The sequence below is a fragment of the Mixophyes fleayi genome, chromosome 4 (genome assembly GCF_038048845.1).
Source record: "Mixophyes fleayi isolate aMixFle1 chromosome 4, aMixFle1.hap1, whole genome shotgun sequence".
In the NCBI taxonomy this organism is placed as follows: Eukaryota; Metazoa; Chordata; class Amphibia; order Anura; family Limnodynastidae; genus Mixophyes; species Mixophyes fleayi.
The window spans coordinates 229489295-229561383 of NC_134405.1; the positions used below are offsets into that span (position 1 = coordinate 229489295).

At 39.2% G+C, this 72089-nt stretch overlaps 2 protein-coding genes across 4 annotated transcripts in view; both read right to left on the reverse strand.

The window, feature by feature from the left end:
* Positions 1–1928: 1928 nt before the first annotated feature.
* NR2C1 (nuclear receptor subfamily 2 group C member 1) lies at positions 1929–34495 on the reverse strand. 2 transcript variants are annotated; one of them, XM_075209410.1, is made up of 15 exons: positions 34179–34495; positions 28334–28446; positions 24988–25098; positions 24003–24233; positions 15426–15510; positions 14049–14228; positions 12736–12883; positions 12134–12221; positions 10221–10405; positions 9881–10034; positions 8703–8824; positions 7549–7688; positions 5164–5301; positions 4299–4404; positions 1929–4205 (listed from the first exon to the last, which is right to left on the reverse strand). In XM_075209410.1, exons 2-15 carry the CDS (start codon positions 28385–28387, stop codon positions 4031–4033), a joined length of 1917 nt encoding a protein of 638 aa, XP_075065511.1. In that variant the 5' UTR covers positions 28388–28446; positions 34179–34495; the 3' UTR covers positions 1929–4030. The 2 variants fall into 2 exon arrangements, with proteins under 2 accessions (XP_075065511.1, XP_075065512.1); XM_075209411.1 differs by lacking the exon at positions 34179–34495 and adding an exon at positions 29420–29831.
* A 17078-nt stretch (positions 34496–51573) lies between these two features.
* The window catches only part of FGD6 (FYVE, RhoGEF and PH domain containing 6), a 75423-nt gene continuing 54907 nt past the window's right edge, over positions 51574–72089 (reverse strand). For both annotated transcript variants that reach the window (XM_075209413.1, XM_075209412.1), the window contains exons 6-21: positions 72038–72089; positions 71647–71803; positions 69994–70081; positions 65300–65350; positions 64120–64178; positions 63491–63562; positions 61866–61934; positions 61291–61374; positions 61129–61208; positions 60656–60758; positions 59352–59495; positions 56576–56678; positions 54904–55028; positions 54274–54402; positions 53070–53218; positions 51574–51935 (exon numbers count right to left, since the gene is read on the reverse strand). The exon at positions 72038–72089 is cut by the window's right edge and continues 100 nt beyond it. In XM_075209413.1, coding sequence (XP_075065514.1) covers positions 51899–51935; positions 53070–53218; positions 54274–54402; positions 54904–55028; positions 56576–56678; positions 59352–59495; positions 60656–60758; positions 61129–61208; positions 61291–61374; positions 61866–61934; positions 63491–63562; positions 64120–64178; positions 65300–65350; positions 69994–70081; positions 71647–71803; positions 72038–72089 — 1502 coding nt within the window. In that variant the 3' untranslated portion in view covers positions 51574–51898. The remainder of the gene's footprint in view (positions 51936–53069; positions 53219–54273; positions 54403–54903; positions 55029–56575; positions 56679–59351; positions 59496–60655; positions 60759–61128; positions 61209–61290; positions 61375–61865; positions 61935–63490; positions 63563–64119; positions 64179–65299; positions 65351–69993; positions 70082–71646; positions 71804–72037) is intronic.

The window sequence follows — 72089 nt, forward strand, 5'->3', positions numbered from 1 at the left end:
GGACTCTCCTGAGGATATGTGATTTCTGATAACGCCACCAATATTGTTAGAGTATTACGGGGGGGGGGGGGGATTTCCATCAAATTCCCTGTTTTGCTCACACAATCAACTTGGTGGTACATAACTTTTAAAAAATTACAATGACATGCAGGAGATGCTGTGTGTCCCGAAATATTTAGGGTCATTTTCAGGATTCTGCAACAGCGTGTAGGAGAATGCAGCAGCTGCAAGAAGAATATAATTTAAGGAGAATGTACTTTAGTCCAGCACAGTGAAGAATACTTTCTATGTTGTGCAAGGTGTTGAAACCACTCGAAGTAGTCACCTGTAAAGAGAGTGCAGACACTGTTAGCCTGAGTCAAGTGATTCCCCTAATTATACTTTTTGAAAAGCAGCAAGAGAAATTGAAGGAGGAAATGAAACAAAGCAATTCCGCTAATTATGTTAGACTTGTAGATGAAGTACTTTATTCGCTCCAACAGGATCCAAGAGTTATCAACATCCCAAAATCGGATCATTACATTTTGGCAACTGTGCTTGATTCTAGGTTTAAGAGCTATGTCTTTTCTCTCTTTCCAACTGACCCAGATCTCAAGAGATGCAATAAGCTCCTGGTCAGCAAGCTGACAGCTCAAGTGGTACATGACACAATGACGTCTCCTCCTTCACTTTTTTCTGGAAATTGCTGCTCGGAAAAAACTTAGCTTTCCCAAGACACCCAGTGGTGATGCAGATGAGTCAGCACAATATTTTGACATTTAGTCTGGTCTAAAAGAATTGCCCAAAAATCGTGACAGCTCTTCTGTAATATGAACTACAAATTCCATGAAGAAGGCCATTACTGGCAAGTACATCACTGTACACAGACTTCTGTGATGGTGGATTCCAGCGGGGATAAATTAGTATTGTTTGAGGATGATGTACACACTGATGAGGGTGAATATGATGACAGTGTAGATTGCAGGTGCTGAGATCTAGCTGAGAGAAGAGAGCTAGCTGATGCTGGTATGATTGGTAATATTTTTGGTAGAATGGCATGTTGGCAATTTTATGTTTTTCTACAGTAAACTTTCACCTTTATTAGAGGTGGTTTTTTCTTTAAAAAGGTACAAGCTTTTTATTTACATTTTTGTTTCCCTGACTTAAAACCACTATGCACTTGAACATAGGCTTTAGCACATGCGGTAGAGGGATTAGTACAGTGTTGGCTAACCTGTGACACTCCCTGTGTCACAGGTTAGCCAACAGTCATGGTTAATATCATCATGACTAAGACTGGAGAGTAACAAGAACAATGGCACCCCTCCTGTTTCTGTATGAGCTATGGCACAGTAGAATGTCACTGGAGACTTTTAAGAACACTGCTACCCCTCCTCTTCCTTTTCTACCTATGACGTTGCCCAACTACACTAGAAACTGCAAAGAACTGTGCTAACCCTTTCTGTGTCCCTCTGTGAAATGGCGCTGAATCCCCATGGAGCGCGGTACTTATAGAATCCAAAACTTGCGAGATCCAACAACGTAACAATGACGTTTAGCCTCGTTTTCAATTCCGAGGGCGCGCGAAAGTACTGAGCCAGCTCGGCTTGGTACTCGGATCTGCTAAGTTTGGGTGTGAGCATCTCTAGTTTTAACTGAACCCAAGTCGAATAACCTGGGAACACCTTTCTGACCACCGTGTATCCGATTCCAACCCAGGAATAACCATTCACACTGTCACACCACTTGGGTTATTCCTGGGTTCATGCCTCTGTGTGAAAGGAGTATAAGTGAAGTAAGGATATCATTAATAAATAAACTTTGTAGGAATGCACCGGAATTGAAATATCAAAAATAATTGATGATCTGTTAAGATGTCATAAAGAAATCAATTCAAGTGCATAACTAGAGATTGCCCTGTACCCTTAAAAATCCTTAAGCCACAAAAGTTTTAGGAAAGTTTGTAGTAATTTATTTGTCTATCATTCCTCAATTTACTGGCAACCCCCTCCAAAATACCAGTCATACATATATACAGTAATTGAGTGGCGAGGGACAAATTCAGTAGATATTGAACAATTTAAAAACTAGATCTTTGTGGCAAAAAAAAGTATGAAATAATCTCAACTCATAGTAAACTAGACTAATACTAATATTTCTAATGTTTTAAAGACACTGTGATGGTTGTATTTGGAGGTGACATGTCAAATATAAGGTCTATAGCACTTGTAGATTGAGTTGGTCTGGCCTGGGCTTTATCGTACAAGTACGCTTATGGAAGAAATGTGAGTACCTGAGCACTTGACAAAGGAAACACACATTGCATGGCCTAGTAGTAGTAGGAAAAAAACAAGGGAATTTTATTCTATCATAAAAAGATACAATGTGGTTTTTTTTTTCTTAAAAAATACAACCAAAATATAATTTACAATTTCCATTAAGAGTCAAGACATTTACAATATTTTTCCTTTACAATGACACACATATAAAGATGAAGATCCTACAGAACGTAAATGGAATGGATGGTATCCACTTTAGCCGGTATACTTTGACATTTTAGGCATTAGGGGTTTTTGAAGTAAATGCAAAGAGTTTACATGCCTAGGGGGAAGGGATGCAATGGTCTGGTGAACAAAGTCCCATCATCCATGTCAGTAGTGCAACATGAAGTTTATTGTTGCTAGTTGTTGTTTCTGTTTGGTTGTATGTCATCACAGCAGACAATCAAAAGCTACTGACCAACCCAACATTTGGATCATTTTTATATTAGATGATAATCTTCAGAGAGATGGGGGTGACATCATACTCAATGTTTGTCTAAATGGGAAATGTTAAGGGTAAGTAACAGACAGACTTCTTTTTAAATGATGGGGCTATGTCCATCATTTTAGTTTCTGAGTATTTCAACAAATCCAGAGGTTTCAGCAGCAGCTTTATTTTAGCTTGTCTTCACAACCTAGCAAATTACATGAAGACTTTCTTTTTAACAATATAGAATAAACATAAAGCTTTAAGAACAGTTAGTGCTTCCAAATCTTGGTGATGATTTGTAATAATGTGTGTTCAGTACTGGTAAAGTTGTTACTTGAATGCAGCTATCTCTATATATAGTATCTTACTGGTGTCCACAGGGGATATGACAACACAGAAATTATGTCATTTGACAGAGTTGAATTTGAAAAATGAAATTACTGTAGTTCAATATGCATTTGTACTACAAACAACTGAGAATAGATATAAGACTACACCAGCAGCTAACAAGGGATCGATTAATGTGTAAGAATGGTGGTGTGTTACTATAGGAAGCAATCATCTCCATTCTATTCTCAGGAAGAAAGTAATCTTGCTCAAAATGCAGCATCTTGCATTATTACAGTCATTATTCACATGTTGTTTTTCAATATTAAACAAATGAATATTTTAAATATTTTACACAGTTCGAATATCCCCCATTGTTTACAAGTAATGTCACAAAAATGATCAAATAAGAAAAAGCATTTTTATTCCATGCAGGAATGAGGAAAAAAAATCCAAAGTCACTGCTTATAAGTTAGTACTGGGATTCTTAGAGAATACATAAGATTTCCATTTAAATTAAAAATAAAAAAAAGTGTCTAGTTTAGAATATCCAAACAAAAAGTTTAAATGTATTTATAAAATAAGTTGTTGTTTTTTTTCTCCTGCAAACTCATCTCCAGCTCAGTAAGAACCCAGGCAAGGCACACAACACTTGACTGCAATACAAACATGATACCTCAACTAGACCAACTGCAGTGTACCATGACATAATGCTCATCTGACATGAGGATAAAAGCACTGCTTTCAATATATCTGAATGCACAGCCGTAGGCCATCCATGACAATATAGACATGTCTCTATATATCTATGAATATATACACCATGCCAAAAGGCACCATTAACCTGTAGACAGCTAAAGACAAAAGGTATTTCTTAAAGTGAAGATTGAGAAATGTTCATTCTTATTGTCTTTTCTATTTCCCACTCTCTAAAAGGGAATGAAGATCAGAATGTGTTCGTCTCCAACTTATGCTATGCAGAGAGACCAATAACTTGGCTATTGTAGTCAGCGGTTTCCATACGCAGAATATATGGAATAATACTATCAATCTGCACGTTTCCAATTAGGCCTGCAAAGAACAGCTCCTCCATAATCGCTGCACTCATTAGTCTCAGGGCTGGCAACCTCAGTAGTAGCCGAGATAGCCTGAAAGTAGAAAGAGATTTTGTATCACAATGTATGCCTAGTATCTCACGGAAACTAAAATGATAAACTTTCAGCTGGCTAATATTAACTTACCGGTAGGTATCATCTGGGTATGTTTTCGTTACATAGTCTTGGAATTCCATGTAGGCTTTTTCTTGGAGCTTTTCAATGTTAGATACATTCTCCAATCCAGGGTGATCTGTGAATATATACTATTATTAATGTATAATATAAACAGAACCTAGTTCTACAAAATGTAAATGTGTATTGATTATCCTTTAAAGTCAAAGAAAAAGACATTTAGTTTTAGACCATAATATTTTGGTTTCAATGACTTCTGCATGCAGCACAGAAATAGCATTAGCGACAACATTATATGAATAATTGTGTGCAGAACCTTGATTTCACAGTGCTGTTAATCTGTGTTTTCTGGCAGGTAGGGCATATGGGTGTAAATATAGCGTGTGAGCACATGATTATTTGTGCAACTAATCCCAGTGATAGTAACATCTTCGGCAGATTTTGCACTCTATAAAATTTTATTTTGAATGCTATATTCTCATTGTTTCGATTTTTTTCCAGTCGAGGTATTGAATACGCTCATAACTCTCAGGAGATTTACATACAACGCTAGAAGACTTCTGGAGATTAAAACTTTTTCCTCTAGTGGAATTCTGTGAAAGGACTTTTAAATTGGTTTCGCCTTCTTCCATATTTTCTATTTTTCATAATTGTTCACATTGTGTGTCAAGTAACTAGCTTAACGAAACAGATGAAAGAAGACTGTTAAAGGATGAGAGGGGAAATTAAGCTGTATATTGTACACATATAGTTTTAAAACAAGCAAAGAACGGCATAATAACATTTCAGCTGTAAAATATAAAATTCATTCTAAATATTTTTAAAAAACAAAGTGTATATACAATATGAAGAACTAATCACAACAGAGGTCACATACCAGGACTGAAGAGGACAATAGCTTTCAGGTAGGCATACTCATAGCCATCTAGACAAAGCCTGACCATGCTGTTGCAGAAGTCCTGCAGTTTGAAGATGTGGTCCATTACCAGCTTTACTTTGTCTTCAGAGAGCTTATCTGCCACAAGATACAGCATGGCAATGTTAATGCAATATTTGGTTTGTTGGATGACCTTACTACTACTAAAACAATAATCTACACAAAGCCACCATTTACATAATCTATTTTAAATAATCACATCTTGATGTATAAAATGTTAAGTGCTGGATACTCTGTACAGTTTAACAAATCTAAAAACAGCAATGCAAAACTTGTGTTACATTCTTGGATCTGTGACTCAATTTTCTTCACATTAAAACATACAGATTTTTCATATATGAGAGACATAAGTACAACACTTGAGAGCATCACTTTATATTTGGTTCTTAATAATGTCAGGGATGGACAAAAGATACTGGGAATAATGTACAATATTCTGTAAAATATATATGTATTAAAGCACATGACTGTGGTAATGGTGTTGGGGACATTCTAATCTGATCACCCTAATGTGCATTCGCATGCTCAGTGGTCCGGCTCCATATGGGCCCTCTGATGGTTAACAACAATTAGAGGAAAAGTGGCAGTGCTTATTTATTGTGACCGGTGTGGAGGTGATCGTAGCAGGCACATGACAGATTGCAGGACACACAGGGTCATCTACTAGCTATTCAGCATACTAGGTGACAAGGTGATAGGTGCAGTGCTGTGATTGTCACACAACCTTATAATGTGATAAGGACAGCAAAAAAAAAAAAATCTGTCTCCAAGATCAGATTTCATGTTGTGTTTTGTGCAAACAAAAACATTTTTAATGAACCCCCTACACAAAAAAAGATGTCCGCCTTCTAATGAGATCAGTTAACTATAAATCACTAGGCTTCCTAGAGCTACAAAAACAAATGCAAGACCAGCATGCCTGTAAATGTGGTCGGCAGATTACCCCTATTGGCCTGTGCGTGCAATTATCTTTTGACTTCACTAATATGCCCCTATATCATCTATTTTCCAGTTCTACCCTGACTTTCCATTGTAGCTTTAGAAATACAATATCGCCGTGACCCATCATAGTAAAAGGCTTACACCCCATAGATCATTGGGAGGCACAATGATTATCATTGCTGTCTCAGCACAGGGGCCATGGGTTTGATGCTGACTAAAGCACCATCTGTTGGGTATGGATGTTCTGTGTTTTGCACGGGTTTCCTCCCTGCAATTAACCTCCCAAAACATATTGATAGGCAGTGTTCTCCGCAGCATCTATTTCCCGGGTTTTTACTTGAGACCCGGCTCTTGGAGTCCAACAGAGGCCTATTATAATATAATAAACCATTGTTTGTCCTATTAGAACAAGCACTATTGTGAGCACTACAGCCAGCAGTGTGTGTTAGACCACTGACCACCAGTCTGACCAGTCCTGGCAGGTGTGGGCAATAACCTCCAACATTTTTCAATATTATTGTAAAGTATCACAACTACCCCCACCCAGCTGCTTCCTGACGCCACTCGGCTGTTTATTGATGCCATCCAGCTGGCAAAATTTTCTGGGGAGAACACTGGTAGGTTAATTCACATTTGACTAAATAAGCCCTAGACTATGCATTATAAAGAATTTACATTGTAAGCCCCAATGGGTTACACTGACATGATTGCCTTTGCATTTAAGTCTACCAGCATGTGCAACTATGAGATTTCAAAGCAATAATACAAGAGCAGGCTTCTGCAGTGTCCCAAACCTCCCAACCTCTTCTAGGAAGATGCATGATAGAAAATATCCCCTAATATAGAAACCCAAAGCTAGTAGTCCCTACTAGTAACCAAGTAGCAAATACAGAAGGTACAAAAGAAAGAAGGTCCTTTAAACCAAAAAAAAAAATAACATTATAGAGAAATGTTAAATTTTAATGGTAAAGCTTAAAATATATCAGAGGACCCTGAATGTCTGCACAAACAACATACTGCACTGCCAAAAATTATATACAAGGTTATATACTAAATTGTTAACATGCTAATTACTTGGTACATAAAGGGGTTAGCAACTGTGTACATCTTTTAGTTTTTACCTCTACAAACAGTCTGCAAAGAACTTTATTATACATTTGTAAATGTAATAAACTGTACATACACAAATCAATCAATTTATTACTATCACTAAAGAATGTTTAGATGTTATAAAGAAGTTAATTGAACCCAGAAACCTATCTAAATATGTATGTAGTCAATGAATAAGAAAATTTCATGCATACAACGGGCATGACCCAGCAATCATTTAGTTGATGATTACACTGTTCTCTGTATGTTGGGAATGGAAACAGGGGATCTTACCATGCTGCATGCTGCTGTGCAGGTGATTAACAAATGCTGTTAGTATTGTTGTCACATTCATCACTTGGGAGCACTGAGCAAGACCAAGCGAAAACAGTTCGTTCCAGCAAGCTTTCACTAGAGAGATGCTGACCTCTTGCCTGATAAGAGACACAAATGTTACATCTGTATTAGTATTGAATGGGTTGTAAATATGCTGAAAATTGCAAGTGCATTTTCAGAAGTGAATGGAATCACTGAGACTTTTATATGAACAACTCTGAATGTTACAAAATGCTTTAAAAAGCAGCTTTTATTTTAACCATCATCTTCTTTGAAGTAAAGATATCAGTTATAACCAAGGGAAAATCTAGTAAAAATCCGTTTTGTTCTGCAGTTTAAATCATTTAAAATGGCCATAATGAAATTTTGATATAATCGAACAAACACCATACTCAAGTAAGTAGTGAGGTGTTGCCATTTTGATTATTAAAACAAAAACAATTTTACTAGTGATGTTTTAAGAATTTTACAGTTTTTTCCATTTAGGGCAATGGGCGTTCATTTCAATGTGGTTTCCAGTGTGTGTGTGCTCCATGCAGATACCTCACTGAAATTAATGGGTGTTGAAATAAATAGGAAAGTGCCCACCTGCGTATAATCCTTAGCCAGTCCCAGCACTAGACAGCCTGGGCTGGTTCCCTCAACAACAGGGGAACAAAAAGCATGGGTCCTCCCCCCTGCTAGAGTGGAAATCCATCCCAGACTAGGCTATTACAGGGAATCCTGCACTGTTGCAAGGAAACACACACCATGGCAGGAACCATAGTAGGCTGGTCAAAACTATCCAAAAAACCTCCCACCCTACTGCACCTTGAAAGACTACCAACGCCGTACTGAAATGCTATGGGAATCTTCAAGGCACTACTGGGTTGTGGTTAATGATAAAGATTGAGACCCCTGGAATGTCAATTTTGCCTCCCAAGGGGATTCCAGTAAAATAGTAAAGGCAAGAAATGTGTAAGATAAAAAGTTAATAGACACATATATGATTTATAAAATACATTTTAACTGAGGACTCCCAGAAACCTCCCTTTTACATGACGATTTCTGCAAATTGGGATTTACTAACGTCCCCCTAAATATCAGGTGTTAGTGACAGCCATCATACTCACCCAAGTGCTTGGAAGGAGGGGATGGAGCGGGCCCAGTGCATGGACAGAAATAACAGCCGTGATGCAGACTCACAAATATAGTGTACATTCAGGTATTCAGGCATTGGGGAAGGCATTGTGAGCTAGAAAGATGAAAAGAACTTATTGAGCTCTGTAAAGTGCATTTATTTATTACAAAATGTAGAAAGTAGAATTTTGTTTATAAAAAAAAATGACAATCATATCACTTACATACCTTCTCACATCAGATTTTTCATAATAAATATGATTTTAATAGGAATCAGAATGACAAAAAGGAAGAGGTCTTTAAGCCTAATCTATTACATCCCTATGTCCTACATTCATGTCAGTCAAGGTTCACTGGACACATGCCACATTTAATTTAGAAATTAAAAATATACACATAATATACTTGTACAAATGTTCCACCTGTTTCTAAAAGAAGGCTGTTAAAAATATTTCTTAAAAGTTGTTGTATGAATAAGAAATAACTTTTAAGAAATATTTTTAACAGCCTTCTTTTAGAAGCAGGTGGAACATTTGATACAAGAGACTGATTCATACCTCACTCACACACTAGTAATCTTAATACTAGATCAGCTCAGTATTGTAAAACATATCTAATGGAAGCATCAATCATGGACACCAAATGTTTGCTTTCAATTTCTAATGTATACTAGATAAGTGACAGAATCGGACTGGTTACTATGGGCAGCACTATAGTTTTTCTGTGTACTAGTTTTCATGAATGTCATAAATTATTCTTGGAAAACCTCTTTTAAAGTTAATACATTTCAAAAGAGCACAACCACAACATGAGCACAGAAAACGGAATACAGAGAAACAAGCGGCTATTATCCATTTATAGCCAGGTGCTCCTGAGGGAGTATACAGTCACAGAAAACACATATTTGGGATTGTCAGTACATATAGGAAAACAATATGTTCTGTCATGAAACAAACTGATTTGCAATGTAAACCCATTTTAGTTTGAGAGAAAAAGAAAGTTCAGTCATGTCGTTTGTGTATTTCTTCACAGGCATACATGAAATGTACATAAACCATAATTTGTCTAAACCACAAAACATCTTGGCGATGCCGGAGGACAGGTTTGAAATGTGCTATCCAAACAGTAATGAATGGATATGACATGGAAAATAAGCAGTGGCAAACATTACCCTGAAGGATATGTGGGAATCACTGAGAAGTGGCCCTTCAATCTCAACAACACTGATGTCTTGGAAGAGGTTGGAATTGGATTTTATGCTCTCTGACGAACTCTGGGCAGAGCTTTCAGATGGGTTCAGAGCTTTTGCCAGTGTATCAAAGGCTCTAAAATACAAAATAAGTAACCATTTCTAAAATTATGTAAGTAACAGGCTAAATAAAGTATTTGGAAGTGAACAGTTCAGCGTAAACAGAAGTGCCAAAAGCAGATTTGTTAGTTAGGAATAATTACTTTTATGCTTTCAATCTTAGTTTTCCTAATATGTAAGGAGAAAATCATAAAGGTGGTACCTGGTGACTTCACTGCTTGACTGATTGTCCTGTGTATCCTCTGAAAGCGATGCATCTCCATTACTTAAACTTTCAATTATAGACAACTCTGTGCTTGACTGAGATAAGTCTTTTGATTTATTAAGATTTGCCAGTGTTGTGACAACATTAGCCAAAGTGCTTAGATCTCCCTGACAGGCTTCCATCTGATAATAAATACACAGAGAACTGATTGTATAAGAAAATAAAGACAACACAAAGACGCATATTCAATTAGGTTTCCGGTCCGCGTTACAGCAGGAAGTGCGCAGATTTTCCTATGCAACCCTATGGGGTGTGCATGAAAATCCACGTTATTGCGGTACCGTGGATTGACTTTGTGGCCCATTCCGGCACGTTACCGCGGAGCAGAAACCTAATTGAATATGCCCCTTACACTCTTTTTTGTACATCTTTATAAATTTACAACTTTTGCAGCAATCATATACATTTCTCTAAAAGAATACTTTTTCTATGTTCAAAAATTAAATGATCAAAACACATAGTTTGTGAGTAAACATTAAAGTAAACCCAGAGGCAAAAGAGAACCATCACCATTTTTAGTGTGTTCACAGCTTTAAGGAGCTTCACAATTTAATATCATAAATGCTGGCATTTTAAACCTCACTACAAAATGCTGTTCTTAAAACATTTTGGAGTAACCACTATCTAATTATCTGCTACTGTCAGAACTAATACATTTAGTGGAAACTGGATATAATGGACAATCCAGTCTTCCCTGACCATTCCACTGACCCAGGTCTCTACTAGTTTCTCACTGGATTTCCCTTAAGAGTAGTCCTGTTGTCTTTACCATGAAGTGTCAAAGCAATAAAGTTTATTAATGCATAAGCACCTGGCACTTCTGCATTCTGAAGACCACATTTTGTTTTAATCCTGTTTACAACAATAATGGTGTCCCGGGAACCAAATGGCATCAGGATTACATGCTAGTGAGAGCCAGGGTTCTCTGATCACTGATATATGGTGCAGGAACCTCAGGTCCTTATGCAATGCCTGCAATCACAGTAGTTCTGCCACTATCAATAATATATATGTATGCGGTCACACACATTTATAATTTTTTGCTGCAGCTGCCAGGAAGACTCAGGACATGCAAACCAAACCTCTGTCCAGGTATGCAAAAATGTTTATACTGCTGCTAGCTGCAGCAGCTCTGCAGCCAAATGAGCTAATCTGAAAGGAGCTTTTACCTTGGGTTATGGCGGTGTGAGGTGGTGCAGTCCTCCCACCTGCTATTTAATATTTGAGTGGGTGTTATATTCATGGGGACAACCCCATTATGCAAATTCACTATAGTATTAAATGTATTATTATAACTGCAAACTCCTCCCTTAGTTCTATACTCTTGGCATAACGGCCTGCACAGCTTGTGAATGTGAGCTTGAGAGAGCCAGGGGTTTGGAGAGCTGCCACAGCTGCACTGTAGTTTTGGAACCCTCCCCAACCCCCACAAAAAGAATTTCCTGTTTTTAAAAACTAGAAGATCTGAAGTTCTAAATATGCCAATGAGCTTTCATTTATTTATTAAAAGTGGTTCTTGTGAATGGAGGGTCTATTTATTGTAACCAAGTAAATCATTGTGTGACTGGAAATAACCTCAAATTCTTTATATGCTTTGTGTGTTCAAATGCCTAAAATAATGCTGATAATGTTACACCTAAACCAAAGACTGAATTTATAGCAAAATAAGAAGGGAAAAAAGCACCCAAAGCTAATGTCACATGGGCATTTGCTTCCTGCAGCCCTTGTGGTGATAAACAGCTGTATGCCTGGCACACTGCAATGCTTCAGCTCTGACACACATCCCCTTCACTGCCTATCTAACCGAGCAACCCTGTGTGAAATCTAGATTTTTGGGACAAAAGACTAACCTTGTCATGTGTTATGAGTATGGGCTCACTTTTAATTCCAGAAGGCTGTATGTTCACTAACATTCCAGGGTCCAACAAACTCGTAGACCTGAAAAAAAACATTTTACACAGACACACTGTAAAAATAAATTGGTTTGTTTTTCTTTATGGTATACTTGGTTGTACAAACCTAACTTATAGTTTCCAACAAGGCACTGAATATTCTTAACTACAGAATGTGTATGGGTATTATGAGGCTGGGAGCTTAACTTAATTCACAGTAATGACTGATGTATTCTATGAGCTAAAGAGAGATTTGAGAGATAATCACATGTTCAAAGATAGGTGCAGAAGATCTAAATACAGCGCAAACAGAAAATATAGCATTGTGAAAGACACATTTCTTCTACTGTCACCAAGAGGCAGATAATGTTACAACTGAACTGTTTTTACAAGCTGATGAAACTCTAGAGTTTTAGACCCAAGTAATATTCAGAATTCTGCTGCTTAATTTCTGGCTTTTTCATTTGTTTTGCACACAACACCACCCAACAAGCAGATAGGTGCATGTACAGCTATTATTAAATAATATAGCTTAACAGAAATACTTATTAAAAGCACACCTTACGGGTTTGTTGTCCGTTACAAATGTAGTTGTTGCGGCAAGAGGACTACGCAAATCCTTTCTAATGTAGATCTTTTCTGTTGAGGCTGCGCAATTGGAGGATTTTTCTCTGGAGACCTCAATGGGCTTTCTCTCACACTGCACAGCTGTAAAGGTTCAGGAGTGTTTATCTCAGGTTCATTGGACATTAAACATTCCAAGGTGACGCATGAACACACTGTACTATAAATGTATATGTCACTATTTGTAATCTTCCCAATTGTACTGCGGGTAGGACTATGTGTGGAGCTCTATACATATATAAAGAAGAATAAGTGCAAATTGCAAAGTAATATACTATCATGTTCACAAAACATAGCATGTGTCAAGCCGGATAAAGTATAACAGATAAACAGAACAACTTTATACTTTCCCAGTAGGCTTGTACACACCGATAACACTACAAAATGTGGAGTAAACCTTTTAACTATGATTTGAAGTGCATGCTTCAACAAATTTTATAGTTCCCAAATGTCTGTGTACTCTAAGCAAACTACAGTTTGGTTGAAATAGATGCTTTAATTTTTGTTCTGAGTAACATTATTACTAGTAATTGATTTCTCCAAAATTGATACTATTCAACTATGGATGCATAAACATATGTACCACATATTTTAGGATACATCAAAGAATAACTATATATCAATAGTTGCTTCCAATTACAACAGCTAAAGGGCATATTTGACTCTAAATTAAGTCTGAATGTATTGAACTATTCAAGCTTACAGCAGTCAATTACTTCTGGAATTGATTGATCCTCTTCTATTGACATGCTATTTTTGGATCACTATTTATCATGCACCAGTGGTTAGCATGTCACATTTATAATAAATGTTTTTAATGTGTGTGTTACAATAGGAGGCCACAACTTCTGTTGACAGTTCAAGCAAATGGCTTTCCTTTTTTCTAGTCTTTAAAAGCCGTAGGCTGGCAGCTCCTATCAGGTAATGGTGAGTCATTACTGAATCTCAGAGACATATTGTAAGGTGCTGGGCTCATAGATATTGTACATAAATTATTGTACACATTCATGCAGGGTGGATCCTACCAAACAAAATTAGTTTATAAAATACAAGCAATAAGATTTTAAAGACTGAGGCCAGAGAAAAGCCTTGGTAGCCACTCTAATAAACTGTGAACTGCTGATTGGAAAGCACTGCTCTAGTCCATTATACTAAAATTAGGAAAAAACTGCTGTTATGGATGTGAGATACATCAGTAGTATGTTAGATGTCAGACACTTATGGTACATCAGAATAAGTAAATACTCACAATCTTGCTTCATTCCAAGTGCAATACACCTTTGCAGCCGGCAGTACTGACATCGGTTACGGTAGTGTTTGTTGATGACACAATCCTTCGATCCTCTGCAAGTGTATACCAAGTTTTTTCTAATGCTTCTTTTAAAGAAACCTTTGCAGCCCTCGCATGTTACTGCTCCATAATGACGCCCTGGAAGATTATAAAATGGAAGCATGAACAGAGTTGTTCACTGGAAGCTAGTACTATGGCTTTGACCAATAATAACCTTTTTTATTTGGGACAGAGAGGCTGAACGTCAGCTTTCAATCTCTATTCATTAAAGGTCTAACTGCTAACAGTTGTTCTCTCAAGACTTCTCAAAACTTATACTTTCAAAATGACATTCTTCATTTAAAAGCATTTCTGTGTGTGTGAGAGAAAAAGAAATTAAGCAGGATCATGGTGAGTGACACAAAGTAGCAAGGCATCTTTGCTCCACTACTTGGTAAGAACCCTTGGTTAGATAAACAGACATAAATAACTAGCGCCATATTCAACAGAATGGATGCTTCCGAAGGACAGCTTGCAGATGGTAAAAGGAATTCACAGCCCATATTGTTCAAAACATGCAATTTGGAAAGTTTTTAGGAAGAAAAAGAATCAAAGCAGCTCAAACAAGCAAGGTGCTACGAAAAAATGAAGAGGTTTTTCAATTACTGGTAAATCCATTTTCCAAACACAATCAATAGAATCTAGTCAATGCAACTACCAGGCTGTGTACGAGCTCCCAGAGAGCTAAAAGCAAACATCACTCTATTCATGTGAAATACACAAAGCTGTGATTACTATTCCCCAATGAGGATGGGGTACAAATACAATATTGGGAGTGGACATGGAGGGAAAGTCCATGGCATGTCACACACACCCAAATGCAAAATCCTCTTAAAAGACAAATAAAATACATTTCTCTTTCCTGCCATTGGGGGACACTGCGAGACAATGGGGTATAGTAGTGGGTGTGTAGGCACTTATCAACTTCTTTGATCTCTACTCCCCTCCTCTACTATGCCCCTCCTCTCCTGTAGATACCTCAGTTTTTTTAAAGTGTTCGGTTCTCGGGGAATCGAGCCTGAGCATCTCTAATATATATATATATATATATATATATATATATACATACATATACATACACAAGTATATATCACATACATACCACTTATATAAAATTATCAAATATAGATTTATTTTGACTCGCACCCATGTGGGATGTAAAAACCCAAGCCAGAAATTATAAGTGGCTAGTGACAAGTAGAGAGATTCTCCATATAGTGATATTGACTTTTATTGCAGCTTCAACTAAACTTTATTGAAATTAGTTGAAACTAAAATCAAGTTATGTACACATACCTGAAGCTTTATCTCCACACACCACACAAAGGTCTACTACTGGTTTGTTTAAATTCTGGTCAATACACTGGGCATCTGATAGGATCTGAAACAATAATAATAATAATAATAATAATAATAATAATACGCAATGAATAGAAACATTTTGGAAAATAAAGTTCTTTAACAGTAAAATTATGGAAAGCCATTTTGACTGATAAAAAGTAGAATGCAAATACTAATAAATGGGAGTTGCCAGTAAATAAAAAAATTAAATTATATATATATATATATATATATATATATATATATATATATATATATATACATATATATATACATATATACACATACAAGTTAACCCGTGCATGATACTCATGCATTCTAGTCAAATCAAGCTACTTAAGGTCTTAAAAAGGTTCTTGTCATGCATTTGGGCCTAGCCCAGGCCTCCTCAGGGGAAGAGTTTTACTTCCCGACGCAAGCGGCCTTTTTAATGTGTGTTCATGAGGTAAAATTACCTCACGAAAATGAGTTTGACCCCTCAACTCGTAAATTTAGCCTTTACTACCCCTTCCACGGGGGGAAGGGGGGATGATGGAAGTTAACTGACTTGACTATTCAAATTTTTTTGTCAAATAATGTCAGTATACCAAATTTCAGGTTAATTGGATGAGCCCTTTCTGAGAAAATAGTTTTTTCCACACACAGACAGACAGACGCCACTAAGCATTTATATATTAGATCTAACATATAAATGTCTAGTGGCGTGTGTTAGTCTGTCTGCCTGTGTAAAAAATAAAAACAAGCTGCAGCGCCACCTGCTGGGCAGAGTTATACACTGACCTACTAAATTCTTAGGGGCATATTCAATTAGCTTTTGGATTCGCGGCAATGCGCCGGAACAGCCGCGAAACGTAATACACGGTACCGCAATAACGTGGATTTTCGTTCGCAGCCCATAGGGCGGTACCGTAATACCCGCAAGAACGCGCACTTTTCGCGGTAACGCGCGTTACCGCGAATCCAAAAGCTAATTGAATATGCCCCTTAGTGTGTGTGCAAAAAAAAATTCAGAAAGGGATGAAATTTGGTATACTAAGATGTTTTTAATTTGTTCATTTAATTTGTTAATTGTTAAAAGTGTTTATAAAGATTTAAAAAAAATATATATCTATTTCTTGAAGGAGAAGTGACAGTTGGGAGTGGTTGGTGGTTGCCGGGGGTGACAGTGGGGAGTGGTTGGTGGTTGCCGGGGGTGACAGAGTGAGAGGAGTGTGATACTCAGGACCGCTGAGAGAGATCCCTGTGTCTGGATAGACATCTGGATAGATGTGGCAAAGCAAATGAAGGATGAGGTGATGGAGAAGAATGATGAGGTGATGACATGTGGACAAAACCACGTTAAAAAAGGGGCGCTTGCGTCGGGAAGTAACGCTCTTCCCCTGAGGAGGTCTGGGCTAGGGCCCAAATGCATGACAAGAACTTTTTTAACACCTTAAGTAGCTTGATTTGACTAGAACGCATGAGTATCATGCACGGGTTAACTTGTAATAATGGGATTTTTATACTTACGTAAAATCCGTTTCTCTTAATCTGTTGGGGGCACCGGGAGCTTGGGGGTATAGGGTAGAGCAGGCGAATGCTGGCACTTTAACTTTTAGTTACCTAAAACTCTGGCTCCACCCCCTCTATACCCCACCTCCTGCTAGAGGCCAGTCTATGTTTAACCAAGCCCGCAGAAAGGGAGATAGAGAGAACCAAAGAAAAGAGAATAAACTTAACACATGACATTCTCTTAACAATCAAACAACATGTCAAACAGAAGGAAAAACCAGAGCGTTAAGGGTGGGCGCCCGGTGTCCCCCAACGGATTAAGAGAAACGGATTTTATGTAAGTATAAAAACCCCATTTTCTCTGACATCCTTGGGGGACACCGGGACCTTGGGGACATCCCAAAGCTGTATCACGGGAGGGAACGCTCAGAAGAAACGGCCCGAAGCACCTTTCTCCCGAAACACATTAAATCTGTAAAACTTTGTGAAAGTGTGTACAGAAGACCACGTGGCCGCTTTACACAACTGTTCACTGGAGGCACCATGGCGTGCCGCCCAGGAAGCACTTACAGATCTTGTAGAATGCGCCCGCAGATTAGCAGGGACAGGCTCCCCAGCCCCATTGTAAGCCTGGCGGATAACAGCCGTAATCCACCTAGCAATGGTCACCTTAGAAGCTGGCCAGCCTCTTTTGTGAGCATCGTAAAGAATAAAAAGATCCTCAGTTTTACGAAACTTCTGCGATCTTTTGACATAAATTCTCAAGGCACGAACCACATCAAGATAACGGATAGAATCATCTTGATTAGAAGACGAGGAATCAGTTAGAGCCGGGATGACAATATCCTGATTCAGATGAAACTTAGAAACAACCTTTGGAAGGAAAGATGGCTTAGTTCGAAGAACTGCCCTATCCTCATGAAAAACTAGCAGAGGAGACTTACAAGACAAAGCTGCAAGCTCTGAAACTCTGCGTGCCGTTGAAATGGCTAAAAGAAAAACCGTTTTCAAAGTAAGAAATTTGAAATCTACTGAATTCAAAGGCTCAAATGGAGGATGCTGTAAAGCCCTCAAAACCAAATTCAAATCCCATGGTGAAACCGGAGGAATATAAGGAGGCTGAACATGAAGAACACCCTGAATGAAAGTCTGCACATCAGGTATGACAGCAAGTTTTATCTGAAAGAAAATTGAAAGAGCCGACACCTGTCCCTTAAGAGAACTAAGACGCAAACCTGCATCCAAGCCATCCTGCAGGAACCTCAGTAACCTGGCCAGACGAAAAGAAGATGTAGGATACCCCTTCTTTTCGCACCAACCAATATATGTCCTCCAAACCCGATGATATATTTTGGCTGAAGACGGCTTTCGAGCACGAAGCATGGTCTGAACCACCCGTCTCGAAAAACCCTTAGCTCTTAAGATCCTGGCTTCAACAGCCACGCCGTTAAAGCCAGACGATGCAAACCCTGATGACAAAAGGGACCCTGAGTTAGAAGATCTGGGCGAATTGGCAACCGCCACGACCGACCTCCTGCCGTGAAGAGCACGTCGGTGTACCAAGCTCTGCGCGGCCAATCCGGCGCTACCAGAAGCACTGGAACACCCTCTCTCTTCACCTTTTGCAGTACTCGAGGAAGCATAGCTATCGGAGGAGAAAGGTACACTAAGCGGTACTTCCAAGGAACCGACATAGTGTCTACCGCGACTGCCCCGGGATCTCTTGCACGGGAACAGTAGTGGAGCACTTTGTGATTCAACCGGGATGCCATCATGTCGACATCCAGTTGACCCCATTTCATCACCAACTGTTGAAACACCTCCGGATGGAGAGACCATTCCCCTGGGTGTAGAGTCTGCCGACTTAGAAAGTCTCCCTCCCAATTTTCTATTCCGGGAATGAACACGGCCATGATTGCCGAAACGTGAGCTTCTGCCCACAGAAATATCCTGCAAGTCTCCCTCATGGCCAGAGGACTCCTGGTGCCTCCCTGATGATTTAGATAAGCCACTGCTGTGACATTGTCTGATTGGATCTTTACTGGCTTTCCCTGCAGCAAATGTTGCGCACTTTTTAGAGCGTGAAACACTGCGCGCAGTTCCAAGACATTGATTGGAAGCTTGGACTCCTTCTGAGTCCAAAGTCCCTGAAACTGAGCCTGAAGACATACAGCCCCCCAACCCCGAAGGCTGGCGTCTGTTGTAATTAGAATACAATCCCAAATGGAGAACAAGCGACCCCTGGAGAGATTCTGCCTGTGTAACCACCAGATCAGCGACTGGCGAGTCTGTGGAGATAGGCGAAACACCTGACTCACCAGATTTTGATGAGATTTGTTCCATTGCGACAAAAGGTCCAACTGAAACTGCCGCGCATGAAACTGAGCAAACTGGATCGCCTCGAATGACGATACCATCTTGCCCAGAAGCCTCATTGCAAAATGAATGGAAGGTCTCCTTGCCATCAACAGGGATTTCACCATCCCCTGTAAGGCTAAAACCTTGTCCTGAGGGAAAAATACCCGCCTCTGACGGGTATCGAATAGAAGACCCAGAAATACCATCTGCTGCGATGGGATCAACTTGGATTTCTTGAAGTTGATAATCCAACCGTGCAACTCCAGGGTTTGGATTGCTATCTGAATGTGTAACAGAAGCTTCTGCGAAGAGTCTGCCTTTAGAAGCAGATCGTCCAGGTAGGGGATGATTGTAATTCCCTTGGCTCTTAGCAAAGCAGCCATCACCGCCTTGATCTTGGTAAAGATTCGTGGAGCCGTGGCGAGACCGAATTGAAGAGACTGAAACTGGAAGTGCTCTGACTGAACCGCAAACCTCAGCATGGACTGATGACCCCTCCAAATTGGCACATGGAGATATGCATCCTTGATGTCTAGGGCCACCATAAATTCTCCCTGTACCATGCCGAGAATTACCGAGCGTAAAGATTCCATCTTGAAGCTGTGCACTCTTATCTGAGTGTTCAAAGCCTTCAGATTGAGAATCGGTCTGAAGGAGCCGTCGGGTTTTGTCACAAGAAAAAGATTGGAATAAAACCCCAAACCTTTTTGAGAATGAGGAACCGGAATAACCACTCCGGCCGACAGAAGGGATTGAATCGCTTCTGTTAAAGCCAACCTTTTCCTTGGACACGATGGAAGCCCCGTGGTGAAAAACCGTCTGGGAGGGAGACCGAGCAGATCGATCCTGTAACCCTGACTCACCACTCCCCGAATCCAGACATCGGTGGTGGAATGACACCACCGATCCCTGAACCGCAGAAGACGGGCTCCCACCACTGACGACAATGGAGGAGCAAAACTCCCGTCATGCAGACTGTTTGTCTGCTGGCCTAGCCGCTGGACGACGCGCCGACCAGGCCGGACGTCCCCGCTGCAAAGCACCTCTAGGGTTGGATGTCTGACCTCTGGAGGATTGTCCTGAGGAATACTGTCCTCTAGACCTACCTGAGGACCGAAAGGACCGAAATCTAGACATCCTCTGCTTGGGAACACTAACCGGGAGGAAAGTGCTCTTACCTCCTGATGCCTGACTGATAAAGGAATCCAGCTGAGGACCAAACAGAAAACCTCCTGAAAAGGGAATGGACTCCAGAGCCTTTTTGGACTCTACGTCCGCCTCCCAGGACTTTAACCAGAGAGTTTGACGCGCTGCCACTGCCGAAGCAGAAATGCGCGCTGCCATCGTCCCTGCTTCCATAGCAGCTTCACCTAAATAATCCGTAGCCCTCTGAATCTGTTCTACTAAAAGAATCAATTCAGAGGATGGCCTGCCAGCCAACAAACCCTCAGACAATTGTTCCGACCAGCGATCAACAGCTTTGTTAACCCAAGCTGATGCTAAAGCAGGCCTCAAGGAAGCACCCGCTGCCAAAAAAATGGACTTAAGAACGGTCTCAACCTTCCGGTCTGCACCATCCTTAAGAGTGGCCTGGTAAGGCAGAGTAATAGTAGTTACCTTTGCCAACCTCGCCACAGCAGCATCCACCTGTGGAAGCGTCCCCCATTTAGCGAGAACCTCAGGGGGAAATGGATAACATGACTGTAGTCGCTTAGTCACCTGAAACTTTTTGTCTGGAGAAGACCAAGATTTCAACAGCAACTGCTCCAATTCGGGAGAAGCCGGAAACACCACCTCCTTCTTTTTGCGTCTTTCAAAAAGAGAGGATGCCGAAACTTCAGGCACTTGGTCCTCAGGAATCTTAAGTACCTGACGCACCGCCTGAATCAACTCTTCCAGACTCTGACGATCTGCTGGGACCTCCACCAAGGAAGCAGCATCTATGTCAGAACCCAGCGGTAACTCACCCTCTTCCTGGGAACCACAATCAGAAACAGATTCATGTTCCAGAAAAGAGGCAGCCATCCGCCTCCGTTTACGTGAGGAAAGCGGTGTGGCCGACTGCATCATCCTCTCCAAGGAGGAAGAGACCGCTACCAAACCCTGTACTGAGGATGCAAGACCCTGCACCCAGGCTGGTTCTCCAGACTGCACTGGAGCAGCAACAGGCAAAACTTGAACTAAGGAAGCAGAATCAGAAGATTGAGCTGCCTGAGACTGTACCTTCTGAGCAAGCAGTTCCACTGTATGAAATAGAGACCGAGCCCAAGCAGGCTCCTCCGTGTTTGAACAGCCACCCACTGTTTACCAGGAGTAGTCTCCGTGGGCCGACAGGACACACACAGAGCCCGTGTTCCTGACTGCCCAGACGGTAATTTAACATGACATACAGCACAGGTGAAACTTAACATAGTAGCGCCAGCCTTGCCACGTGTAGATTTTTCCCTCTCAGACATGTTTAAAGATGGGACAAAACAGTACAGAAAAATGCACACAATACAGATAACAAGCAGCACACAAACTTCAAGAGAAAGTGAGCCTGCAATACAGCCAAAAGGTCCTAACTGTGTAAAGGTACAAAAGGCTAAACACACCACCCCCAACCCTTTACCTTACAGTATACAGGATAGAAAAGGGGAGAAGCAGGAGCTTTAGAAATGGCTGCCTATTCAGGTATCCACACACGAGGAGTGAAGGACTACCACGGGGGAAGTGCCGAGGAGTAAAACACACACCCCCCCTAGGGCCCAGCTCTGGACTGGATAAAATCTAAGACAGACATACAACTCAACCAATCCACAGCCTAGCAGGGCTCACTGAGACAGTGATCCTTGCCTGACCCTGTTCCCTGAGCTAAAAATAGAACTCTTATCTCTACCAATTAACCAGACTGATTTTAGGAAAAAAACAGCCAGCTCAGGGAACCAACTGCGATTTCTAATATCTCTCTCACAGCACTATGCTGAGAGAGAGTTTACTTACCTGCTGCCAACCCTCCAGACGCAGTATGTGTAGACAGCATGCTTTCTGCACCTGGAGAACAGACCCCAGCCACCACCGACTATGTCTGGCTCCACTGGAGGGTAGATAATCGGCAAAGGGGAGCAGGCAGCAAGGAGGACCCACACGGCACCTCTGCTCCCCCCCCCTCGCAGCCAGCGCACAGCCGTCCGTGCTGTGCGCTCCACAGACATCCCCCATCGCTGCCTCACACTCTCCTCGCCGGCCGCAGCCGCGGGAGAAGAGAATGAATAACTATGCAGTGGAGGGTCTGAGTGACAGCCGACTACGCGGCTCAGCGAGCCGCCGGCTGTCAGAATTCGGAGACACAGTCTCCGCTGTCATAAAAATAATAAAATAAAGAAAACTGGCTGCTAAGCAGCCCTGTGCACAGCCCGCTTCGCCGGGCACTTGAACTAGACTGGCCTCTAGCAGGAGGCGGGGTATAGAGGGAGTGGAGCCAGAGTTTTAGTTAACTAAAAGTTAAAGTGCCAGCATTCGCCTGCTCTACCCTATACCCCCAAGGTCCCGGTGTCCCCCAAGGATGTCAGAGAAATATATATATATATATACACACATACACATACAAACATACATATACACACACACGTATACAAGGCAGCAGCCCAGCCAATAGCATTATACCTATCGCAAGTTTCAATATGGATAATAATTAACTACGGAATCAAAATGCCCTCATGGTACTTTTCTATTTACTCAAAGGGCTAGATTTACTAAGCTGCGGATTTGAAAAAGTGGGGATGTTGCCTATAGCAACCAATCAGATTCTAGCTGTCATTTTGTAGAAAGTACTAAATAAATGACAGCTAGAATCTGATTGGTTGCTATAGGCAACATCCCCACATTTTCAAACCTGCAGCTTAGTAAATCTAGCCCAAAATCTTCTTTTATTTTGGCAAAAACTAGGTACAAACTAACATTCGGCTAGTTATTCTTTTCCACACACACATATATATTATATATATATTATACATATACATATATACACATACATATAGATATATATATGCTCTCATGGTACTTCTCTACTTATATACACACATTATATATATATATATATATATATATATATATATACACATACATATACACATATATATACACATCATCACCATTTATTTATATAGCGCCAATAATTCCGCATCGCTGTATAGAGAACTCACATCACTTCCTGCCCCATTGGAGCTTACAGTCTAAGTTCCCTAACACACATAAAGACAGATAGACTAGGGTCAATTTGTTAACAGCCAATTGACCTACCAGTATGTTTTTGGAGTGTGGGAGGAAACCGGAGTACCCGGAGGAAACCAACGCAAACACAGGGAGAACATACCAACTCCTCACAGATAAGGCCATGGTCAGGAAATTAACTCATGACCCAAAACACACACATATATATGTATCAAATATTTAAATTTGAAATAGCAGAAATGTATGGTCTGCCCTATCAATGAACATCAAAACAGCGATTTCAATAGATTTTGGAAGCTTCCAGTGAGTAAAAGTTTAAGTCACTGTAGAATACCAATTTGTCACTCACATAAAGAGTAAATAAAAAAATAATAACATTAGTGTTTTATTAACTCAGAATAAAATTATTAAAACTTATTTGCACAGTGGTGGATTTCAGTCAAAGCATAACAATAATCTAGGTGGAGTTACCTGAATATGCTGTGCAGAAACCTCAGGGCTGGAGAAGAATATCTGGTTAACACCCGCTGCATCAGGAGTTGCTAGATAAACCTTGCCCTGGCTGGTGTCTTGCCGAGTGAGAATCACTTTACTTGGAGAAGAGCCGTCATTGTTTGTCAAGAAGAAACGTTTGCTTGCCCCACTCTGATCAACTGTTGTTACAATTTGAATCTTCTGATCGGTCTGCTGATCTGTGACAAACTGAAAACATACAAGTATAATTTTAACTGTTAGTGACAATTTGCGCAAAATCAAGCATTACAAGTGTGTTAGTTTTTCTTTTCCTTTAATAAACAAGAGCAGCTCTTGATATAAAAAGATTACATGCTGTTGCTATGTAGTAGAATGAACACACCCAACATCATGAAACATTACAACACATGTGAACAGTGTATGTGCTCAAGGTCTCCTAAAGAATAACCTCTACTAGTAGCTATTATACAGGTAACTGACAAAATATAGATAGCAATTAAGTACATAGGGGATGGAAAGAAAGTACATGAAAAGGTTTTTCCATTCAAATATGGTTCCCAAGTTAATAAAGTGGAAGGCATCTAACCATGTATAACAATACTGGTTAAGCCAGTTACACAATATTTTGCCTGACATGACTGGAGGAAGTGATGGCTGGTTACTAACAATGCATTTTAGTGCATATTTGCAGAAAAACATTGCAACCAATCAGCAAATATATTTTAACTGTCTAGTGTCAGTTAAAAAACTGAAATTTAGTGTAACAATGTACCTAAATGCAATGTTAGTAAATAATCCTCACTGTCTTTGAAAGGGGGTGATTGTCCGGGAATGTTTAGCAGCTGTTAAGGTGATATCACAGAAGTAATCAACAAATGGAATCTATTAAAGAATCCTTCCATAACAGACCCTTACAGACTCTATACCAAGCTGCTACTGGTAGCTCATTGTCCTATTAAGATAAGCGTATCCCTTAACGCACCTGTATACGTTGAGGTATGGAAACACTGGATTCTGATGGAATAAGTTGTATCCTTTGGGTGCTTCCATCCATCAATGCTGTATGTGTTACTTCTGTCTGTGTGCGAGAAAGCTAAAAATACACCAAAGCATGATTTACTTTTATTAGATTAAGATCATATTCAAAACACTACTACCATAAAGTGCACAATACATTTATAATGGCAATGCAGTGCCTTTTACAAAATTAAGATTGTGGCGTTAGTGGCCATTTTACTATTTTTATGTATTTATGTAATTTACAGTGTAAAACCTTTAAGGGTTGTATAAAATAATTTGCACTCATTAACATGGCCTGCCGCCTATTTATATAATACACCCTGCATAAGGCTACATACAGTATACTCACTGGCAATCAAATTCTGATGAGATTCTACCGCAAGGTATAAACTGAGACAATACACAATTGCATTTTATGTGCATTTAATTTGGGTTATGTAGCATTGAATTAATTTTTTTCATTGCCTCAGACACATGACAATGTAGGTAAAAACATCACTTATGTCAGCAACTGAGAGTACATTACAGCTAAATAATTGAAGGTCATTTTTTTTTTCTTTAAATGATAATTTTTTTCTACATCATAAAATGGTAACTATACCTCTTATGTGTCAGGGACATACCGGTCAAGTAGTTGCTTAAGTAAAGTTGGCCTTGCAATGCTCAAAGCTTGTATAACAAGCAATAAGCAGTCGTAGCCTTAAGAATCTAAATCAGAAAAAATACTAGAAAAATGTTTTAAGGGATTTTTTTTTTTTGGGCAATGTTAAGTTATTTTCAAAATCGTTAGGTATGAATGCAACCATATGACAATATACCAAAATATCTATGGAATTTTTTTTTATTCTTGGAATGAATACACCATCCACAATTATCAGAGTAGCGTGGGTTAGAGATAAAAGAAACGATTCAGCTGAAGTGGAAATTGTTAAATTTCTGAAGAATATGATTTTTTTTTCGCTATTCAGGCCTGAATCAGATAAAAGAAGCCAACAGTCACATGACCAAAGCCCTATAAAAGAACCATGCTGTCAGTTTCCCACTCATTCTTCCACTTCTGTGGAAGAATGACTTTATCCTTAGAGTAAGAAAATTGCCTCTCGCAAACACCTTAATATTTACTTAATAAAACACTGAAGTAGGTGAGATTATTGGAAGATTCTTTATCATTATAAAGCCAGAACATTTTCTATTTAGCAAGTCTTCGAAACATAGTAACATTGCAATATATGTTAATTTATGTCAATAGCTATATAGCTAAAGGAAACAAATTAACATCAATCCCTTCAAATGCAATATTTACAAATGCATAAACTCTCCCTAGCTCACATTCATCCCACCAGAAAGCAAGATGGCTCTGGGAAGGAAAAACCTAGCTGAAGTTGCACTTCCACCCGACGAATCCATTTGCAAATACATGAATATCATGATTGAATTTGGTGAATTGGTCACAAATCGAATTTTGAAAGATCTGATCCACAATGCTCCAACGCTCACAGCTCAAATGAAGGCTGCAGTCAGATGGTAGGACACACCACTTCAACAATCTCCATTCTCAGCCATTTATATTCAAACTAAAGGCTGTGATTTCCTCCTATACCACCGCAGTTTTGCTAGTCAATGGAATTAGATTTATTTTCAAAATTAATGTGCAATTAAAATGTAAGTCATTGATAATAATACGTGTAATACTAAGCTGATTAAAGTACCTCAACTAAATGAAGGGTTTACACTTAATCAAATATGTCAATCACGAAATTTCCCCTCCCCCCCCCCCCCGCCCCGCTACAGCAGGCTGCCATGTTAGGAGGAAGGTTTACTTATTCATTCTTAAAATTTACTTCACATGCCTCACACACATCATTTGAATCAGTAATTAAAGGATAACTCCATCTAAAACTAAAAACTATGCTTGTGTAAACTACAAAGAATTAACATAAAAACATTCTCACTGGATCCAAATGATGGATCATTCGGTCTCACTGGGTGGAGTGCGGCACTGGACCATAGGACAAATCAGGGACCCTGGCAGATCCAGCAAATAGAGCATAGGAGGTGAAATTGATATATCTATACATACAGGTAGTAGACAAAAAAATGTAAACAATATAAAAGTCACTTAATAGAGTGTTGGGCCACTGCATGTGGTGTGTATGCGGCATTGCTTTTAGTCTTCCAGTGTCTGGAAATGTGCAGGAGTGATGCCACGCCATTCCTCCACAAGGAAGTCACTGAAATGATACCTGGTTGATGGTGGTGGAAAATGCTGTCATTCCACAATATACCATAAATGCTTGATTAAGTTCACTAGCTGGTGATTAAGGCCATGATATATGGATAACATCAGTGTCATCAAACCCAGTGGGAAAATTGTAATCATGGAAGATATCTCTCACATCAGGAAAGAAATGCTGCAATATGGGGTGAACATAATCACTCAACATTCAGTGGTGATTAGCACTGACATTTCTTATAAGGGTATGATTGTAATACAAACAATGATAACAAAATGCATTTCACAATATTATGGAACCACCCGAACCTTTCCCTGCTGGAAACAAGCTCTCAGGGCTGTACATTCCTTAAGGTTGGTGGCACCTGTGCACACATCCATTTGTTTAAATCAATGTGAAGGAGAGGATTCATCTGACCAAATCACCGCCCTCCATTGCTCGGTAGTCCATGCTGTGCTTCTTGTGCCACTGAACTCTCAAACGTGAATTTCCAGATGTGATGATCAAATTATGCCCTGCAGTGTAACTATGATCTTCTTCTCTATCTCATTGGATAGTTTTTGATAAAACTGGCTGCTCGCATCACAGCTTAAAATTTGCAGTGAATTGATCTACTTGGCTGTTTTGCCGTACACTTTGAAGAAAAACATGGATATAAGGATCCTAGAATATGTACTTCTGCATATTGTTGCCTCTTGCTGATGTTTTTCCATTGAGTAATTTGCTTACTTAATTAATCTGTGCTTTAATATGCTTGGTGTCTCTCATTTACCCGGTGTTTCCTTTTGTTTGTCCACTACCTGTATATTTTTGCAAATTATCTTTCCATCCCAATTATACAGATACATTAGAGATAATTGTTTTAAGTTGATGGTGTAGCACTGGGATATTGTTATTTTTATGGCAAGTAAGTATCATCTTCATTTTTATGTAACTTTTTGTACTCCACCCACAATTAATTTTTCATTTTGAGTGGAGTTCTTCTTTACATAATTCAGTTATGCTTTCTCACTTATTGGAAATATAAAAAAGTCTGAAAAGAAAGAAGACAATCACAAAAGTAATATGTTATACCTCTCCCATCTGCTGTTCAATAATTTGATGGGCTATTTCTTCTATAGAAGCCATGGCCTGTCTTCACAATACCACAGTGTCTTTAGGAAATCCAGTTTCGTACTAATAGCAGCCTATCACAACAAATACACAAACAGATATAAAATATCAAATTTGACTGGTAAATTCTAAGTCATGCAGACAATGGAAACTATACGATTACATTTCTACACAGATATAAAATAATACTCTGGACCCATACATTTTAGAGGGAATATGTAAGTATTAATTTTGCCTTTGGGTCTTATTATTAGACTATGCAGATAAATGATTTGCAGTCTAAGAAAAAAAGATGTCCATTTTACATTATATTATTATTATTATTATTAATATCATTTATTTGTTGGGCGCCACAGGGTTTTCGCAGCGCCTTACATAATACGAACAGTAGACCATACAGGGTAAACATCACAGAACAATAAACACTAAGTACCAATGCTTCGGAAACTCGGGGCAGACATATGGAGTGAGGGCGGAGCAGAAGAGTCGGTATGAAGACAGGAGGGGAGAGGGGCCCTGCTCATACGAGCTTACATCCTAAGGGAGGGAGGACAAAACAGGCACGAAGGGAGGCAGTGATGCAATGGAGAAAAGGGGACCAGGGGAGAGGAGGGAGAACAAGCAGAGTGGATGAGGGGTTAAGTGGATGGTTGGTAGGCTTTCAGGAACAGGTGAGTTTTGAGTGCCCGTTTGAAGGAGCACAGATTGGGAGCGAGACGGATGGAGCGAGGGAGGTCATTCCAGTGCAGGGGGGCAGCTCGGGAAAAGTCTTGGACTCGGTAGTGGGAAGAGGTAATGAGAGTGGAGGAGAGGCGACGGTCGTTTGCTGAGCACAGGGAGCGAGCGGGAGTATGAATGGTAAGGAGGTTAGAGATTGCATACATTTTATTACTTCAAATGTATGCAAGTTGGCTTTTGTGGAATTTTTGCATGTCCCCAGCTATATAAAGCCCATAGATTTCATTACCAAAATATAGGCTTTAACGACTTACAGTGTTTTTATTGGTGTTATAAGTGGTACCCCCACCCCCTATTTAAATTATTTACCTCCAGAGTTTTTCTGACATAAGTTCCCATTCCTTCAGACCAATATTATGGTGGATGTCTCACAGCTTTAATATATGGCAAGACATCACAGGGTGTTCTTTTAACCTTAATGGACGACTGCAGCAGGCAACAAACTACTCAGAGAGAGGGGGACTTGTGTTAAATGTATATGAAGAAGTATCTTATGCAACACATGCCTTGAAAGTACTAGTACTCTAGTGCTCTATTGACATCCCACCGGTTCTTGGCCTGCAGCCTGAGGCATCTGCTCTTTAATAAAATATAAGCACACAAGCCAATGGGTACTGTGAGTAAACTACACCTCACAAAATGATCCAGATGAAAACACAATGGTTAAATAAAGGATGTTTGGATGCAGCGCTGACGTTGGTTGCCGTAGAGTGCAATGTTCCCTATACAGGGCCGGTGCTAGGGTCTGCTCCGTCTCCTCCCCTCCACTCACTGACACTAGTAAGTGGAGCAGAGGAGACGGAGCAGAGAGGCGGCGGTGGTGACAAAATAGCCTCTTCCCCCCTCTCTGTGTATCTGAATGCCGTGCGGCGGCCGTGACAGGTATGGTCAGCGGTCGCCGCACAGTTTTAAAGTCATTTAGTATTCTGTGGCGCCCTCCAGAGCCCGGCGCCCTAGGCAAGTGCCTAACCTTGCCTAATGGGAGCGCCGGGCCTGTCCCTATAGCTTTTCCGTTTTGATCAAACATGGATTGCCTGAGATCAACGCACTGTGAGCAAATGAGCATACATTAACAAAGCTTAAATAGAAGGTGCCCACCCTTTGTAAGAGTCAGAACAGCATGGTAGGCCCATTAAATCTAGTTGGCACAGTGGTTAGTTATGCTGCCTCACAGTACTGGGGGCATGTGTTCGATTCCTCTATCTGTGTGGAGATTGTATGTTCTATCAGTATTCACACGGGTTTCCTCCTATAGTCCAAAAAAATACACTGGTAAATGAACTGGCTTTGGACTAAACTGACGTGTAGAATACAGTCTGATGTAAATGATTAAACATTCCCTGTAACACACTGTGTAATATCTTGGCACTGTATAAAGGTTAATAAATAATAAAACATAGCAGATTGGTCACCACTGATATATAATTGTGTTGTCTGGTCTGGTGTTCTTGGCATGTGGTGAAAAGCTGCAACCATATAACCAGCACTGTCTTTCTGACATGTAAGTTTTGCATGGATTACTTACATTGTTTTCTGTTTAAGTCTTTTTTTTTTATAGTTGTGGCTATTTGACAAGGTCTATTTTGTGCAGACTGCCATGCTACTTATACCCCATTCATACTGCACCAAAACCCCGGGTTTTTGCAGAGGCACGCTGAAAAACCCGGGTCTTGGTGCAGTATGAATAGTCCAACCACAAAATCCCGGGACTTAGACCCGGGATTTTGCGAGGGGTAATTCCTGTGTTGGACCCCGCTAGCCTGCAGTATGAATGGTGCAACCCGTGTAATTCCCAGGTCTCACCATTCATACTGTAAAAAAAAAAAAAATTGTGAGGTAAAAAAAAAAGATTTTAATTAATAAAAAATACATAAGAAATGTTTACTTAACTTATTTTCAGCCAGCGGTGTCTCCGGTGCGTTGCCGGCTGTCAGGGGGACCTCTGGGTACTAAAATTACGTAATTTCTAATGGACTAGAAATGACGTCATTTTAGTACCCAGAGGTCCCCCTGAAAGCCGGCAACGCACCGGAGACACCGCTGGCTGAAAATAAGTTAAGTAAACATTTGTTATGTATTTTTTTTTAATTAAAATCTTTTTTAACACTTTTTTTTTTCTAAAACCCGGGTCGGGCAGGTGCAGTATGAACCCGCCCGACCCGGGAATCTTCTTATCTATACTGCCCTGTGCCCCGGCAATATCCCGGGTTAACAACCCGGGATATTGCCAGGGCGAAAGTATGAAAGTGGTACTACTTGTTGTATCTGATCTGTTTACTATTAACATAATAAGGGAAGGACTATGTGGAGCTCGGGAACATGCACACCTTCACAAGGAACCTCTGAAGAGATAGAATACATTTTCCTTTACTACCGTTGCACTGCTAGGCACTGCTTTAACCTAACTAGTTGCAGTGTTATTTACTTACTGCTAACGATTTGTTAGTGTTCCATCCATTTAGTGGTTTTATTACATTAATAGTAGCAGTAGGTCTCTGACCCTGCATAATCTGCAATAGCAATCTTTGCCTTAATGTCAGGCCTATACAGATTTGTGCACAGCGTCAGTTGTAGCTGTAGAAAAAAGCCATAATGTGATCACATCTAATGTTTTTGATAACTTTAGCTTCTTTTCTACATTCCTTTCTTTTATGGAGAATTGCTGATCAACATCTGGTTTAGTGGGCTTTTTCATGTGAAAAAGTGACAGTCATTCACAGTAGTTCCCACTAACAGCCCATTAACTGTCTTCATTGGACAGCTTTCTGACAAGCTGTCAAACAGGCAGTACAATTCTCAATGCAGAGATGTAAACCTTGGTACAATGTAGCTACAAAGGACTGCAACTGTGGAGTTCCAGGCTTCGCTTAGAAAAGAGTTTTAACATCTAAACATTACAATTCTGTTAGCTATCATAACCACTGGTTCTTTTAAATAAATGTAAACAAGTCTGACACAAGAAATTATTCTTTTTAGTGTCACCATACCCAGTGACGCAGGTAACGGCATAGGAGCCTATGGTGAGCTTCAATCGCTACTAATAAACTCAAACATGTCTGTCGTGTGTTTTTACTAGTTTTTTCACAAGCATTTTAAAAGCCATATCAAGCCAGTGGCCATGAGGTCTTAAGTAGGTAGAGTAGAATCTATTATCCACAAATATATTTAATACGACATTTTCAAGAAATGACAAAAAAAAATTATAGCTTCAAACATTATCTACTTTAAGAGGGCTTGCCGCATAAGGACAACAACCCTTCCTTAGTTACTGCTCTCAAACAGAGACTAATCCTAGATCCCACCCCACCCCCCCCCTTTTTCTATATTCCTGGAAAATTAAAATAAACAAGTGTGCCTGGAAGAAAAAGTTGTCCTAAGGTAGAGTTCCTATTTAAACTGAAAGCAATTATTGTTGTCCTATTATATTTATAAAGCACCAGTATATTACACTGCACATCTAGGGGCTCATGGTATAAGTACACAACATACAATGACATGAAACAGAAGGTAAAGATTAACCAATATATAAAGTGGAGGAATAATAATTGTAGCTGGAGGTGAGGAAAGTGTGTACAAGACAGAAGCATCATCAGCCATCATCACCATTTATTTATATAGCGCCACTGATTCCGCAGCGCTGTACAGAGAACTCATTCACGTCAGTCCCTGCCTCATTGGAGCTTACAGTCTAAATTCCCTAACATACACACACACACACAAACTAGGGTCAATTTTGATAGCAGCCAATTAACCTACCAGTATGTTTTTGGAGTGTGGGAGGAAACCGGAGCACCCGGAGGAAACCCACGGAAACACGGGGAGAACATACAAACTCCTCATGAGTTCATGAGTTTATGAATTGAACTCATGACCCCAGCGCTGAGAGGCAGAAGTGCTATCCACTTAGCCACCGTGCAGCCACCAATATTACAGCAGCCATTGGTGACTGGCATCATCAACATTTATTTATATTGCGCTACTAATTCCGCAGCACTGTACAGAAAACTCACTCACATCAGAGCCTGCCTCATTGGGGTTTAAATTAAATTCCCTAACACAGAGACTAGTGTCAATTTGTTAGCAGCCAATTAACCTATCAGTATGTTTTATGGAGTGTGGGAGGAAACCCACGCAAACACAGGGAGAACATACAAACTCCTCACAGATAAGGCCATAATCAGGAATTGAACTCATAACCCCAGTGCTGTAAGAGAGAAGTGCTAACCACTTAGCCACCATGCAGCATCCAGTGAAATGAAGCTGGAGACATGTCTATGTTGATGGTATAACATTACAAGCCATGACTGATGCTGCATTATAACTGCCTATTGCAGTGACTAGAAGTATTCCGTTTATCCTTTGGCACAGTATTGCAATAAAGTCAACAGGATATTCTCAGACTTGTTACCAATGCCTACGAAGGAGTGACTGCAAATATACAACACAACTGCTTTTATTATATCGTCAAAGCCAGCATCAAAGGCAAACAACTACCAAACGAAAGTAGTAAACTATTATATGGCTCCGAGTAACTGCATAAATGTGTTATATCTCAATTTCCTGGGGCAGTAGTATCTCAGTATATGCCATAGTGATTACAAGTAGTTTAAAGCACAATTCCCATAGTCTGCTTACTGAACTTGGTTAAGGTGTCATTTTAACGACGCATAAAGCCTAAATAACCGCAACACGCATAGAATCAGAGGCGCTGTATTGTGCAGGTGATGTGTAATAAATAACAGGGCCCAGGCGGCAGAGTACGGAGCCGCGCGCCTCACAGCTCAGCCAGGCGCGCTCACAGGGGGAGGGTGGACGGCGCGCGAGCATAGAGGCGCGAGGGGGGAGGAAGCAGCGTGTCCGGGAAGCTGTTCCTGTCGGGTGGAGGTCAGAGGTCATAGTCAGAGGGTTAAAGCGTCACACGGTCACGACGTCTGGGACGTGCCTATAGACAGCGATACACGCGAAGAAGACCTGGAGACTTCGCGGTTCTCTAAGCGTCACCGGAACACACTGTAGCTCAGTCTCCTCCTCCTTTGTGGGTTTCTCCAACGCTCGGGTCTCTGCTTACCTGCGTCCGGGAAAACTTGCCGCCGCACGGTTTTCAGGTAACATAAACTCCGTTATGCGCCGCACACGGTTCCCGGCGGGTCAGAGTTCGTGACCCTCCCTCAGCTCCACCGAATGCGCGGCTCCTCCCCGTGACCGATGCGTTGCTGGAGCCGTAATTACGTCACCGGGCGCCTTGTGCGGGATGACGCACGCAGGACAGAGCTGGGTAGAGGACAGGAGTGGTGTCCCCACTGACGCAGTGTATGTGTACCTCGGCGCTCTGCTGCTTGTAGCAGGGTAGCCAGGGCTGGCGGATTACATGTGGAGAATGTTTCCTCTAGTGTGATGTGTACAAGTTGCTGCTCAGCTGTGTGACCACATAGAGTAGTGCATAGAGGGCTGCTGGCTGGGCTCTTCTACAAAGCACTGGGACTGCAGCATGGGACGTACTAAAAGGAATGACAGCTTCAGTCTACTAAAAGGAATGCCAATAGACTTCTAGAAAAATTTAATTTTATGTATATTTTAAAAACTCATACTTTTTAAATATATCTTTCACCCACCTATTGCTAAGGTACTTGGTCATGTTTTACATGTGGAATGACGGACAATTACTATGGAATGACATCTGTTTTATACGCCATATCAATGCAGAAATGTCAAAACAATTGCTTTGCTGTCATGGAATGCATCCCTATTTCTCACACATCCCCTAATCCCTTTGCATATGTGCTCCCCCACACCTGTACCCCACCACACAAGTCTCATAACGTGGAATGACGCCCGATTACTGTGGAACGACAGCTGTTTTATACGTGTTATATTTGGAGAAATGCAAGTTTTTACTGATATCTCTGCATTGACATGGCGTATAAAACAGCTGTTATTCCATAGTAATCGGGCGTCATTCCACGTTATGAGACTTGTGTGGTGGGGTACAGGTATGGGGGAGCGCATATGCAAAGAGATTAGTGTGTGGGGATATGGGAGAAATAGGGGTGGTTTTTTTTGGGAGAAATGCAAGTTTTTACTGATATCTCTACATTGACATGGCGTATAAAACAGCTGTCATTCCATAGTAATTGTCCGTCATTCCACGTCATTCCATATGTTAAACCTGACCAAGTACCTTAGAAATAAGTGTGTGAAAGATATATTTAAAAAGTATAAGAGTTTTTTTTAAAATATACATAAAATTAAATTTTTCTATCATAGAAGTCTATTGGCATTCCTTTTAGCAGACTGAAGCTGTCATTCCTTTTAGTACGTCCCCTGCAGCATGGCCTTAAAATATGTCTCTGTAGTTGTTTGTTACTTTGTTTCACACAACAGATAGAGCTTGCCTTCAAAGTTCACCTTATGTTTTGGAGAAAATATCCGATTATTTAGTGGAGCAGCAGTTAGAGGAGAGAAACCTATAATACAGAGGGGATATTCCACATCAAATCAACACAGGGTTTCAAACTGATTGTTTCAGATTGTAATGAAATTCGGTATAATAAATGCTGTCATGGGTGTAAAGAAACCCTTGAAATCTTAGTCTAATACTTACATTGGTTTTGAAGTTATATGCTTTTAAAGTTGCACTTTTGTAACGAAAAAATGGCTTTTAACAATTTTGAAATTGCATTTGTAGCTCACTTGATTGAGCTAGAGAATCAGGCAAGGTTTCATTTTAAACCTCTTGTTATAGGCTTTCATATGATATATAACACAGCAGAATGTTTCAATAAAAATTAAAAAATAAATTTTCTCAAAAAACCTAATTTTTACATTTTTGAAAAACATCTCAAATTGTTCATACTTTTGTTAATAAATCCCCAAAGTTTTATTCTGGGATCATCTGCTACAAGAGCTTTCATTTTGGACTGTTTGTTAAAATAATGACCATGAGAACTATCTAGGCCTGTTCATTACTTTTAATTTATCTTCTTAAACCAGTGGATTCCAAACTTTTTCAGTTCAAGGCACTCCTAGGGTCTCCAAAAAATTTTCAGGGCACCCCTAAGCCAAAACAATTATCAAGTAGTTCCCCGCCTTACTTACCATTGGCGCCGGCCGAGGCACCCCTGTGATATCTCCAAGGCACCCCAGTGATCCTTGTGCACAGTTTGGGAACCACAATCCTGTTGTATATTATGTACAATCACAGTATTTATTACTGTAACATTTAAAATATTTGTGATGTTATGCCTTTCACATGATAAAGGAAAGCTTACTACAATTTTTGTGCCTTTGCTCTGGATGGATGGTACTACTTGATGGGTAGGAACTGGCTGAAAGCTTCATTTGTTTTTAGCATGTCAGAAAGGGTGTACATTCGAGCTTGTGGAGTTAACGGATTCACCTTACCAAGAATATCTACCATAGTAATCTATAAAATATCTGGTTTCCTTGGGTATGAAAAAGATGGTGATGGACTAGCTGGATGAAGGAATGTCACTTTGACTTCATCAATGTTTTCATCTTTTTCCAGAATAAATGTGAGCCACCATTTGTTTTCATAGACAGCAGTTACATACCCTCTGATGTCAGCAAGTGGAATCTGATACACATTATCTTGAGAAACTGAATAATGACTTGCTCTTTTTCAAGTGTCCCAAGTTATTTTCTGCAGCTGCCACAAACTTCTGGCATTTCAGAAAATAATTTACACATCTATTCTGAAACAGTTCTCAACCCCTTCTTATTAGACGTATGATTAGCCTTTTTAAATGGGTTGAAGCAATGCAACATAAGGTACCTGACTATTTCCTCCATCTTGATTCCTCTTTGCTTCTCTAAACCAATTTAAACACCAACCACTGCTCTAAACCAATTTAAAAACCACAGCAGGCTTGGACTGGGCTCCAAGGGAGTCGGGGAAATAATTCCCATGAGACTCTCCTGAGTGGTGAGAGGAGTATTTGCTGAGCTCTGATTGGAAGAGCCCATCACATGCTTATTGAAACATACTGCAGTGTTATATATCACATGAAAGCCCTTAAAATGAGACTTTGCCCAACTCTCTACCTCAGAGGAGCTACAAATGCAAATTAAAAAAATGTAAAAAGCTAATTTTTCGTTAAAAAATTGGGGTTTTTCTTTACACTCAAGGCAGCATTTATTATACTAAATCGCTCTTTCGGTGTGTTTCTTTGGATTCAACTCCTCTCTGATTCCTCTGTAAGTTGGAGTACCATAAGCCTCTGTCTTGGGCGTTTTAGTACCCTGAGTGAGACAGGATATGGACTACCCCATCCTTGTGGGAGTCACATTTGCCATCATTTTTGCAGCGTGGTCAACTTAATCCTTTGGCAATGCTTAGTTAACAGTTAATATTTAAAATACGGCACCACATAAGAAGTAAGCAAATTAATTTGCACGACCAGGCTCTCGGGTGATGAAATTGCACATGACGTCTGGATATCTTGTGCCTAAAAACTCCAGTCAATTGGTTACTTAATAGCGCATGCTTTTGACAACCACCTAGTGCTATTGTGACATTTAAGCGTAATTTTTAGAATACTTGTCAAAGTTTCCCAGTTAAAGTAACCAAAAAAAAAGTCTCTGAACATGAGCATGAGCTCCTACTAAATTAAGCGGTTGTGTGGCACATGGAACAGATCTAGCCAGATTGTTTACTTGTTTCAGTCTTGCCTGCACACCATTATATTTTCCTGACATATTTGCTCTCTTGTTATAACCCTGTCCATGAATATTATTAGGATCAAATCTATCCTCACAAAGCTTCTCTTCTATTTGCGCATTAAGACCATTACCTATCTTCTCGGTTGTTTAATTAAAGTCTATAACACTGCATTGTCTGTCAACAATTCTAACATGTCTGATTCCACTTCTGTATTGTTTGTTTGAAAGGTATGTTGGTATTAGTAGCTGATGGGGAGTGCTGTTGCTGTATTGCCATTTGGAGGCTTCTGGGGTACCTCCTGGTAAGTTAGCTCTCAATTTAAACAGACATATGTATGGCCGACTTATATGGGACACTCACTGTTTAGAGTTAGGACCACCCTATTAGCAAAAGCGCCGTGGAGTGGCGGGTGGCTTAACATACATTTGCAAATGTGTGCAACTGAGACTTTTGCATTTTTATTTACAGTAGAAGTGGCCGCTCCTTTACTGGCTATAGCAGTGTGCTGGGGGATTTTTCTTTTGTGTTGTTCCTTTCAGGATAACCCCACCCTTTCAACCACCTTCTAAGAGCCTATAAATTGATTGAGTAACTTCCACTTCTGTAATGTCTAATTATTTCACAGAATTGTTTCTCGTTTTAAGATAATAGAGTAGTATTTTGCCTCTTCTGATCCTTGCCTTTACTCACTTTTTTGCTTTCTGTATCACTTCAATTTTGAAAAATCAATAAAAAAACTATTGAAGTTAAAAGAAATATTCCTAAATTGGGTTGGTCAATTTTGTCACATGAATCCCAAAGATGTTTCATTAAATTGCACCTTGCTTTATATCTTATGTTAGGCCTAGAATGTGGATATTTAAATTTGCATATCAACATTTCATTGTCTACACCGGCGGTTCCCAAAGTGTGCGCCACGGTTTCCAGGCGTGCCGCGGCGCTGTCACTGGGGTGCCGCGGGCGAGACATAGAAAAAAAAAAGAACACAAACTTACCAATCCACCGGGCGCTGGGACTCAGCAGCCTCCTCTCCCGCAGCAGCTTGTCACTGAATATCGACGGGAGAGAGGAGGCTGCTGGGTCCCGGCGCCTGGCGGATTGGTAAGTTTATATGTCTGGCCCGCGGCAGAGGAGTGACAGGGATCGTGGAAGCGGAGGGTGACAGCGGGGCAGAGTGAGAGTGACAGCGGTGCAGAGGAGGGACACGGCGTGAGAGGGGCAGTGGAGGGGGACACGGCGTGAGAGGGGCAGTGGAGGGGGACACGGCGTGAGAGGGGCAGTGGAGGGGGACACGGCGTGAGAGGGGCAGTGGAGGGGGACACGGCGTGAGAGGGGCAGTGGAGGGAGACACAGCGTGAGAGGGGCAGTGGAGGGGGACACAGCGTGAGAGGGGCATTGGAGGGGGACACAGCGGAGAGGGGCAGTGGAGGGGGACACGGCGTGAGAGGGGCAGTGGAGGGGGACACGGCGTGAGAGGGGCAGTGGAGGGAGACACGGCGTGAGAGGGGCAGTGGAGGGGGACACGGCGTGAGAGGGGCAGTGGAGGGGGACACGGCGTGAGAGGGACAGTGGAGGGGGACACGGCGTGAGAGGGGCAGTGGAGGGGGACACGGCGTGAGAGGGGCAGTGGAGGGGGACACGGCGTGAGAGGGACATGGCGTGAGAGGGGGACACAGCGTGAGGGGGCAGTGGAGGGGGACACCGCATAAGAGGGGCAGTGGAGGGGGACACAGCGTGAGAGGGACAGAGGAGGGGTGACAGAGGGGGCAGTGTGAGAGAGGGCAGAGTGTCTGGATGCAGAGGGCGCATTTTTGCATACAACTAAATAAGTATTTCTGTCCTGACCTAAATACTTATTACAATTTTTTGACCCAACTACTTCTAAAACAGGACTGCTCAATAATTATTTTGGAGGGGTGCCTTGAAAAAATTTGGAGACTCTAAGGGTGCCGCGAACTGCAAACGTTTGGGAACCACTGGTCTGCACAGTTGTGCCATCAGTCTCAATTTCTAAATCCTGATCCATTTCAGCAGTTCCACTGACAGCATGAAGGTTTTACTGACTCTCCGGCTCAGAATTGTACTTCTCCAGTGCCAAGGACACTGCTATAGAGCTTACTGTATCTGCATTGCTGGCTGACTTTGTGAGCCAGTTCTGAAAATGATGGGAACACTTACACACTTCCTCTTTTCTACCTCACTTTAGTTTTTGAGATTCTGCACCAGCTGGCTTCTTTTGGGGCCATCGTTTATTACTTAACAACAATCTGACTTTGGTGACTCGGAGCTGCGAGCTGAAATCCAGCGAGAAAATTACCGTAGTAACGTTTTTTCCGCGCACTATTACCGTAATAATGATAATAGTGTGCGGACCGCGAGATTTGAATCTTGGTATAATAACATGGCTGTTTTAGGTGAAGCAGTTCTGCGTAAAAATTCCCAGGTTAAAACACATTCAGAGTTATTAACATGGAATATGGTGGAGGCAGAACGGAACACATACAGCCCCTCTGGCCTTTAGTAATGGCAAGTATAACTGGTATAAGTTTCTCATCAGTCCTGCAATAGATGTGATGTCACAACGCAGGAAATTTACCTCATTTCACCAAAAAGGCAAAACCACTGTGATCGGTGCACCAATGTAAACCAGATAACTTGTTTCTATTCCAGTGAGCAACTATTAATGCTATTCAATCTGTACCTTGTATTAACACTATACTCTGCATTACAAACAGGGAATGTTGGTTCCACATGTTGCAATACGCGTTAAGCTGACCAACTCACGCCAAACTCGTCGTCTTCAGGCCAGTCTTACACTAAATATAAATATGTTTTGCTATGCTATAAATATTAATATGATCATTGCTATGCTTTTTATGCACATATATTTTAAAGGTAAGTACATCCAAAGCAATAGCAGTTAGACACTAACAAAATTGCTGACTATAACTTGGATAGGGAGAGGAGCTACAATCGAGGTTTAGTCACAAAACCCATTTTTACAAAAAAAACAGTAATGTGCTGTATCAATATGGGATCATGTATAAAGAAAAATATGTAGAATTCTCTGCACTCACTATAGACTTTATTATTAGTACAAATTAAATGTTCGTTCCACATATTGAAATGCGTTTTGAGATATATACAGTCAAGTCCATAAATATTGGGACATCGACACAATTCTCATATTTTGGACTCTAACTGCAGACTTTCAGCTTTAATTTGAGGGTATTTACATCCAAATCAGGTGAACGGTGTAGGACAATCAACTGAAAACCTATTTCATGGACATGTGTGGGTTATTCCCTCGTTATTTCATCATCAATTAAGCAGGTAAAAGGTCTGGAGTTGATTCTAAGTGTGACATTTGCATTTGGAATCTGTTGCTGTCAACTCTCAATATAAGATCCAAAGAGCTGTCACTATCAGTGAAGCAAACCATCATTAGGCTGAAAAATCAAAAACAAACCCATGAGAGAGATAGCAAAAACATTAGGTGTGGCCAAATCAACTGTAACATTCTTAAAAAGAAAATGCACTGGAGAGCTCAGCAACACCAGAAGACCACGGAAAACAACTGTGGTGGATGACGGAAGAATTTTTTGCCTGTTGAAGAAAAACCCCTTCACAACAGTTGGCCAAATCAAGAGAGAGGAGGCTGCTGGGTCCCGGAGGTAGGTGTATATGTGTCAAAGTCAACAATCAAGAGAAGACTTCACAAGAGTGAATATAGAGGGTTCACCACAAGATGTAAACCATTTGTGAGCCACAAAAACAGGAAGACCAGATTAGAGTTTGCCAAACAACATCTAAAAAATCCATTACAGTTCTGGAACAACATCCTATGGACAGATGAGACTAATATCAACTTGTATCAGAGTGATGGGAAGAGAAGAGTATTGAGAAGGAAAGGAACTGCTCATGATCCAAAACATACCACCTCATCAGTGAAGCATGATGGTGGTAGTGTCATGGCGTGAGCATGTATGGCTGCCAATGGAACTGGTTCCCTTGTATTTATTGATGATGTGACTGCTGACAAAAGCAGCAGGATGAATTCTGAAGTGTTTCGGGCAATATTATCTGCTCATTCAGTCAAATGCTTCAGAACTCATTGGACGGCGCTTCATAGTGCAGATGGACAATGACCCGAAGCATACTGCAAAAGCAACCAAAGAGTTTTTTAAGGCTAACAAGTGGAATGTTATGCAATGGCCAAGTCAATCACCTGACCTGAATCCGATTGAGCATGCATTTCACTTGATGAAGACAAAACTGAAGGGGAAATTGCCTCATGAACAAGCAGGAACTGAAGACATTTGCTGTAGAGGCCTGGCAGAGCATCACCAGGAATGAAACCCAGCATCTGGTGATGTCTATGCCTTCCAGACTTCAGGCTGTATTTGACTGCAAAGGATTTGCAACAAAGTATTAAAAAGTGAAAGTTTGATGTAGGATTGTTTAGTTTGTCCCATTACTTTTGGTCCCTTAAAAAGTGGGAGGCACATATAGAAACCGTTGTACTTCCTACACTGTTCACCTGATTTGGATATAAATTACCTCAAATTAAAGCTGAAAGTCTGCAGTTAAAGCACATCTTGTTTGTTTCATTTCAAATCCATTGTGGTGGTGTATAGAGCCCAAAATATGAGAATTGTGTCCCAATATTTATGGACTTGACTGTACATACACATAACTATATAATATAAGCTAATTCGGTACTAGGTGACAAGTATTTGGACGAGTGAGACAGGAACGTAGAAAAAAATACTTTCATATATGTAGGCGGTTTCTTGTCTTTATAACTTGTCTGCAAATGTAGAATTATTTTTGCTTTGAATATTTATATTTATTAGAGATGGGCAGGCTTGGTTTCCTTAACACCAAACCCACCCAAACTTTGGGGTACCGAGCTGAGTCTGCTCGGTACTCTCGCACCTATTCGGATTCCAAAACAAGGCAAAACATCATTGTGACGTTGTTGGATCTCGGGAGTTTTGGAATCAAATACCCGCCTCCACGGCTATCTAGCGCCATTTGAGAGAGGGACAGAGAAGGGTTATGTCGCAGTATAGAGCAAGCAAAGTTATAGAATCGAAATAGGAGGATGGTAATCCTAATATAACAGTCATTGCACTGTATTTTTCTGAATTTGCACTACAAAGTGGGGTCTGATATACACCCTTATAAAAGAGCTGAATTTCTGGGTGCTGACATCGTAATATAGCAGCCATTGCATTGTATTTTTCTGAATTTGCAATAATACGTGTAGGGTCTAATATACACCCAAAGACGAGTGCTCAGTTGCTAGGAGTCATTGATGAAGAGGAAGACAAGCAGGCTTGTCTGTAGAATTTGCAGGCAAATTCTACTGCGTTATATACATAACACCCAAAGACAAGAGCTCCATTGCTAATAGTAATTGCTGAAATAGAAATTATAGGCCTGCCTGGCTTGGTCTAAATTTGCAGTTACATTTTATTGTACCATAGCTCATACAGAAACAGGAGGGGTGGCATTGTTCTTGTCGCTCTCCAGTCTCAGTCATGATGATACTAATCCTACCACATATACTAAAGTCTATGTTCAAGTGCATACTGTTTTTAAGTCAGGGAAACAAATTTAAATAACAATCTTGTACCTTTTTAAAGAAAAAAAAAAAACTCTTAAAAAGGTAAAAGTTTACCGCACTCTCTTCACAGGTGACTTCTTCGCTGGACTAAAGTATATTCCCCTCAAATGCTAGTCTTCTTGCAGCTGATGCATTCTCCTACATGCTGCTGCAGAATCCAGAAAATGACCCAAACTTTTTCAGGACACAAACAGCATCTCCTGCATGTCATTTTTTAAAAGTTCTGTAACACCAAGTTGATTGTGTGAGCAAAACAAGAAATGTGATGGAATTGCCCCCCGCTGCAATGCTTTAACTATATTGGTGTCGTTATCAGAAATCACATATCCTCAGGAGAGTCCAAGCAGGATTAGCTATGTTGCAATGACATCCCTTACTTTTTGCAACAGATTGTCAGCTGTATGTCTCTTAGTGAAGCCGCTGGTACACAGAGTATCCTACTTCAGAAAAATGTGACCTACTTGGGTACATGCTGCTGCAATCTCCTACATGCTGTTGGAGAATGACGGTAAAGTCCAGAAATTTTTTCAGCCACAGACAGCATTTCCTGCATGTCCCTGTCATCATCCTCATCAGCAGCAGCTAATTATACAGCACCAGTAATTGTGCTGCGCTGTACAGAGCAGATGAGAACTAAGCAGAAACCATTATAAGTTATGCTAGTTAGGTAGATAGTTATAAGATATTGTTATAGGATATGTGAGCTCACATCAGTCCCTACCCCATTTAACTTTGCCTTGATTACAGGTGTTTTTTAATTTACCAAGGAAAATTTGTGTTTTTTTTACATTTTGGTTTCCCTCACTTTAAAAACACTATTTACCTGAGTCTTTAACATAGGTTTTAGCAGATGACGTACAGGCATTCCTATCATCAGGACTGGTGCCTGCAGCTGCTTGGTGCTCCTGGTCTGTTCTTGACTGATGTGAATCCATATCGATGGCACAGTACAATGTCAGTACACTTTAAAGAACACTGCAAGGCCTATTAATAATGCTATGGTTCAATACAATGTGAGTGGAGACTTTAAAAAATAAATTCAAGGCCGATTACTGCTGTTGAAGCACTTAACACTGGCAGCTATTTGGGGGTGAGCTATGGCACAGTCTTTTGGGCAAAAGTATATGAAAATCATATTGTGACCTGTGAGGTGCTAAAAATTGACTGGAAATGACTGAAAATTAGTGTTATTGAGGTTAATGTAGGTACAAAATAATAGCTAAATTATGTGATTTTCGCCCAACAAGTGGCATTGTGATAAAAAAAAGCAATACAAAACCTGAAGGCAATCCAGATCGAAAACCAAAATACGGGGGTAAGTGAGCATCTCTAATATATATATATATAATTACATACACACATGCACCCCCTTTCAAGATTGAAAGAGAATGTACACAACATTATAAGCTTAAAGGAGCATTTTACATTTCATACAAGTAACCTGTCACACTATGCTGAGTGAATTGCGTTAGCACATTTTAGCTTATATTGTATTTTGTTCCTGTTGATGTTTGATTCTGCATTTGTCCAAAAAGGTGTGGGTGTGTGTGTGTGTGTAAATATATATATATATATATATATATATATATATATATATATATATATATATAGTGTTTCCATCTCCAATGGCCAATTTGTTTTATTTTTTACTTCATACTTTTCCAACCCATCATTCGATTCCACTTGGTATACTGACATTGAATCATAAATATTTTTTTTATTCAGTGCATATTTAACTTGCACAAGATGGTCAAAGTTTGATATTATACGATTTTCCACAATATCAGATGTAGCGACTTTGCCAATACACAATTTATGTTAAGAATATACATTATAAATATTTCTATTTATGCTGTATAATTGCAGGAATAAATATAAGTGACCATTAATAACCTAATGCACTGCAGTCATGTCAATGAGTGATAATATGGGAGAGATATTCATTGTTAATACCGCATTTTCCCGAAAATAAGACCTACCCTGAAAATAAGCCCTAGCATAATTTTTCATAGGGCTAGTACTATAAGCCCTACCCCAGACACAGTTGAGAAGAGTAGAGGGGCCGTGGGAGAGCCGGGGGGCTGCAGACATTTTTCTGTACTTTGCCACTATTTTGTGCAAAACTGCAGAAAAACCACTTTCCCTGCCTGTTCAAGGAACTTTGTCATGTCATGCAAAACTATGGATAAGACAATGGTGGAAACCATAGATTACGGGACAACATCCAAGGGCTATGTTTTGATACCACTGCATCTAACACTGGAGGGAAAAGTGAATTATGTGTGCTTCTGGAGTCTGAGATTGGCCGACCACTACTAAATTTGGCTTGTTGACATCACATCTCTGAAATAATGCTGGAAAGGGTCTTCAATATCCATGATGTTTCTAAATCTCCAAACATGGAGCTTTTCGTCCACTTCCGAGACTTTTGACCTAGAATCGATCAAACTCCATTCAGCACAGCAATTGAAGTTGAAAAGACATCAGCTGTAGTTGCACCCTTGAAGGATGACATCATTAAGTTTGCAGTTGCTCATTTGGAGAAATTACAATCGAGAGATGATTACCGTGAGCTATTGTAACTCACCATAATTTTCTTGGGAGACATTCTGCCACTTGGAGTACATTTCATATTTCCTGGAGCTATCCATTGGACTCGCGCCATTTACTCCATCAAGATGTGGCTGTTCCGCAACCAGTACAATCCACAGCAGTCAGGGTTCAGCGAGTCACGGAAGACTCGCGGGATATAGTACTGTGACAAAGTTTGGCATCATCTGCAGGAAGTTTGTCTGTTCATTACTGCCATTTATGTGAGATACTGGTTCCAGAACTCATCACCAACTGCAGCTCCAAGGAATGACCTTGCCTTGTTACATGCACTGACTGTGTATCCAAACAAAGAAGTTGCAAAACTAGCCAAAATGGCATTTAACAACCATCAATGCATCTTTCAGAAATACTGGTCGGTTTCAGTTTCTTTGATGATGAAGTGTCAACAGAAAAAAAAAAAAACTTTATGGCTGCTGCTATCAAGTACTCAGATGGATCTGACAATCCTCTGAAATGTATTCTACCAGTTCAGCCACCAACATAACTTCGGCAACACTGAGTTTGATTGATCAAAATTCTTGGTCTGTGAGGAATTCTTGGAGTATGATCCGGCGTAATGGCAAAACCTTGAATCATACCAAAACAGTCAGAAGATTGCAGACTCAGTGAAGGTAGTAAATGATATTGCTGAGAGAGGTGTGGCGCTAATCCAAGAATTCAATGCTTCGATAACACGAAAAGAGTAACAGACACAGTTCATTTTGCAGGTCGTGGAGGAGCATCGGAGTAAGTTCTGCACGCCAACAAAAACTGTTGCCATCAAGAGATCATTATCAAAGTGACTAATGTAAAATTGGTGATTGTTTAAAATATTTGCTGAAAAAAAACATTTATATTAATATTTAATATATTATGAAAACGTCAACTGTATAATATTATTGAGCATTATAGCTTTGGGATAGTCAGGGTCATGCATTTCCTAGGTGTGTAGATAATTGTTTCTGACTTGTTTACCCAGGTGTTTGCTATATAAATGTATCTTGTCCACTTCAGCATCTATATATATCAGTTATAGTTTCCCGCTAGGATTGAGTTGTTTATAGTATTGTTCGTCTAGGAGTGTAAAGCTGCCCGAAAAGCGGTACCTTTAGGAACTTGATTCCACAGTTTTAGTTTACTAGTTTAATTCTCACTCCCTGTCTTGTCCTTTTATTTGTAAATGTTTATGTCTCTCCATCTGTAGTGGGATTTAATAGTGCGATCCTAAACCTCTATGTACGTGAGGGGAGACCGAATAACGGCCAGACTCCCTATAAAAATAATTCCACGCATCTAGGGTTTTATGCCCTTTTTTCATTAACACAATGACATTTAATATTGTATTGACACCAAAGGGTTGAAAACCCCTCAGAAAAGTTCTGTGTTTCATGAACCTAGACAGAAGCTATATGCATGAATTTTTGCATGATTGATTTTATTAGGAGGAGATTTTAGCACTGTCCTGTTCCATTTTCTTAAAAGATCTGCTACCTTCACTCTCCACTTCCACAAGTGCAGGATCAAAGGCTCTTGGCAAGTGCATGGTGCATCAATATCATGACAGGTAATTAATCAAATCAGGCCCTCACCCAGTGGGGACCACTCTTTCATTACAGTCTCATTGGACCTCCTCAGAATGCAGAGGGCTGTCCATCATGGATTTTTTTTTATGCAATCTATTCAAAATAAATAATTTTTCCAAGAATTACTTGGTATAGAATACTGACTAGTATAATAAGACACATGGCATACCCAAAAACATGTTCTTTAAATGAAAGGAATATAACAACATAGTCAAAATGTAGGGATAATAAGGTGGGGTGGATTAAGAGCAGGTGGGGTAGGAAGGGGAAGAAGAGTGATTACACCAGGGATATGTTTTTAATTCGGTTATCCACCATTTTGAAACAAGAAAGGTTTGGTTTGGTTCAGCTGAGGGTGCCACCATATCTGGCACATAAGGACACATTTTGTTTTTCTTCAAGTATTATTTTCCAACCAGATTTGTATTTTTGTAATGAATCAAACTCGACCCCAGTTAACAACTACCTGGGGAGCACACAAAGCAGTTATCAGTGGTACAATTGTAAGCCTTGCTACTCAAAATGAAAGAAAACAAAACAATGCTATTAACTTATTGATATTGCAAATTTAAGTTCTGGAACAGTCCCCCAAACTAACATACTCAAAAGGATTATATAAGCAATTTATTAAAGGGCAAATTGCAATCTTTGCTAGCTGAGTAACAGCAGCGTTTACAGCTTCTTTAATCAGAAATGATATAAATAAAGTAATAAGGTAGAAAATGTTAGCTAATAAATTCAGAGGAAAAAGAGCTGCCCAAAAATAGCATGATCCCAGACAAATTATTATATTCAAATACTTTTATGAAGCTTTCTATAATATTCGTAAGAAGGTTTATGAATGGGCATCTAACATTCAGCACTATCTAACCTCCTGTGACCTAATAATCCATCCCTTGAACTGTGCTAATTATAGGAACATCTCCCTTCTGAATACTGACTTAAAATATTTGCAATTGACTCAGACCCTTGTTGCCTGAATTGATCGACCCAAATCAAGCGGGATTTATCCTCTCAAGACAAGCTCTGGATAATACCTGGAGAAAATTAATCTAATTCATCATATAAGTAAGCCAAAAGTGCCCCCTAACAGTTTATGCAGAGAGGGAATTTGATAGTTTGTCTTGATTTTTCAGACATTAAGGACATTCAGTCTTCATGGGGACTTTCTTCAAGGCATTATATTGCAGTCTGTTAACCTTGGTCATAAATAATAGAAGTACATCAACATATTTTAATTTGGGAAAAGATACGAAACCTGGTATCCACATTAATATTTGCACCACAGGCAATCAGAAACAAGTCAAATCCAGCATAGTAGTGTGGAAAAATCAATAAATATTGCATTTTTAGCCGATGTACTTCTCACTCTTACTAATCAGCTTCTCCCATTACCTAATCTCTTCTGGGAGCTAAGTGTATACAATACATTCTCAGGATATAAAATAAACTGTTCCAAGGCAGAAGTATTTGTCCAACCATATAAAAAGCTCCTAGAGCTTCATTTCACATTCCTTTGGAATCCATTAGTTACCCAATATGTACGAATTTATTACCAAATAATATAATCAACCATTCCAAGCACCTCCCCTTCCCCTTGTTAATCCCTATTTATCATAATTAAGCAGCCTTGGATCCATCATATTTCTCATGGTCTCATGGATTACAAGAATAAATGTGAGTTTAAGATGATTGTTCTTTCCTGTCTTCTATATTTGTTTCACACAGTACAGTACCAGTGCTACTCCAACAAACATCAAACTCTGTACAATCAGGTTGCAACAAGTTCATGTGGGGAGGTTAATGGGCTAGGATTAAGAAATCAATTTTGAGTAAAGCTGTGATGTCATGGAGTTTGGGAATAGCAATTATTTGTAAATATGATCAGACATTCCAGTTAAGTCAGGTGATGTTGTGACATGCCCATTACTCGCTCCTCTTGTGCTAGATACCCTCCACTGACTCCCCATAGTGCCGGCTGTCTGATTGCCCTCCCCCTTAGGATGTAAGCTCTTACAAGCAGGGCCCTCTTCCCTCCTGTCTTTGTACCTATTCTTCTTCTCCAACTTCACTGTACTAGCTATACTTGGAGCATTTGGAGTCCTGGGGGTAAATTTAGCAAGCTGCGGGTTTGAAAAAGTGGAGATGTTGCCTATAGCTATCGTTTTGTAGAATGTACTAAATAAATGATAACTAGAATCTGGTTGCCATAGGCAGCATATCCACTTTATCAAACCCGCAGCTTGATAAATTTACCCTCTTGTATATGTTTATTGTTCTGTACTGTTTTACCCTGTCTGGTCCACTGTCTGTATTCTATACGGCACTGAATAAATCTTGTGCCGCCATATAAAGGAGAATAATAATAATATTTATGAGCTTCAGATCTCGGCCATCCCGTGCTGTGAGCTTGTGTGACCACTCTGTGGCCGAGCTGTTGTTGCTCCTAGACATTTTTACTTCACAATAAGACAACTTAACAGTTGACCAGGGCAGCTATAACAAGGCAGAAATTTGGCAAACTAACTGGTTCAAAAGGTGACATCCTATCACAATGTCACTTAGAAAGTCACTGAGCACTTTAGTATGACCCATTCTACTGCTAATATTAGACTATGGAAATTAGATAGCTGTATGCTTAATCTTACATACTAATTAGAAGGGTTGACCACATGTAATATATCTTGTAAGAAATTCAATCCAATTTGAAGTCCAATTAATGAACTGGTCATCATCTAACTTTATAGAGAATACCCTTACGTTGATGAACCTCTTTCTGTGCTGAGGGTGAAACAATCTTCCCTCCATTTGCAGTGGATGTCTACTTCCCATCTACATACTTACAGGGTATAAGAAGTACTTTAAACAAATGTTTATATTGACCTATATATATCTATAATACCAATAGGTAAAGTCACATTTCTCCTAAGTAAACAAGCCACCCATAGGTAGGCTTCCTCTTCTCAGTACTGTATGTGTAAGAGCTGGTACACATTGCAGCTATAATCAGATGTTCTTAAGCATGCTAACTGCCTTTTAATGCTAAAAAAAAATAAGTGAATAGATCTGTTCAAAACAACACTTTCTAAACAAATTCCTGCATTAACGCTTGGCACATATTACATTATGTTGCAGAGAAGCTTTGAGAACATGAAGGTCTGTTAAAAGAACAGTAAAATATTTTGTCTTTGCTTTTTAATAGGAATTGTTTTTCAGCTCCTGTGTATTCTAGACATGAAATAGTTCAGTTAGCAGGGAAATGGAGTATTGCAGTTCTAAGATTTATATTCTATATTTTCCTGCTAGTAAATCATATACCTCTTTTAACGAGACCTAGTTTTATCCGTACTCTTCAGAGACTGCTGGTTCTGGGATTCAGTGACTAACCTCACCAGGTTATGCCATAGCAGACGTGTTCTTTTTATCCTGCCAGACAGCACAGTTTCATTTAAACTGTATTTAATGGAAACCATACTTATTAGATCCATTTTACATGCATTTAATAGAAGAGTAAGTAAAATAAGAAAAAAAATATGAGAAAAATGTATAGCTTGCCTAAACAACTCTAGCATCCTTGCAGATTAAATTTATGTCTTGACTTGTGAGTATGTAATTAATGGTGTTAATTGTGTAAAAGTTACAACAAGCAATACTTTGAAAAATGTGTATTTTCCCAATATTTGTCTATTTTCCCTATTTAATTTAAAATAAAACATGTATTCTTATTTTAAGTTTAGTTAACTAAAAAAAATAAAGTCCCAATGAAATGTACCCATCATGAGAATTGGGATGGTCATGATGGTCAAGAGATAAAGTGGAAAATATTTTGATAAACATCTCTGGAATATCATACAAATAAAGTGTTGCTTATTTTTCCCTCTTTGATGTACTTTACACTTTGTTGTTTTTTAGCCATTGACAGTTTTGTCTAAAAGTATTTTTCACATACTTGCCAAAAGATAAGACAACCACACCATTTATGATCTCTCTGATAATTTATGTACAGAATGGTATGTATAAAAACAACAAAGAAAAAATCATTTTGAACAGTGCAAAACAAAATATCAATATATGTACATGTAATGAAAGACATGGAGTGTCTGGTCTGTGCATTTCTGGAATACATTTGGCCGAGTCAGTCTGTGTTTTAATAAATAATATGTACACAAGTTGCATTAGACTAATTTACAAACATAAAAGACTATAAAACAAGATATGGAGTAGCTAAAATATATAAACATATGCATGAATGAAAAACACACTGTCCGGCTGTAGTGTTCATGTCACAAATATACAGATCATTACAATACTGTTCCCTCTTGAAATGCTTCAATCCACCTAGAGGAGAATGAAAAAGAAAATAAAAGTTATATGACTGAATAAGTATCTTATTTATTTACACATACATAATATACAATGTTAGTGTGTTGTTGCTGCAGAGCCTAAAAGAGCAACCAATAACATTCACAAATACATATGTAAACATTGTAGAACATTATCAGAACAGACAATATGAGAAAAAATTTTGATTTTGGCTGGATATCTTTTCCTAGACTTCTTTAGCCACATTTTACAGAAAAACAAATGATAATTAAAAACTCACATGCAGCTACATAGCAAATATAAATAGAATCTCAAGTTCTATTAACATATGGGAACTGAACACATATCTGTGGGTGTTATTCATAGCTCTTCTGTATGATTTTTATGGCTTAATTTTAGGATGAATTGTTCATTAACAGTTTCATGGGATTTAAGAGTGGATAAATAGTTAAATGTATTGAACAGTCAGACTAATGGACCCCTCTATTACCTCTGGCAGGAAAGCACCACACCTGTATGTTTAGGGTTTGGTTTCTCTTTTCAAAATCTTAAGGCAATGACACAATCAGATATAAATCCCATCTTCCATCTGGATACAGAAATGCTGGTTCTTTGGCTCATGTGTAATGAAGCTAAGCACTCTCATTGCCGGATCACTTTTTAAACTGTAATTTGGATGCCAGGGGTTTATTTTCATAACACATACAAGCAATGTACCTGTCAGCTAGCACTGGAGGTAATAGGAAAAAATCTTCTCCACTTGTCTTTCACACAATGGAGAATCCAACTTAGTCTCTTTAGGATAAGTTATACCTTCAATTTTAAAATGATCAGTTTGTGTTACATGCAGCAGAGTTGAACGCCAGAGGGTAAATGTATCAAACTGCGGATTCATCAAATTGACGATTTTGCAGCCATATTTAAAACAGCAATTTTATTGAAAGGCAAAAACCCAGCGAGTTTCGCCTTTTAATAAAATGACAGTTTTATATATGGTCGTCAAAATCCCCCAAAATTTCCGATTTGATGAATCTGCTACTTAATATATTTACTCCCAGGCCTTTAAATGAGGAGGCAGACAGTAGGTGACACTTGTACAATGTTCTTTGGCATGTTAAATAGGGGGAAATTTGAGGGAATGTCACATACCTTTCAGTAGTGTGGGCATCATCAGCTCTGAAAACATAAAATAAAGTGTTTTTGTGCAATAGATGAATAACTTTCATGTCGTTGCTGTCTTCTTTTACTGCTTTGACTGTAAATCCCAGAAGTGGCTGGCTCTCCAAGGCTGCAATGTCCTAGAATTATACAAGACAGCTCACATTTTGGACACGTCACTTTCTATTTGTCTAACAGTATAACTACATCAAATCAAGTCTTTACAGGAAGTACACGGGACATGCCAGTGAAACTTGCTTTTACTTTGTGGGTGGTCATGAAAAACAATTTGCTTAACATTTAAATATAATAATACATCATGTTAGACTTTAGCATGTTTAAAATTGAAAGTGCTCTTGCTAACTATCTGTTGACTATCAGCTTTGTTCACAAACAGGAAATTGGGAACGGATAGCTATATTGCTTTACCCAGTGGATACATGTTATTTTAATAGTGTAAATGTTTCTACTTGTACACTATATAGATTAAAATGAAAGGTACACACTCCATTCTTCTGAAAAAAAAAGTGGAATGGGAGAGGTTATTTGGAATTGGCACCAGGCTCCGATTGTTCTTCGAGGAGCATTTTTTATATTATACATGTGTGTATTTCTTTCTATGTGGTCTGTCCTCACAAAGGTCTGGACGTTTATTCCATCAATCTGAACAAACATCATCTTTCTTCCACAATACATCACCGTTCCTGCCATTTGATTTTTTTTAAATGAACATTTTTAAGCATAATCACCCCCATACATTGTGAGCAGAAGTAACTAGTTAATATCAATTATATACACATGTACATTCTGTTTTTTTATGTATGGAATACTAGTATTCCAGTGGCGCACGCAGGGGGGGGTTTCTGAGTCTCCAGAAACCCCCCCCCCCCCAGCGCTAACTAAATGGCCACTATAGCGGCGCTGTCTTATACAGCAGCCGCGGCGCTGTCAAAGAAGCGTCCGCGGCGGTGCTGTAGTGTATACAGCACCGCTGCGGACGCTTCTTTGACAGCGCCGCGGCTGCTGTATAAGACAGCGCTGCCTAAACGGAGCTGGGGCGCCCCTGTAGTCCTCCGTGCGCCCCTGTATTCTAGCTAATGTCTCTTTCATGATTCACATTGAATGACATGTTTTGCTGATTTATCTACAGTCAGTGGTCAGAGAACAGAATGCATAGTACTAAATAGCATCTTACCTCGCTAGCAGCGTATGTGTATAGGACTTTGTTCTTTATCACAAACCACAGCTGTTTCCAGGGCTTTTTGCTGCCCTTTGATCTATGTAAATAACCACTCATTGAGGAGTCTTCTGTGCTGGCTGACACCTGAGGATAAATATACCAAAATATATCAGCCTTTCATATTATGTAATGGCTACATAGAGGACTTCTATAACACAGGGAAGGTATGAGAACCAATTTCTGTGATTTTCACTACAGTCTTTTTTGAGTATGAATGGGCAATGTCCAAATTATTCATGAGTTGTGCTAAAATACTGATTAAAGCTGCATTACCTATGGTGCCCCTAGCCGGGGCCCCGGGGGTGCTTCAATAGCTGGGTTCTGTATTATTAAATACATTTCTGTATTCCTAACATAATTTTGTTAACCAACATTAAATGGCTGCTGAGTGGGTGTGCGAGTGGGAGGACCATGGACAAGTTGCAATATCTTCATTGTTGCTCATGTGTGGTGCTCCCGCTCATACCGGATGCCCGACTTTTATTGAGGGCTATGAGAAAAATGGAGGAGAGAAGCTACCATAGGAGAATACTTCCCTAGGTGGTAATGCTGCTTTAAATATATTTGCGGCAAAAATCAACTTACTTTAAGAGCTGCTGGTATTTTCTTGTGCTTCCTTCCAGAAGGAATGCTGTGGAGCACGGAGGAGAGAGCACTGGAAGGGGACTTGTGATTTGCAGGTGAGCCCGTCTTGGCTATGTCCTGGCTATCTATTGAAGAAAATAGAATATTTGATAGATTATCATTCCTGATTTGCCAGTGCAAGTAAAAGTGTCAGGAATATGTTATACACTGTTGAAATACAGTTATATTTTTCAATTGAGTGGAAAAAAAATCCCATAGTATTATCATGCATTTTTTGGTGGGTGTATAAATTAAAAAATTCACTGATTGTTTTAGAATTGCACAAAAGTTTGATGAGTGCTAAAGTTATTGTTCATGATCCATAAGCTATCAACATCACATTAAATCACGTTTATTCTATTGAAGACTGATACTAGTATTGTACATTTTCTGCAGTACAATAACTAGGATCATCTCTTGTGTTATGGATTCTGTTGCTACTTTACATTAAACAAACATTTAGGGCCTTAATAAGAGTTAGCAGTAAAGCCAGCTATAACAGTGGTGGATCCAGGGGGAGGGGGGGGGGGGCTTGCTGCCGACAGCTGCACACTGTGCAGCCGGCGGCAGTCTTAGAAGTCGCCCGGGGTAGAAAATTTTTCTAGATCCGCCCCTGAGCTATAAGGAGCAATTTTACACATTGACAAAACCATGTTGTGTTGCAAATGGGACAAATTTAAATTGTGCAGACAGATTTAGAGAGGGGAAGGGGGGGCTGTACTAGCTCAACTCTAAAGTGCAGTGGTAAAATAAAGCTGCCCGGTATTTGTGTACTACATACAAAACTAAGGCAGTAGATTCCCTGTATACATAACAATAACTGCTCTTGCACTTCTTACATCACATGGCTGTATCTCTTCAGCTGGATTTAAGCTTAGTTTCTTAAAATAGCATGTAACCCTAGCAATAAGTGGTGGAAAATGTCAGGGCATCTATTAATTTCAGTACTGCACTATAATGCTTCCTTAGCACCTGAACCAGCTTGGAAGATATTATGGACTCCTTTTGGGTCAATTTGTGCATTACTCAATTACAATACCTGATGGTAATGTCTTTCAACTTGAAAGTGCCTATAGTATGTTACTGCTACATTTGCTGTAACCCAGCACATGTTCAAATGGTTGCAATTATCATTAACATTAAATAATGATGGACAGGTAGCATGTGGATCCCTGATTTCTAATAGAGTAATTAATTCGATGTGGATATGTTGTCAAACACACATAGCAAATGGCTTTCTAAAATAAAAATGATTTGGCTGTATTGGATCACTGTGGCCGCATCGTACATCTTTTCTTGCTTGTGCTTTTGGGCACTCGGTTGTAGTACTACAGTGTATATTCCTTGTTAAACAATATTATATTCCAATGAATGACTAACCTTAAATAATAAGAGTTATAATCCATCCATTCCAAATTACAGTAATAACTGAACACAGAGTTAGCTCTGCTATATAATGCTAATTCTACCCTGAGAAACCATAACTAGTAGCCAATACATCTCCACCTTAGCTCATGCATATGTAATTCAGCAGCAGGAACTCAGATGCGGAGAGTTTCATTAGTAACATAACAGGAATGATTCCTTGCTAAGTAGCCATGCACACTGCAGGGCACAGTGCCCTAGTACATACCTTGTTTTTGGAGTTCTTGAAAGCAGTGGTCACAAACTCGTGCTAAATGGTTCTTCAGATATTCCAGGCTGTGCTTGTTTGTTGAACAGGCCTGACAGACAATCTAAAATCCAAATATAGGATATGTTCCATTAGCCAGTTTGTGAGCCCTTAATTACATGCTAGTATGCTAGATTCTTCTGAACCCTAAACTGAAATACACTCAATAAGCCATGTTTTAAAGACTCCTCATGTCAACTAGGTTAATGTATTAATTCACAAAGTTGCATGGCCAGGAATCATCTTCAGCCTGGCATGATATGAGTACTTAAAATGAAGGTAGCTGAACAACACCAGACAAATTTGGTGGAGACTATTACAGTACAACATATATCCACATGCAAGGAACAAAGCTGACACTATTTTAAGGATTTTAATATAGCTGGTCCATTTTTATCTTTGGTGAGAGTAGCACACAAAGTAGCCCAGCAGAGTAGCACAGTGGTTAGCATTGCTGCCTAACAGCGTTGAGGTTATGAGTTTGATACCGACCAAGGTGTGTTGTGTGTGTTTATTTACATGACAAGCTCCACAGGGCATTACTGTGTAGTATAATTTGAACTATTTAGATACATGATAATAATAAGGGGTCAACAGATTTCAGCAGCACAAACAGTAGAATTCACACATTTCTATCCTTAAAGAATTATACCATTTCCTAACTGGTTGCCACCTGCTCACTGTACATATGTACAGCAGGCAAGTATGGGCTTTAGGTTGCACACAACCCAGATCCCCACAGTCACTGGTAGCTGCAAGGGATCATGTGATGGGACAAGAAATCACAATGCATGGTCCCACAATCATTATACAGACCAGTCAAAAAGGTGTAATTTATTAAATCCTGAAGTACAATGTACTTCCTGATTTATATCAGGAAATCCTGACATCAGTTGCCGTGTAGAAAGACTTTGTTCAATCCATTTTGCATTGGCTATACTAGTGCTGCAGATAGGGGAGACCTATTGAACAACTGCAATGACTCCTCAATACCTCCATTGCTTCTTGCACTTAAATTACCTCAGACCTTCAAAAAAGTGCAAGGTAGCTAATGCTCAGACCTAGGCAATACGATGTTGAAGTAATTTTCTGAGGTTGCACTAATTGCATAAAAGTAACTATAGGAAGAACTCCGACAAGACCCCCCATATCACTCAGTGATATGCCTGCTTCTTTCCACAGAGTGGGCCCGATTCATAAATGAATGTAAATACTGATGTGCCATGTTTTGCGTAAAATTGGACTGCGTATGCTCAGAAATGGACCATATGCCAGTGAACACAAGTACATCCAAATTATCTTTGAACGCAAAGGACAATTCCGACAGCCTACGATTTCATGGGTGGAGTGGGGGAGGGAGTATGCAAGTAGTCATTGTACAGTAAGGGCGTGCTAAGCTCGAGTGCATGAACATCTGTCAGATTCAAGCTCTGGGCATCTCCGAGGTATGTGTTTTTTAGCCATATCACTTGCACCAGCCTAAGGTTAGATGTAAGTGCCGAGTGAGGACTGTCACGTATGCATGCTAGAATGTGTGTTTGCAATCAATAGCAACTGTAAAAATGCATTTAATGTACAACAGACATTAATAACATCTTGATAAATGTATTTCATGTGGGGAAAAAAAGAATGTTGTTCCATTAATGACTATATTATTAACAGATGACAATAGTTGAATATTTCTTTTTTTCTGTGTGTTCTACTGGGACTATCTTGCACATATGTATTGTATGTATCCTGCAGTGTGTTGTGTCTATCTCAATAGAGCAAGTACTGTATATGCAGAGTGTACCTACACCCATACTAAAACAAGAGACATTTGTTCATATCCGCTTGTTTGTGTGCCTAGATAAATCAGGCCCTGTTTGACCAAATATTCGAGTAATGGTACTTCCCAAGAGTAAAAGTATAATTGCTATACTTAGTAGATTAGTACACTTTTACAACAATCCCCTTCAGTGTCACAAATTGCGTTTCTGCTTTCTCCCTGAGATAACATATGTATGTACCTTTGCTATCCAATTTTACGGGGAGATTCAATTGCGCACATTGCCGGCAATTACGGTAGGAATTTCTGCTCATTTTTACTTGCACCTCTATGGAGTACAAAGAAAAATGACGAGATTCCAGTCAGAACATCGGTGCAAATTGAATCTCCCCCTTAGACGTCTTATAAGCAGCTGAGTACTACCAGAATGCCTCTCTCTTAATTTAAGTTATATGCTGATGCCAATGTGCCAGTAAAGTTGTAAGCACAGATTTATTTCTTTGCTTAAACAAAAGCCTAAAATGTCTTTATTTTCATGTTGGAAACACCCTGAAACAGAACATGCAACTGTACTTATTTTGAGCTTTCACTGTATGTTCAGCTATTCATAACACTCTGTCCAGTAATATTTGTAGAATATATTGTTATTTTTTTCAGATAGTATGAAATTAGTCACATTCCTGTAGAGGGAAAATTTGCACACATATGGTTAAGTAGTACGGACACAGTCCCAATGAAATTACATTTACATTTTCTATTATGAAGATTGGTACACATGCAAAACGTTCTGTCCCATAGCAACCAGTCTTTAGTTTCCAGGGCAGTTTTCAAAATAAAAGCAGCTGTTTAATTGGTTGCCATAAGTTAAAGCCCCCTTTTCCTGAACAACTGTTTTTATAAATAACCACAAACTATAATGTTTTCAATTCAGATAACAGGAAAACACAGCACATGGTAACAGTGACGGACCTTTCCACATGCTCTACAGTGGTGTCTTCTCCAGGTTAGGGTGAATTCACTAGTGCAGATCATGCACATGGTGGCTCTGCCATCAGGGATCCAAATTGGTGCCTTTGATCCAAGGGTATTGTCTCCCTCCTCCTCAGGATCATTCTGATAAAAGAATCCGATAATTACATTTTTAAAATGTTGTATAAAGTTATAGCTGAGACATAGTAGTTTTTAGTATTTAATATATTCAAACGATGCACACAGACGTCCGCATGAAGTAAAAGAAAATGTGAATCATCAGAGCAGGCCACCTTCTTTCATTGCTCAGTCTTCCAGTTTTGGTGCTCACGTGCTCTTTTGGCGATGGGCAGAGGTCAGCATGGGCACCATAACCAGTCTGTGGCTACGTAACAAGCTTAGATGCACTGTGTGTTTTGATCGTAGCCAGCATTAACTTTTTTAGCAATTTGTGCTACAGTAACTCTTCTGTGGACCAAATGGACTAGCCTTCGCACCTGCGTGCATCGATGAGCCTTGGGCGCCCATGACCCTGTCGCCGGTTTACCTGTTGTCCTTCTTTGGACCACTTTTGGTAGGTACTAACCACTGCATACTGGGAACACCCCACAAGACCTGCTGTTTTTAAGATGCTCTGACCCAGTTGTCTAGCCATCACAATTTGGCCCTTGTCAAAGTCGCTCAGATCTCTACACTTGCTCATTTTTCCCATTTCCAACACAATTACTTCAAGAACTCACATGGTGTCTGAAATATCTCACCCCTTGACAGATGCCATTATAATGCGATAATAAAGGTTATTCACTTCACTTGCCAGTGGTTTTAAGGTTGTGGCTGATAAGTGTATATACACATATACCATACCAATTATTATATTTATTCCAAATGCATCAATTTGTAGCTCACTAGCCTACAGCTCATATCTGTGAAAGAGAACCCCGCATCACCAATGTGACATGTATGCTCAGTCCGTAAAAGCCATCAACAGTACTTTTGCAATAAAATAAAATATTTATAGGAATTTAGTCCATCTAATCCCGATGATCTAAATGCAACATAAAAAAACACATTTATTCCCAGTTTTTTAATTGCAAATTACGAGAAATGGTTTTGCTATGGAAATGGTTTTAATAATGTAACCACCTGTTTTGGAAAATTAGGAACAAATTGCAGGCTTCTGTGCTTGTTCAATGCATAAAACCCCCCAAAAACATGTATATAGTTTTGGTACACTTTCAATGTCTAATCAAATATTTGAAAGAAAAAAAGCACCAACAGAAATGATGAAAATGTGGTGGACAAACCTCTTCCTGACTCTTCGTTGGATTAAATGTTATTTTCTTTTTGGCATAATCCTCAATTGCTGCAGAAATTGCTTCAAGCCAATCATCTCTTTCAGGAGCAGAGCTGTTAACAAAAATAAGGCTTTACCTACAGTTCCTCATCACCTTATTCTGATAAAGAAGTTCTCTGAATCACAAGACCATCCTCAGAAAAAGAAACATGTTTAACACATGGCAAGTAGATAGCTGCAATAACTGCATTATGGCATTATAACATATTGATACTAATATTATACAATAGTATTATCTGTATATATTGCTTTCAGATTTACTCTGTTAAAGACCCACATTAATTTTGTGACTCTTTGTTAATCTTGGTCCGTGAAATGTTACAAACAAAGGTTTATCGTTTTAGACATCATGTTTTAATCTTGCTAACAAAAATATGTAATTTCTTCATTGACAGTAACTTAATTGGTTGAATTGTGCAGTACCTGGCAGACAAAATGAAGGATCTCTCCACACTTTCTATATTCAGCTCATTCTGATAAGCCTCTTGGGTTGGTTTCCTCACCTAGGAGTATAATATTAATTAAATAATACCAAAGTAAATTGTCCGACATCATTCAGGTACATGAAAACTGATATGCTCTTACCTTCATTCCAGCCAGAGAGAGCATATTGTTAAGTTTGAACATTCCTGATTGGACAGGCGTTGTGTATAATAAAGCATCATTGAACTATAAGAAAAAAGTTGTATATAGATATATATATTACATTATTCTACAATGCTTTTCATTGTACAACATTACAATTAATGTCACACAAGTGAGCAATATCTTCTTACTAAGTTCCCAAATGTAGATCGATCAACCAAGATTAGTATTCATACACAGTGAAAATGATGTTCCAATTAATTATGTAAAAACAATATACATATCTACAACATATATAATTTGAATCTGCTAAATGTATTGTTTTTATTATAAGTAGCAACATACTGTATATTGTATATTTAAGGCTGACTGAATTCCAAAGTGGCTTCTATCCTTATAATCAATGTGTAGTGTAAGAGGGTTCATTATACCACATATAAAGGTGAATTGATAAAATGAAGAAGATTGAAAGAATTAACATAAGACATTTAGTTTCCTGTTCTGCAATGTGCAGTCAGGTGGCTATTGTCCATAGAGATCTCCTCAGGCATGTTTCCACTAATATGGCAACTTACCAAAAAAAACATTCGTGGCTGCATGACCTTCCTGGAAAGCTTCATCAAAGTCCCCTCTTTCAGAAAGACCTGAGCAAGCAAAATTGAGAGTTAAACAAACAAGACAAAATCTTAGGTCTAATGTAGTGCACAGCAAAGAACAAGTTGGATACATTAACTTCACTAGGTTACAGAGGTATACTTGACAATACAATTTCTCTGTATCAGTATTACAGATCCTCACATTACTACTCTGTGCTGTTGGAGGACCCTGCTCCTTCCATAATACAACTCTCAGTATGTGGCCTCTCATTCACCCTCACATCACACTGACCCTGTCATAATGCAACCCTATCCTTGCTAACGAAATCGCACATGTGGACAGATTACTGCCTCCTAATCAGATCACTGGAATCTTCTACTTTCGTATGATAGAGGAGAAGCATTTTACTTCACTTCATTCAACCTGTTATGCACTCCCATGTGTCACGACCTATACTAAGTGCTGTGAACATTTCAGCAATCTGATTGGATAAAAGTTGTTCTATCACTACGAACCATCTCTATGGACTCTCTGCCCATTAACTCCACTCCACCATTGTCTTTGCACCTGTCTCAGTGGCTCTAAACCTGTTAGTTGCGCCCACGCCAATGGGCACAAGTTTCAGCCAGCACTGAATATACCCCTAACTGTGTTCTGAGTTGTAGTATTATTTGTTTACATATTGTAATGTAATACCATGTACTGTCTTGTTGTTTGCCTTCTGTACGGTGCTGCGGACCACATGTGGCGCCCTATAAATAAAGGTTAATAATAATAATAATAATATCCCTACCCACTATAAAACAGGATGCACACAGGAGATTTTACAAGTAATAACAAAAATGTCAAATGAACTTTAAAAAGTGGTTGTAATACATGGGTCAGATTAGGGAGATAAGCCCTGGTTAATATTATTTAAAGGCACATTAACTTTAGTGGTTCCAAACATCATATACCTTGTAAACAAATTAGAAGGAATTACTCCTTTTGGAAGGCAAAACTTATTTTAGAGGGGAAATTTCGTTGACTGAATACTTGAAAATCTAATACCCAGAATAACTCAGATAAATTGTTTCCCATAATTTGGAGTATATGCTTAAATATCCAAAATAGATTTACAAAATTACACCTATCTTTTCCCATAATGCCCATGGTCCCTTCCTCATGCCATAGTATAGCAGTGCTCATCATAGTGATTATAGATACTTGGGTGATGTCTGTCTGTATGAGATCACCACCAAACAGTGACAATTATTTACTTTGATTCTTTCAGATTTTTCTAACTTTCTGGATTACAGGGTTCTAGATAACAGGCCCTACACATTCAATGTTTCTGAACAGACTTATAGGGAGGGGGAGTTCTTTACAAAATACAAATACACTCGAATTCTAAAATGTAAATATAGATTGTCACCTAATGTGACCCATTTTTAGTATCCTCTGCTGTGCTGTGTGACATCTCAGTGGATCAAAAAGAATACATGCAAAGAACTACATCTCACATTAGAAGTCATGCACCCACATTTCAAAGACCAATTGTATTTTCCAGTTATTTTAGGCATTTGGTTCAACAAGGAAAGTGACAATTATTTTCTGTACATACCCTTCCTGGCTGCACAATCTCATGATGACCATTTAAGCTGTACTGGATCTGCATGAGCTTTTGAAAGTTGTCCTTAAATAATAAATAAATAATATGCAAGTAACCGTATTTTACTTTTGGCTCGGAACAGGGATCAGAAAGCAATATGTGTCCTGATCATCGCAAAGTATGAATATGTTGCTTAAAGTGTTCTATATGAAGAAAGCAAAATTGTGTATACAAAAAAGTTTACTCATGAAACAGAAGACATAAAAGGGCCATTACACTTAAAATGCAAGTTGCATTATGTAATAAGAGCTACGAATCACAAAATTAAATACTTTTTATTATCATCATCATCGATTTATATAGCGCTAGCATATTCCATAGAGCTTTACAATTGGGTACAAGAACAGTAATAAAACGAGACTGGGTATTACAGACAGACAGAGAAGTAAGAGGACCCTGCTCAATAGCTTACAATCTAAATGAATATGAATATATGGATGTATCTGTATAATGGCAGGTAAAATAGAAATACTATATTTCTTTAAAATGATTTGCAGTGTCTATTAACTCCATCTATGCAAATATGAAACATTCTGCACATTACATAATATATGATGGTTTAATACAAATAAAAAACCTACCCCTTGCTTCAAGATGTCATTAGCGTGATTAGCAACCTCAATGACAACACTCAGGGCAGCTACATCGAGAGAAAATGTAAATGTTAATTCATGGTTTAAAAATGTCCAAATTGTTTCCATCTATTAATGCCTGAAACATCACTATCTATCTCATCAAAATTTATCTATATAGCGCCAGCAAATTCAACAGCGCTTTACAATTGGGAACAAACACAGTAATAAAACAATACAGGGTAATACAGGCAGATAGAGAGATAAGAGGGTCCAACCCGCAAGCTTACAATCTATGTGACAATGGGAGTTTGATACATGAGGTTATGTGCTACATATTGCATATTGGTCCAGCCTGAGTGCAAAGGTAAAAAGTGCTTAGTGGGCTATATGCTCCAGTTGCACTGCAATGTTGGTCAAAGGGTTGTTGTCTTGTGTTAGCTTTGTAAAGGGTGGTAATAGGGTAACCTAGGGAGATTAAGAGAGTGGTTGAGGAATATTATAAGCTTGTCTGAAGAGATGAGTTTTCAGAGAACGTTTCAAGGTTTGAAGACTAGAGGAAAGTCTTATTGTGCGGAGAGGGAATTCTACAAAGTGGGTGCAGCCCGAAGAAGTCCTGTAACCGGGAATGGGAGGATGTGATGAGAGTGGATGAGAGACGCAGATCTTGTGCAGAACAGAGGTGTCGAGTTGGGAGATATTTGGAGACAAGTGAGGAGATGTATGTCGGTGCAATTTTGTTGATGGCCTTGTATGTTAGTAGAAGAATTTTATAATGTAATCGTTGAAAAACAGGCAACCAATGTAGAGACTGACAGAGTGGCTCAGCAGAGGAAAAAACGATTTGCGAGGTAAATATTTCTATTAATAATTACACATCTTTAAGTGAAATATCAAATACAGTGGAAAGAGTGTCCTCTACAAAATATCCAAGAGGGGCAGGGGTGAGTCGGAGGACCAATCTCACACCTTCCATTGCCTCTTAAAAGTGGTTAATTAAATTGATTTAAAGGTTCTCTGTTACAGAAGCGACAGAGCAGTCCCCGGGGCTTCGGCTAGGGTATGGGGGAGAGTATGTTAGTAAAAACTTTTACAGAGGTTGTAGTCCAGCTTTAAGCTTTGCTCAGAAATGTATAAACGTATATAGTGTACAGAAGTTAATTCTGCCACAAGTGATGGGTGGCTTTACCTTGTGTATCACTGTAGTCTGATGATTCCTGCGAGAGATTCTTGAGATAATCTGTAAGAAAAGAATGATGTCATCAAGACTACAGAAAAACAAAAAAACAGGTTCAAAGCAGTGAAACATAGCTAATTAAATCCTAGAATAGGACACTAATTCTCGTTGAGGAACAACTAACAGATTCATTACTCTAAAATGTTTAATGCATTTGTTTTAATAAATTGGGCATCATGACTATTGATTTAATGCAAAACAGTGCCAAATAGCTAAAATAATGAAGATATTTGGTACAGTGAGAGTTCATGTATATTATAATTGGTTGATGCAAAAGAATAATACTGTACTATGTTACCACTAGAGGGCCATAGCAGCAAAGCAATGCAGAAGCAACATCTATCTACTGATAATGGCCAAAACAAGGTCACACGATTCCTTTAAACAAGTTTATGCCCACTGAGGAAGGATGACAACAGACTTAGCAGTGGTTTCTTGAAAGGCGCTTGCCTGGGAGCAGAGACCTTCCTACCCTATCTGCCAGGGAATGGAATATAATATTGTTTATTAAACAAAATGTGCAAAATCAAACAAACAGATCATCAAAGCAAAACTAAAGAAAATCAGAGTACATCCACATTTGGCTATAAAAAGCTATGAGTTCCGCACATGCTTTTAAAATGTTCATCAACAAACAGATGCAATTTGATTAAGATTATAGCAAGCTTAAAATATATTCATGTCATATTCCACCTCACTTACAATGAATGTACTTCTGTCCCATAAAACCCACAGCCTTTTTAATTCTGGCACTTTTGTGTGGTTTGAAATGACCTTTGCTACATATTGCCGGCATGAGATTTTGGAACAAAGTATGCTTCAATATCAGCTTAAGCACAGGGAATGCCTACTGTGTAAATATGTGTGTGTATATATATATATATATATATATATATATATATATATATATATATATATATATAAATATATATATATAAATATAAATATATATAAAACTCCCTAACAAATAGTGAAATCTTTCTAAAACATTTCAAAAGTACAAGAGGTTGTATGGATGTCCCTGCACAGTCACCTCTCTGTAGAGGAAGTACGAAGGAATATGCAGTAAAAGAGATAATAAATCTATCATCACTTAAAAATGTCAAGGAGGGGAGACTTTCATTAATGCAAAGAGCATGTCTTTCCTGAGCTTGCCTGCTTTGATGTGGCACAGAGGTTAACACATACATTTGATACTCAAAGAGGAGAAAAGCTACAGAGTTTAGAGCCAGCTGCGAGGCTCCCACCCCATGAATCCTCGCACTTTGATGTTCAGCACTGGTTTAAATATTTCAAAAGAAAGCTAAATAAACTAATGTACAATTAAACAGGCAGTATTAAAACACATGCCTCAAAGGTATCACAAAAAGGACAAATGAATACATAAAAGGATGCTTAATCCTTTATTTACTATATAAGTGATAGTGGCTGACCAGTGGCCAGAGTATTCCATATTCATGACAAAGACCCTATGAAAAATGCATATCTATAATATAAATGTCTAGTGGCGTGTGTTAGTCTGTCTGTGTGTGGAAAAAATAAAACCAAGCTGCAGCGCCACCTGCTGGGCGGAGTTATACACTGACCTACTAAATTCTTAGTGTGTGTGGAAAAAAAAAATTCAGAAAGGCCTGAAATTTGGTATACTAAGATGTTTTTAATTTGTTAATTGTTAAAAGTGTTTATAAAGATTTTAAAAAAAATACATATATATATTTCTTGAAGGAGAAGTGACAGTTGGGAGTGGTTGGTGGTTGCCGGGGGTGACAGTGGGGAGTGGTTGGTGGTTGAGGCCTGGGCTATGGCCCAAATGCATGACAAGAACCTTTTTAACACCTTAAGTAGCTTGATTTGACTAGAATGCATGAGTATCATGCACGGGTTAACTTGTGTGTGTAATATATATATATATATATATATATATATATATATATATATATATATATATATATATATATATATACACACAGATATATGATATGATACTCATGCATTTTTTTGTCAAATAATGTCAGTATACCAAATTTCAGGTCATTCGGATGAGCCCTTTCTGAGAAAATAGTTTTTTCCACAGACACACACACACACACACACACACACACCGCTACACATGCAGGGGCGGATCTAGAAAATGTTTGTTCCCCAGGGAGATGTTAGGGTGGGGCGATTTTTAGGCCCCGCACCCTTTCCGACTTCTGAGGCTGCACAGTATGTGCAGGTCCGCTCGGCAGTGACAGTATGCTGCCCGGCTGCTCTGATTGTGTTTAAAACACAATCAGAGCAGCCGGGCAGCACACTGTCACTGCCAAACGGACCTGCACATACTGTGCAGCCTTTGGCAGCAAACCCCTGCTAGGGGGAGGCGATTGCCCCGATCGCACCCCCCTGGATCCGCCATTGTACACATGTGTGTTCATGAGGTAAAATTACCTCACGAAAATGAGTTTGACCCCTCAACTCGTCAATAATGTCAGTATACCAAATTTCAGCCCTTTTTGAGGTTTTTTTTCCACACACACTAAGAATTTAGTAGGTCAGTTAACCCGTGCATGATACTCATGCATTCTAGTCAAATCAAGCTACTTAAGGTGTTAAAAACTCCCCACTGTCACCCCTGGCAACCACCAACCACTCCCAACTGTCACACGCCACTAGACATTTATATTATAGATATATATATATATATATATACACACACACACACACACACACACACACACGTGTTCTTCATTTAAAATAGGCTAAAGCTCTCAATAATACATGTATCAACAACTGTATGGAAAATCATTTAAATAATTAGAAAAATAATAATCAAATACTCATACACCGGTCATACACACACATTATATATATATATATATTTGCAAATAGATAAACAAGTAGGGCGCCCCAATGTGTGATATTGAAAGTAGATTGGGAAGATGTAATAAACAGCGTACCGTAAGGATGAAGTCAGAGGTCATATGGTAGAATAGGAGTTCCTCTTCAGAGGTAGTACCTCCCACTCTCCAACAATGGCGACAATGCAAATCAGATACTCGGGTTAGGCAAACACTAAAAAGTGTACTCAGGACCAGCAATTCCTCAGTCAGAAATCATCCAAGGCGGTATTGTATGAGATAGAATGTAGTACAAATAATGATGCCAATAAGGACCACAGCTGAACGCGTTTCGTCCCAATGCAATGGGACTTCCTCAGGAGCAAGTAGATACTCCTTTATTGGCATCATTATTTGTACTACATTCTATCTCATACAATACCGCCTTGGATGATTTCTGACTGAGGAATTGCTAGTCCTGAGTACACTTTTTAGTGTTTGCCTAACCTGAATATCTGATTTGCATTGTCGCCATTGTTGGAGAGTGGGAGGTACTACCTCTGAAAAGAAACTCCTATTCTACCATATGACCTCTGACTTCATCCTTACGGTACGCAGTTTATTACATCTTCCCAATTTACTTTCAATATCACACATTGGGGCGCCCTACTTGTTTATCTATTCGCAGTTACTACATCCATCCGGACCAACCATCTGGATACAAGTCATTTGAGGCTGCCGCTCTTAACTGAGCTATGTGTTATTTCCGGGACTGATCTGTTCATTTGGTACATCATTTTTACCAGTAATTTATTATATTGGTGGTTACGTTGTGGTCATTAGCGCCATTCTGTATCTATTTTGTATTTTAATATATATATATATTTATATATCTCATGTAGTATTTCTTTATACTATCCTTTTTGTCCCTGTATGATTTTCATACAGGGACAAAATCATTAATCTGTGCTTTTAATCCCCACTCTCATCACACTCTTTGCCCTATCACAATTCTCTTTCCCCCCATAATTATCATTTCCATGATGTCATCATCATTCTCTCCCTGCTCCAAGCTCTTTCCTATCACCCTCTTCCATCTTTTAACCCCTTTTTTTCCCCCCTTTACCAATCACCAGTCTTTCATCATTCTTCACCCTGTAGCATTCCTCTGCCCTGTCAGAATTCACTACCCTTTAACACTATACCCCCTGTAAATTATTTATATCCCCGTTGTAAATATATGTTCCACCCAGTAATTGCATATCCCCTGTCTGTAACCATTTATACCCCCTGTAATATTATCCAACCCTGCAGCCATTTATAAGTCCAGTATGCATTTTTTCTCCCCTTTAGTCATTTATCCACTCTCTGTAACTATGGAACCCCTCTCCAAAAAAAAAAAAATTCCTCCAACCGCCCACCCACATATGCAGAGCAGACTCATTTCACTTGGTGAAGAACAGACTGATCCTGCGTCACACCAGCAGGCAGGTTTAGCATGTGTTTGCTTTTTCACCATAGCACAGAGTTAACAAAAAAATAACAAACGGCAATTAATTTGATTTATCAACTAGTGAATATTACTTGAAATATTTCATGGCTTTCTCTTTAAGGTTACCGATTTTAAATAATCAAAGGGTGGAATGTTGAGATGTGACTAAAACGTCACAGCGGTATTATGAATCTTGCAGTGTTATTAGCATATAATTCAGTATTTTAATTTAAAATATATAACCTACTTCGTATACGGAATTCTTTAGAATGTATCTAGAAACTTGTAAGATTTATTATAAAGCTGTTAACACACTATAAAGCTAATATGTGTACCTGTTAAAAGTAATCTGTACTGTGGAATCCTTTGAACCGGTTTGAGTAAATAATGCTTCAGAGCTAAATTAGCACAACGTGCACTCGTCTGAAAGAGAAGAATTTAGTGTGTTTATACATTTTTTTAGTGCCCATTCCTTTGTAACTTATTTATTACACCAGGAGTATACAAAAGATCTATAGACGTTTCTTGTAGTATTTAGATCAGTTTTATAATTGCAACTAACAGGAAAATGATGTATGTACATGACACTACTGTAGTTGTAGCCCACAAAAACAAAATATGCAAAACAATTACAAGTTATTAGTGTCAAAAAACAAATAAGGATAAAATACATTTAAATATGGCAGCAATAGCTGAAATGGTTTAATTGCTTTGTTTATAATCGTTCCAAAACATTTTATTTACATGCTCATGGTACAATTATGTCTTGTTTCACTGCATAAATTTTCATACAGTTTTCACCAGCTGACATTTCAGAGAATAGAAATTAACTGCCCTGTTTTAGTTCTGAATAAAGTTTAAAGTTTCATACAATAGATGCACCAAATTTTGGCACAATGGGATTAGTTCTTAGCATTTGGTACCTGTAATTTTAGTACACAGGACACACAAGTTAAATTACAGATATAACTATCATTTAGACCACTCCACCTTAACATTAATATGCATTGAAGGGCATCTCCAACAGCCTATACTATAATACTGGATGCTATTTGGGGGCCCCTCCCTTATAAACTCTTTATGAATGGGAAGTCCAGCAAGGAGGAGGGGTATCAGCAACACTGCTGCTTATTTGAAATAGGCAAGTGGTAGTAGGAGAGAGGAACACATAGCCGAACTCATCAGAACGGTAGAGAGGAGGATGGAAAGTTTAATTTTAGTTTGTTTAGACTGTATTTGCTCTTTAAGTGTGGTACTTGGGCAAATATTTTATAAAAGGGCTCAGTATTCAGTCAGATCATAAAATATGAATTTGATGCATCTATAGTTTATAGGACAGATAATAGAATACATATTGCTTTAATTAAAACAATATTTTTTAAATATACACAGGTACTGAAATAAAAAATATAGTGTGTGTGTTGCCTCTCCCTCAATTACTAATAATAAGGGATAATCTCAAACAGGGGGAAAAGGTGGAGGGTTAATCAACACTATCTTACCTGTATAAATGCCGGTATTAGCAATGATGAAGGGTTACAGAATGATAAAATAGTGTGGACACAGCTCTAATAAACTATAAAATTATAAAAGGGACGGAGTGTTAACTTACAATTACACAGAACTGGTTACATAAATCATCCTTAAAGTGCTTATGATATGATGTCAAATGTTCTTTAGTTCTAAATAAAACAGTGAGGTAGAATGTCAGAAAAGAATGGATGGGGCCACAAGCACTCAGACCAATGGGGAAAATGCAACAGAAATCTGCTAGGTAAGTCCACATTATTTTATCTATTGGTTTAGCTGCGATATTGCTAATGGTCATGTTGGTATTTTTCAGTCCATTTTTATAATGCAAATCTATATTTGTATATACAGAGGAATTGATATATTTTGGATAAAATGCCAGATATTACCCTCATTCCCATGAGTGCAAGCTTGCAGTCTCAGATAATGATAGAACTCAGTATTTAACATGCCATTACCTCAAAATCTTTAACAACCCCAGCAAATGCAGGGTTCTTCTTGCACTGCTCGTCAAGTAATGCCACATTCCCATCGAATTCTCGAATGTATGTAGAATACATCTTGAGGTAAGGACCTTTCTTCACAAAAATATCAGCAATTTTCTGTTGCTCGTTCCTAGAAATCAATGACATAATGTATGGAAAACCAGTTTTGTATCATGTAGCCAGAGATCTCACAGGCCTGAAGAAGAACATCAAACATCAAATTCTGATCTTACGGCTTTCAAGAAATCACAAGAAAGTAGTCACATATTTACAAAGAGTATGGAATTACAGGATCTGAATGGGCAATAGGGAGGAAACATGTTTGTCATTTGTCTGTATGGAGTATAAAATAGAAGAACAGTACCACTGAGACATCCTCCCCTGTAGTTCCCTCAGCATATCACGATTCAGTTCAT

Excerpts from the sequence above, each read along its gene's own strand:
- NR2C1 (XM_075209410.1), bottom strand. The coding sequence starts at position 28,387 with ATGGCTTCTATAGAAGAAATAGCCCATCAAATTATTGAACAGCAGATG. Across the intron at positions 10,035-10,220 it reads TCAAGCAGTGAAGTCACCAG|AGCCTTTGATACACTGGCAA; the intron begins GTACCACCTTTA and ends TTTGTATTTTAG. Across the intron at positions 5,302-7,548 it reads GCACAGCAGCATGCAGCATG|ATAAGCTCTCTGAAGACAAA; the intron begins GTAAGATCCCCT and ends ATCTTGTGGCAG.